Source organism: Sesamum indicum, linkage group LG5 (genome assembly GCF_026168435.1).
Source record: "Sesamum indicum cultivar Baizhima isolate 11 linkage group LG5, ASM2616843v1, whole genome shotgun sequence".
Lineage (NCBI taxonomy): Eukaryota > Viridiplantae > Streptophyta > Magnoliopsida > Lamiales > Pedaliaceae > Sesamum > Sesamum indicum.
The window spans coordinates 16,879,528-16,949,838 of record NC_142661.1 but is presented as its reverse complement, the minus strand read 5'-3'; the positions used below and the strand labels follow the sequence as shown (position 1 = coordinate 16,949,838).

Below are 70,311 nucleotides of genomic sequence, written 5' to 3'. Positions count from 1 at the left end.
GATATGTTGGGGAATCAGATATGTCAGGGAACAATATATAAAAAATAAAATAAAAAATTGAAGAATTCTATGAATGTCTTAGTCCTACCGCCTACTACTCTAGACTTTATAAATATAAATTATATCTGATAATTATTCTATTTGAAATTTGACATAATTATAAATATCTTTGTATTATTCTCGATTTTAACTTTTATCTAGCAATGAATCTAATCTGTTAGCATTCGTTCGGTTTTCATTTGAACTGACCAAAATTCCCTTTTAGATATAAATTATAATTAAATATTTTTTGAATTTTTTAAAATATTTTTACTAATATACTTTATAAATTATTTATTTTACCCACTCCATATTTTTGTAATTTTTTGAAATATACTTTTTTTATAAAAAAAAAAAAGCCAATAAAAGTAAAATAGTAATACCCGTTTCATATCTGAGGCTACATAATTATTTGAAGGATGTATTTATAAATTTTCAAATAATGAGGGGGATTCGTAATTATACCAAATTTCAGAAGAGGTGGTTGTAATAAATCCATTCTGTTACCCTAAATATAAACGTATATAAAGATATTTTTAAATCAATTATTTGATAATTGAAGTAATTATATGAGCAACTGATGATATTTGTTTTTTTAATCTTTTAATGAATGGGATTGTTGATTCAAACAAGAAATATAAGACAGTTCAGCTCTCGAAAATAACTATGATTTAATTATTATATTGTGTTGAGTTCAAAATTATTAAATTAGTCGTGTGATTAGATCTGGTGTCGTAAGATGTTTGGTTGAGTTATAAGTTTTCGAAAGTATAACGGCCTTCCTTTATAAATTTTTGTTTATTATTTAAAAAATTATAAATATACCTCTAAAATTAAGATGTTTAATAAATATTCCATCGTAACAACTCAATATAAAGAGTATTTGTTAGACAGTTGTTAACTTTACAGGGTATTCATAATCTTTTAAACGATGATAAAGTATTTATAATTATGATAAACTATACGAAAGTCTTTTGTAATTTACCCTTATTCTATATTTTGTATTTGACAATTTATAATTTTATAAGGCTTAATTATTTTTTTATTATAAAAAAATATAAAAGACATAACATATTTCATATGCATTAGCGTGTTCAAATGTATAAAAGTAATTGGTCAGAGAAATATTTATTTGACTTACAATAAATGAGTAATAATTATTTCCGATTGCACATCTGTTAATGTTCTCAAAATTAATTATAATTTTTCAAAAATTTCATCTCACTTTTCAGAGAAAATACATTAACTTCTAACTTATTTCTGATTGAATGCTGTAATTTTGACATATAATAAATTATGAACTATTAATTTTATAATTTCTAATAATGTTATTTTGCTCAAAAGCTATAAAAATTAATTCGATATTTTTAATATGAGAGGAATGAAAATAAAACAGAGAAACATTATTTATTATACTATTTATTAAAGGTGAGGCCCGTAAAATAACTACCACGATCGACAGAATGTAAGTCAATTAAAATACACTCAATTATACTTATTTCTTTTATTATTTATTTTTTTATTTATACACATTTAAAACTAATTTATTTTACTAATATTAATCAATTAATAATATGATTATTTAATTAAATAAATATAAAAAAATTTAAATTATGCACACACTAAGTGTGTTTCAATAGCTAGAAAAATTAACGATTACTGTGGGAATTGGTAATAAGATGAATAATAGAAATTTGAGGGGCTCCAGATGTAAATAAAAGAAGAACAGTGGCCTAACCCTAAACTAGAGGTGGCGTGGTGGTGGGGCCCCAGATAGCAACAACGCCTCCATCACCATTCATCATATGTGCTACCTAAAGACACAACACTCCCCATCCCTATGCCCTACTCCATTCAATTGCCGCCAAACCCACAACAAAATTACCCTTTTGCCATTTCTATATATAGTGTAAAATTACACGAAAACGTTACATTCAAATACACAAACACTCGTCTCATTTGCAAATTACAGGTATAGTGTGGGTATTTATGTAAACTTTTGTCACTATCTTTAATCAATAAATTAATTCTTAACTAAATAAATAACTTTTTTTATATATATTCTTTTTAATAACATATGGGATGTTTATAAATTGCTCGTAACGTTTTATTAGCAATTTATGACAATACTACTACTATTATACTATTGAATTCGACATATTTAATAAAATATGAACGATTAATTTTTTTAAATAATGCAACAATATTTTCAAATCAATTAACAACTTCACAGCAAATAAAGAAATAATATACACATATTACTATTAAAAGTAGACTAAACACGTACATTTGTAGGACTCGGAACTCAAGATTTCTCAATTGTAAGATCTCAAGCTCACCACTCACGCAAAAAATTTTATATGAACGATGTTCAAATATAATTTATTTTTTCATTGTTCCATACATAAATTCATTCGTTTCTTTCACTACAAAAAATGCAATATTTAATCATGGTTAATTGTCATGGTGAAAAACATAATAGCTGTTGCAAATAGTTATTGACCACGGCCATACAACGGTTGTTGGCCATGGTATTTGCGAGGTGGCTAAAACATTTATTATGGCTCTTAACTATGGTAAATAATTTTTTCTTGATAGAAAATCTATATTTTATATCGTTTTTATTTAATTGTGGTCAATAAAAAATATTTGCCACGATTAATACATAACTATTAAAATTATAACCAACAATTATTTTTTTCTAATGTTTCTTAATAATTATTCTTTCGTACCAATTGGCCCCTAGGAGATTCATGGGTTGAAGGGTGAGGTGGCTACATTGATCCTGACAATCTGAAACAAGAAGGTTCGGTTATCATTACACATAGTTTCTAAGAATAAATGGCAATGTTTTTTTTTTTAAAATTTGTCTTAATTATAAATACTCTTTTATTATTTAAAAAATTATAAATATCATAATAAATATCCTCTATAATGAGCTGTCACAAGGAGTATTTGTTAAGACATTTGTAATTTTAAAAAATATTTATAATTATAACAAACTTCAGGAGAGTCCGTGGTAATTTATTTTATTTTATAATTCAATGATCTTCAATGAATTGAAATTGTCATGTAAGAGTAAATTAAAGCAAGTTCTTCAGAGATTATTTAAAATATAATCTACACTACCTGATATTTGATAAAATTATATAATCACTGGATGCAGGTTTATAATAGTAAAAAATCGGATGAGGGGGATGCAAAATTTTAAAGATTGTAACAAATTATCCACTTAGTCCATAATTTTTTTAAAAAATAAGCTAAATTATAATTTATGGTTTATAAAAGCATTTCGATCAGTTAACTACAGAAAATATGGATGAAAACTTAACAAAGACTATGAAATGACTAATTGTTGGATGACTGTTAATATCAGAAAATATTTATAATTTATCAAATAACGAAAAATATTTATAAATATGTCAAAATTTGATAAAACTCATTGTGATTTACCTCTTATATTTAAATAATATAAATGTTTATACCAACTCCGGGCATCTTTATTTATTCTTATCACATCTTTTACAATCACAAATTAGAATAAAATAAAAGCACTCTTTTGATATAAAAAGTCGACATTAGTTCAAAAAAGTTATAAATCTCTTTAAAAATTTAAAAAAAGAAAAAACAAACTCTCATAAAAGGAACGGAATAATATCTTTAAAGAGTTAAAAGATTTGGTAAAAAGTAGAACATGCACACACGGGGGGTAAATTCGTAATTGCGGACACAACACTAGAACCCTGTGAGTGACAATTCAGGGGCACCGTAGATCACTTTCACAGGGCCCACCGCAGTCTGAATAGTCCAGAAGAATCGAAGCAATCAAGGGGCCCACACACACCCGACGTGATAATTCTGGCCCTCTGATCAAACGCCACGTACCCCCATCTCCGGCGACGTCACTTCACCGGAATCTCGGGCTGAGTCAGACAACGGCGAAGTGGGGCCCCGATCTTGGATCGGGTCCCAATCATTGGACATGGACGTTACTTAAAATATTGTCCCCCCACTGACAACTGACATTTTTTGGAAGAGAAACAAAAGACTTTGGAATCAATTTTAATAATAGAATAAAGTGGTTCAATTATGCAACTTTGCTCTATTGAATCCCATCAAATACAACTATATAGTTGTCATATGTTCAAACCAAACCATGGGCTAAGTCTAACAACTCCCATCAAACATAAGTAGGGAGGCCTCTTAAATCAAGAATCAAGTTCTGAGGTCTGTCCAAGCCATACGATATCTTTGTATTAGTGAATAAGAAAGAAGGAGGTTTAACTGACCATGTTGGGAAAAAAATCGACGCCGGTGATCGGTATGCTCACGGGATCATTGGTTTCCGGTTGTCGGCCTAGGGGTGTCCACGTCACAACTAGCCCAAGAAGTCACCTTGAGGCCAAGACTCAATCTCCAAGAGGGCTTAAAAGTTTTGATCTTGGTGGGGTGGGATTAGGCATCGTGGCGGCCCTCGAGAAGTCGGGCGATGGTCGGGGTGATGTTCCGGCTAATAAGGCGTTATTCAGTCGAAATTTGAGCCGATCCAACCCGATTCCGGTCATTTCACCAAAGAAGTCATCTGGATATAAAGAAAACTTGGAGGAGGTAGAGAGGCAGAGTTGGGAGGAGTATACTATTGTGACCTGCCATGTCCCAAACAAGTCATACACGAAGGTGTACTTTGATGCCAAAAAAGGTGATGAAAGGAGCCCTTTTAGGATAAGTAGCAGCATGAAGAGTACCCGGGCCAGCGTTTTTCACATAGCTCCGCCAAGATTTGGGGAGGCCACCGGAGTTCTGGCTGCCGATTTTCTCAGCTCATGCGGTATGTGCCAGAAGAAGCTCCAAGGCGAAGACATATACATGTACAGGTATATTGGAATTTGCCCTTTCTTGGAAATATAGTTCTTGAGGATTAAGAAAAAGTGGACATGTGATTGTAAGGGAAAGTGTTGATGCTGATGATAGTTTTGTACATGGAAATTTGCAGGGGAGAGAAAGCATTCTGCAGCACAGAGTGCAGATACAGGCAAATAGTTATGGATGAGCGCAAAGAGAAGTGCAGCTCAGAAGCCTCCAGGCCGGTCGATGTCTCCTCCTCGCCTTACGCTAACGGCCAGAACTTCACCGTCGGAATTCTGGCAATTTAGTCTGAACATACATGGGTAGCGATTAGCTAGCCATGCCATCAACATACTAGTATGAGTAGAGTACATATATATATATGTATACTCCGGATTATTACACCGTTATACATATGGGAAACAGCTCGTCAATGGAGCTACCCTTTTTGTCTCTCTCTCTCTCTCTCTCTCATGACAGCTTCAATGATGAGTGTGAACCTTGATCATCATTGTAGTAGTTCACAAAATTTGCATAGAGGATGATGGGTGATTTCATGTTACATGAGCAGGTAAACATATAACATTAAATGTGGTTTACATGTCATGGGGTGTTTGTTTTTTTTTTTTTTTTTTAACAATACCGAAACGAAATTTGTATAAGCCGAATAGTCTTGTTACAAGTGGAGGAGTTAACCAATCTAACAGAAGAACAAAACATATCTTCCCTGACCAAGGGATAAAAGAAGGTGTGCAGGTATCGTAATAGTCTGTCAAGGCCAAAAGGTCAGCTGGTTTGTTCCCTCTCTGTAACACTGCTGCGAGAGGACTGATCTAAAATCAGTCAAGATCTACTAACAGTCCTACGGTAGGTTCGCCGCAGTCTGATTGGATGGGCAGGGGCCAGGTTCCTATTGAAGAGATGAAAAAGAAGCATTGAATCAGTTTCGATAATAAGATTATCAATTTGGAGTTCTCAAGCCAATTGAAGTCCCTTCCAAAATCCCTGCAATTTCAACACTGTTGTTAGTCAAAGTGCCAATGAAGCTCATGAACTCTGCAATGAACTTACCTTGGCCGAACCATCAATATTAAGTTTAAAAAAACATAATGGGGGATGGGTCTATTTGATGTAATGCCGAGTCTTATCACTGCCAGGTGCTTTAGCAATTGAATGATGGTATTAGTAATCCGTGAGAAAACAGGAATTTATGTAGGATTACAAAAATGCAAGAAACTTCTCATTCACTTTCCTCCATCACTCCCTGAAACCCAACAAGATCTAATGGTAGAGTATGTCCGTAATAAGATTTTGAAATAGAAAATTCAAACTGATACTCAACTACAATGGGGGTAACACACACATTAACAACGACACAATGATAATAGCATTCTACCAAGGGTAGAAAGTTTAGGACCATCGAGAAACGATAAGTTGCAAGAAAATTAAAGAACTTCATAATGATACCAGCGTTCTGGTTGGAAGGCACATAGGAACCTCCACAAACAGAATTTCGCTCATCCATTTACAGAACTGCAGTAGGTAAGTCATTGTCATTTTCATACTCCCCAGTTGAAAAACTATGACACAAGCTATTTCCCATACAAGCGGGAACTACAGAGGGGACATAGTAAAAGGAACAGAAAACAAATGCAGTAACAGATGAAGAAAAGATAAAACTTAATCCCAGCCTGCAAAGCAGCACTGAGTTTCTATATTACTGGTAATACATAGGTGGCTGGCTTGTGGTGATGCTCGAAAATCCACCATCATATATTGCCTGAGTAGCAGTACCAAGACGCTGACCTTGTGGATATATAAGAGGTTGAGCACCAAGTTTACTCAAAGCAAGCTGCCTTCCATATGCAGCAAGATCAGCGGCTGACAAACCTGGCATATGAGCTGCGGCTGGTGGAGGTAAAGGGGCAGAACTGGTTCCTGGGGGAGTAGGCTTACTACCCCATGAGCACTACGGAATAAACATCTATTGGTTAGATCGGCCGTCGTAGTATAAAACAGAATATAAATTAGACATACATAATACGACAAAAGAGGTGCTAAAGAACATTGAAGAAATACAAACAAAATATGGAAAAACTTTGGTCCAAGTCACCTATAAATACAATGAGGATTAAGCCTCTTTAAACCACGGAATAATTAAACTTTGATAACACTCGCTTGGAACGAGAAATTGTCATTTGTATATAATATAGCATCAGCTTATTCGACTTGAGTAGGTCAATGATAAACCATCCTACCAGATACCAAGTTATAAACCACAGCACAAAAATACAACTCAGAAATACAAGGCACAACATGGCTATCATAGTTGCATCTTGAGTGATATATCACAACAAGCAGAAGTGAAAGTGCCTAGACTCAGTTTATCATATGTGATTGACAGGTATGCTGAAGGAGAGAACAATAGGTATCAGCTTTCTTTTGTAGGAGTCTGTCTTAGATATGCCGTGCGGCCCATGCCACAAAGCTGATATTTAGCTTAATCCAATCAGATTTACAGAGAAACAAGATATTGCTACTTAAATTGCACCTGTACCTTAATTGGTTTGCCAAAAAAGATTCGGGCATTTCCGATCTTGATGGCATGAGCTGCTTCAGCATGGCTGCTGTACCTTATGAAGCCAAATCCTTTGTCTCGTTGAATACGGACATCTTCAATTGTTCCAGCTCCAAGTGCATGGAAATGACGATGGAGATCAACTAATGTGACCTGCAATAATATAAGTGTGAACCATACGAACAAAACAGAGTCCTCAATCCTACCTCCCAACCCCTAATCCCGAAAGCATAACCTAATGGAGGGTAAAATATCGGAAGAAAAAGACCAGATAAGGCAAGAAAAATTATTATTGCTATATAGAAGAAAATATAGATTAAGAAATGCAAAGAATGAGTCATGCTGCTTAATGTCTACAACAGAAGCAAACTGCAGTTCTCTTTCTTAATAGAACAAAATATAATCTAATTGTAAGACATAAATGATACTGACAAGCATGCATCCATTAGTAGATGCCTAAATTTGTTTAACAATACAGAGCTGCTGGCAACTTCAAGCTGATTGTTTCCCAAAATAAAAACTTATACACCTCACTCTATTTTAATTGCAATAGTCCAGATTGTTGGTTTAATCGCATTTATGATGCAACAACTTATAAGATTAGGTTCAGTCTATACTAACTTCAGGGGCAAGATTGCCAACATAGACGGTAGTATACTGCGGATTATTTTCTGGACCATCTTCTTTCCTCTTTTCTTGACCATCCTCTGCAATACAATTTATGAGGAAAAGTCCATGACATATAGCAAAGTTACATATCTGCTGCAAATAGTGTATCACTAACTAAATACCATTAATCTTGCAGATGTTCAATCTCTTCATGTAAACAAATCACCTTCGTATTAGAAGACATTGAACAACATACAGAGCCAGATTTACAGCAAGGACAAGTGCAGTAGAAGAACAAACCTGATGATCCGTTTGTTAATTCCACAATGTTTTTTGAATCGGAACTCTGCTGGTCATCGCCTAAACCAGCACCTTTTGTAGCCCAATTGCAACGAATTTGCCTTGTTCCAAGCCACTTCCCTGTAATTTAAGAATCCATTAAAACCCAAAGCATCAACGGTACAGCTTGTAGTTGAATTTGGAAAAAAACATCACCCTCCAAGCTGCGGTCACTAAAAATGTAACCAAGCTGTATGAACCATTTACCAATGCAATAAACGAGCAAAGACTTTATAGATACACTATGAATATGCTAAACGAACTGCAATGAAAAAATTGTCAAAGAAGGCAGGACTATTTGTGATCCATGTTATACAGATTTGATATTTAAGTCTGCAGGCAAAGGTACAAAAATATTTATACTAGGTCACCAAAGTTCATCATAATGTTTTAAGTTCAATCTGCACTCAACAAAACCAACCTTCCATCACGTTCTTGTATTATTTGTCACAGAAAAACCATAACTCTTCCCCACTGTGAAAGTAAAAGTCTCGTATTCTCATGAAAGTGACAAATTGATATCATAACTGGAAAAGGTGGTCAACATTAATTATAAGCTTTTGAACAGGAATTTCAATGTCTAAGAGAAATTTTTTCATAAAAGTCTTTTTGGTTCAGCAATCACATAAAATCGACTTTTTTATTTCCTTTTATGGATAAGTAAACTTGATGAACAGAAACCATGCACATAATATTTTCTCCAGAAGAAGGCTTCTGCTCTCACCCTTACCATTGGAAACCAATAGAAATGAAAATAGAGAAAACAGAAAGAAATTAAGTATAGGGGAATAAGCAAGAGAGTGGATCAAGCACAATGTCCCAGCCTAATAACTGACATGACAAGAATAGAAGAAAGAAACAAAAAGTAGAAGTATTCTCACCATTCATATCATTAATTGCACTTTGAGCATCCTGAACAACACCCAAGGAAAACAATTACTGAATACCTTTACAAATTGAAAGGAAAAAATAAAACCAACATCTGCACACCAGCTTATTGCGGAAAGATACAAAACCGAAACCCCTGGAACGGCCAGTCTTCTGATCCCACATGACCCTTGCATCTCTGTAATAATACAAAGATGGATTTTGTGCAGTTCTCAGTATTACTATTTGGTCTGAAAGTCTTGGAACCTCAGCTCCAATGAAGAAATAATGAAATTGGACTTACGAGCAAGTAGGATACATAGAGAAGCATGCAAATAAGGTAGCATCCGTAACCTCTGGGCTAAGATCACCGACGAAAATGTTGAAATGTGCTGCACAGCCAGGTTTAGTTTGCATAGAATATCAAAACTTAAATCCACTAACTGTTGTGAAAGAGGAACAAGAATAGATTAAAAGAAATTCCAGATATATCTAAGTACTTGATGTGGCCTCCCTCTGAATACCAGCATATGCCCAGTTAACTTTTATAGGCTGTCCAAACCTGCAAACTACATATTAGACAAAATACAAAATACTTGAATACCAAAATTTCACCACAATTTCTACTCACAAATTCCTCCCATTAAGGGTCAAAATAGAAAGGGCAGCTGATTGACGATCAAAGTAGTCCACAAAACCATACGATGACTGCATTTCAAAGGAGGATACCATTCATTACAACCAGAAGCCAAATTTACTCACCAATTTAAGAAAGACTATTTTCCTTCAAAAGAATTAACAATAGAAATTCAAACATAAACTAATGAAATATTAAATCAATTGACTTAATGATTAAGAGGTAAACTTTGATAGAACCTATCATTTGCATTTCTCTGTTCCTTGCCAAATGATAACTTAATTTGGAGAGACTCAAATAGATGTCAGTTACATCCTATTAAAAGCTAAAAGAATGGAGCCAGTTTTTCCCACATCATATGGTAATTCAGTTACCATGAGAACCTCTCTAGGTGTTGTGGTGATTCCTGAGCATCATATATAGATGATACTTTTTAGCTGTGCTTCCTTGGTAACATAATTTACCATTCAACTTCAGTTAAGTTTTCTTTATCTAATTCTAATGTATATCAGAGCAAACATTAGAACTGAGGTGGTGTCAAAAAGAGACTAAGCATAGGAGTTAAAGGATCCAGGTAATATCAATCCATAGGGAAAAAGCAAAGAATTCTCCAAGCATTTAGGATAGGAACAACTAATTTCATAAACCAGCAAACCAAGAGACATTAAGGATCAAAACACACCTTGTCTTTTCGAATAAGCTTGCAACCTTCAAGAGGACCAGCACTAGAGAAAACCTCTTGAAGAAGAAGTTCTGTAACTTGTGGGTGAATATTGCCAACATAGCTGCAATGCATCAGATAAAGTTGTACATATTAAAACTTGACAAAGTATAAACTGACAAAATAACGCATGCAAATGATATCATGCATCCCGGACAATCAACTCAACTAGGAAAGTTCATGGTTTAGAAATGCATAGACAAACAATAATCTAAGTTAGAGATGAAAAGAAACAAAAGCCGAATAGGATAATATGCCTTTTTTTTTTCAGACGAAATGGTTGATCCGCATCCATATTATAAGGAACAGGTACCAATCTAGACTGTACAGGTATTTGATCTCTCATTACGTCTCTCAATAACCACCACAATAAACCATTAACTACTGTGGTTTCTGAATTAGATCATAACTATCTATATTGTCCGGAACTACAGAGGAGGTACAGTTGGATGTGGTGTCTCATTTTACCTCTCCATAACCTAGCATCAGAGTCAGAGACCGACCATCATTATTGCAGTAAATATTTGGAAGATATTTCAATATTTTTTCTACATATATTTTCAAAATTTGCTTTAGGGATCTATATCAAGCATGTCAACATAGTTTTACAGTGAAGATACCACAGACTCACAAAACAATCGAGACAACATTGTCAACAAACACTAAAAGAAGGTATTTATTTGGAAATGGAAAAGCAAAGTGGAATAAGTAAATGCATAAAGAAAGGTGAATGTTCACAAAGAACTCACACACTGCGGCAAGAACTTGAATCAAATCCAGGAGGCAAGTTTCCACTTAAGATAGGCTCTATCTGCATGTTTAATAATATTTTCGTAAGAATATAGATAAAAATACTATAATTGTCTTTCAAGAGACTGAAGTACAATATATAAGTTACTCTTGAAGACAGTCTCATGATAGATTCAATGCAACAGATGTTACTATTTATTATTGTCTAGCTTAAACCACCAAACCCATAGTGAGGTTCATTCAAAACCATAAATCCATAAACCAAAACAGTAATGAACTGGTTGCACAGCAAGTGAGAAGTTCGAACTCGAATAGAGTCTTAAATTGTGTATCTATAAACACCCAGTGACCCTACTGATTCAGTTAGGTAGTTGGACATGTACTCCTACGGCCAGTAAACTACGAGTATCAATAGTCTAATATCCCTTTCAGAAAGTCGACTCCAGCTAATGAAGTACCTTCCTCACGGTATTTTCTAATTTGACATTGTTTTGAGATCAACTCACAACTTGCTTAATCGGAAGTGAGAATAAGATTCAATTCCCCCATTGCATTAACAATAAAAGCACCAGCTACATTTAATGCATTTGACATGAACGGCACCAAATTCTTAAAATTCTATCCATTGAACGAATACTTCTACATGTAAGTAAAGAAGGAGTACCCACTACATCAATAAGTTCTCTAAGGAAGCATCTCCCTGAAGGGAAACGTGAGCCACTTCACCAAAGACAAAAACTACCTCAATAATGAACAACTTTCCACATATTTTAAGGCGAAAAATAGGTGCAACTCACCAAACTACGACAAAGCACTTTAAAACAATTAGGTCCGGCTCTTGTCGGAAACTGAAATTAGAAAAGTTATTGCAGCACGCAACTCATCAAAGCCAAGCCACAGACACATGAATAACCTTCAAAACTATTAAAACCAAAAAAAAAAAAAAAGAAGCAACTGCAGAGGAAAATAATTATACATGCAACTTCTTGGTTGAGAAACAAACCAAGATCAAAATCATTTCTTTTCATTCCCTATAGTCTCCGCCGGAATTGAACAAGTTCAGATGAAATGCAATAGTCAATCATTTCATCCACGCATTTTGATCAAACTCTATCAAGAATGAGCTCCAGTAGTTATGAGTTTAACTGCTCAAATTTACACTCTCCAAATTCATCTGCATTCCTTCAAGTGACTAAACAATGGGGAAAAAAGAAAACGCTAATGCCTGAAACAATTAATAAAACATAAATTTCGCAATGCGTAACAACCAAATTAACTAAAATATCCTTAAAAACAACAACCAAGGAACAAACACACAGAACACGTAACAAATTAAAGAATGAAAATAAAAGGAAAAATGAACCTGAGGAGGTGCTAGAAGACCCGGATGGTAAAGCGATTGCTGCATCAGTGCTTGCTGCTGCTTCAACCTCTGCTGCTGCATCATCTTCTTTTCCCGTACAACACAATGTTAACTATATGGATGCAAATGAAAATCGGAATTTTCAGACACAACAACGCATAATAGTAAAGGAATACAAAAAATAAATCAAAAACTGAAGGCAAAAAAAGGAAATAAACCCTCTAAGGAGGGAGGTTATGAAGAAGAAAGACCGCAAGCGAGCGAGCGAGAGAGAGAGAGAGTGGAGGGAGAGCAATCACTGTTGGGTGAAATTGCGCTCGCTTTCATCTTTTATTTTGAGCGGGTGTGTCCGTTTATGTTGCTGGGTCTATGCTATCGGGTTTCTGGACCGCACCCAGTACGAGGTTGTCCGGCTAAGCTTATTTAAAACATTCCTTAACTTTCTACATTTTATAAAATATTTTAAATTTTTATAAATATTTCATTTTATTTTGAAAATAAATTCTAAAGTATTTGAATAAATAAAATATCAAAAACTATAAAGTTATTTTTCATACTATAATAAAAATAAAAAAATAATCACACTATTAGGATTTAAAATTACATAAATAGATAATTTTGCTTTGAGAAAAACATTAATTAAATTAAGTATAAAAGTGAAATATTATCAAAATTTTGACTGTGCTTTGTTTATTGAATATTAAGATTAAAAAGCTTATAAGATCTAAAAATTTAATTTTATTTTAGAATTTTATAAACTTTTCAAAAAGTATTCCCATAGTTTTTAATGTATAAGTTTGATTTAGTATAAATTACACTAACACTTTTGAGATCAGATTTAATTAGGGTGAATAGCAATTTATCCTCATGTGATATTGAAAATGAGCACATTACCCTCCTATGAAAAAATTATAGCAATTTACCCCCTATACTTTTTAAAATGAAGCAATTTACCTCCTTATACAGGGAGGTAAATTGCTTCATTTTAAATGCATAGGGAGATAAAATGTTGTATTTTATAAAACAGAAGGAGGTAAATCGCTATTTATTTTTTCATAAGGGGGTAATTTGCTCATTTTCTATATCATAAAAGAATTACTTGTATTTTTTATGATTTAATTATATTAACACTTTTTTGTTTTTTACAAAATTATAACCGATGTCTGTATAATATACTTCAGGGATTTTTTGTATAAGTATTTTCTCCAATTAGGTATTTTAGGGGTTGTTGTACAATTTTTTTTTTTTTTTGGGTCATGAGATGTTTATGTAAAATGCAATTATAAATTTAAGAGGCGCACTTGTAATTTTGTAAATGATAGAAGAAATTTGTATAATTAAATATAATTTTAAGGGGTGTTGATATTATTTACTAATTTAATTGTTGAATGAGTTTACTTCCAAGAAGTTTCAATATAGTTATAATAATTTAATATTTATAGACATTTTATCATTTTTTTTAATTTATTGAATTGAACGAATTATTTAAATTTAATTTGTTTTCGTCGAGCATAACAAATAATTTTATTATAAAAAAATATAATTTTAGTCCTGTAATTTAGAAATTGGTATTTTATAATGCACGAATTAATTTTTGTAATTTAATATTTTTGCAATGTTAATCCTTTTTCGGTCAATTTATTTAAAAAATGTATGTGATTTTGCACAAGACTAATTAAATAACATAAATATAATAAAATTTAACATTATATATACATATCGAGGGTAGTTCATTATTAATTTTTCATAAGACGTGGACGGTGGATCTGTCCCGAAACTCCCAACAATGTGAATTTTCAGTGATGGGCTAGCCCAACACTGCAGCCCAACTAATTTTGGGCTGATTTGGATCTTAATATATTTGGTATTTTGTTGTGTTTATTGGGCCTGAAATTTAAATTAATCCTTCTCCATTTCATTTTTGGTGGTTGTCGAGACTTGAATAATACAGAAACGTGTTTCTTATCGTTTCTTTCTAAATGCTAAAAGCGTGATTTCTCTTTAAATGATCATTATTCACAAAGTCCTGCTACTTACATGAAAAGAATCCAAGATTGATTTTCTAAAATGATGTGATATGTGAAACGAGCAAATATCTTTTTATGAAAAAAGATTTAGTAAATTATTTTCCTATGTTACAAAAAGTGAAGCAAATTATCCTATCAATAGTTCAGATAGGGGGTAATTTGCTTCATTTTTCAAAATACAATGGGTTGTTATTTTTTTTTTTACGGGGGATTTTTTGCTCATTTCTCATATCACATGAAGGTAAATTCTTATTTATTTTGTGGGATGGGATTAATACACAATAAAACTAAGGATAAATGGTGATAGGATAAATTTATATTTTATTTACTTAGATCGATATAAGTCACGACTAAGGCAGGTAGAGATTATATTAAAAAAATTACTTTTCAACTTTTTATATTAAAAAATCATAAAATTTATAATTTCACCCTCGAATTTTTTTATTTATTTTTATATTTTATATTAATAAAATTGAGGATCATTGAATTTGAATGTAAAGTTGGGATAGACTGCACGTTGCATCTCAATAGGAAACGTCCATTTTTCACCCATAAATGAAATCATGGATTTTAGCAAAAAGACAAGACAATGGTCTCGTGATCTCCACCAAATAAATTAATGAAACAATTATGATGACCGTAAAAGCGCTAGAACGTGGATCTCACTTTTAACACTATTTAAGAGTGAAAGCGGCATGTGAAAGTAAAATTGTTAAAACAATGTTTTTGTTTTTATTAAAGTTAAGCAATTTCCGACTTATTTTAAAATATTCACAAACTCTTTTAATATTTAGAAATAATTACACTTTTTTTTTTTTACTTAAAGTTTGGTATAATTAGACGTAAACCTCCTATAGTTTAAAAAATTACATTTAGCACCCTTGAGGTTTACTTCCGTCAAACAAATAAGTCCCTCCATTAGTTTAATTCAGCGAATTTGTTGATATTAACAAAAAAAAAATTAAAAAGAAACTTAGATTTACCCCGATTAACTTATTATTGACTTATAATAGATTAAATAAATCTTTTTATTATAAATTATCCTCGTACATCTTCACGTATTAATGCGTGTGATGAGAAATATTTTCACAGTTACAGGGGTAGTTTAGTTCAAAAAAAATTAACCTACAATATGTTAGTTTTAAGTCAATCAATGCTAATATCAATTTTTATTCAGTTTTTTTTTGTTCATATTAGCAAATTCAGTGAATTTTAACTAACGATGAGACTTATTTGTTAGATGGATGCAAACATCAGAGGTGCTAGATGTAATTTTTCAAATTACAGGAAGTCTACATGTAATTACACCAAATCTCAGGAAAGAGGAGTGTAATTATCCCTAATATTTATCATATCAATTACAAAATTAAAATTTCTAATATTTTATAAGTTCTATAATTTTATTTTAATATTTCACTTTCAGAGATTTATAAATTATGAAAATAAAATATAAAACGTATGTGTTTGTAAAATATTCTCAAATACTTAATTATATTTTGATGAATGTAGCCTAAGTATGTAAAAATAATCAATACTGAACAATAAATCTTACAATAATAGTAGTTATGCATAAAGAAACTTTAAGATATTAATAATACGTGCCATTCTACTCTAAAAATATCGATTTAAATCATAATTACTACTAAAAAAACAATCTTTTAATTGCTACTGCAGTCTAATCTGAATATAAGGTGGATCAAATCCATCTTTTATAATTAAATTCTGAATTTACTATCGTAAACAGGTTCATATTTAAATCGACATAAGCACATAAGCCATCTCATAAAGTGCCATCCAATGTATTTATTTCTTTCATAAAATAATCATATCTTTTAACTAATCGATTTTACGATAAAGTTTTATTCATGCACATTTAAAGTTAATATATATTATCGATTTTGATCAATTGTATATTTTATATTTTTTCTTTAAATTATATATCAATTACACTGTAAATATATTATATTTATTATATAATTAATTCAGATTCTATTAAATTCAATATGAATTAAAATTACAGGAGAATTGGGGGGGGGGGGGGGGAATGGGTCAAAGGTGGAGAGCCGGACGTATATAAAGAAAAGATTTGTAGTGGACAATACATGTGATGCCTATAAAATAACATATACAAGAAAGTAATGATATTGGGTATAAAAGAAGGAGACGTGAACAACGTGACATAATTATATGTACACCAACGTACGAGTCTATATTTATGTTTAATTATAATGACATTTTCCTACCTTGGACTTCCCGCTTCTTTATAATGCCTTTTCTTCCTTAATTAATTTTTGGGATAATTAAAATTATGTTTCTAACTTATGATTCATAATGTTTATATAAATTATTTTTATTTTTTTTTTTAAAAATATACATACACTCATTAAAAATATCAACATCATTTATACAAATTATCGTTGCTTCTTAAAAAATTATACATTCATCACCCAACAACGTCAAGATCATTACACAAACTATTATCTATTTTTTGACTATCAGAATGGTTTATGTAATTAAGTAAAAAGTATAAATAATTTATGTAAATATACCATAAATGAGAGTGTAAATTGTAATTGTCCCATAATTCTTTTGGGCCAGACATTGCTTTCTTTCTAATTTCCATGCCACGTGATTAATAATTAATTAATTAATTAAATGCCCTCAAATAGTTTTTAAAGAATCAAAATTGCCCCTTCCTTAATTTATTTCTTGTGTTTGATAATCAATAGTTCAACCTTCCTACAAGATTCTTTATCATACATAGAATATAATATAATAAAGAAAAAAAATTATATACGACAAGTGTTATAATTGTTATAATTTCTTCTCCGAACTTTATTGCATTATTTGACGTAGTATGTGGAAACGAGAGTGTATGCATTTCCAAATTCTCCCGTATAGTATTACAAGTGAGGATATCAAAGTCGTCAAGTGCACTTTACACGATATATGAAGTTGTATGTGGAATTCAAATTATTTGCATATTTTATTTTTTGTGTTCAACACTGTACTTGGAATAAAGCTATCGAAATTCTTTATTTGAAAGGTTTACGATGTTGATAGTACCTTGATTTGAAACAACTGGATTAACCTAAAACTAAAAGTTCGTTAAGCTTCTTGAGAAGACCCTCCTACTAAAACCCTTTGATATTTATGTCGGATGGCGTTCTACAATAAATCGGATGTAATTAAAGACCTACATCTCAAGATCATAAATGCATATCTGTAATACTTTCATAATCGACAATTCATAAATCAGGTCATTTGGTCGGACAAAGGACACCGATCTTTATTCATATCTAAATAGTGAATCTTTTAAAGGACATTTATAGATTAATCCATATTTAAATACAAAGTTCCCTCGTCTGGGACACTGTGTGGGAATAAATCCATGTATCATTCGCAAGTCCTTTTGTTCAAGGGACTTATGATATATATACGATTGATGGAGATATATCTGAAACATTGCACTATAAAGATTAAAGTACTCTCCAAAAAGACAAAATATATAGTCAGGTCTAGGATCCGCGTATTTTTCGCTCAGGTTAGGTCGGGTCGTGTCCAATCCAACCGGGCCTGGGACTCGAAACCAGGGTAGTTCAATGACTTTGTACTTGGGAGCTCGTGATGATGACACATGGGCTTGTACAAGTATGATCATTAATTTACAAACTGACTTAAGTATCGAATATGCTTTTTAATTGAGGACTACCCAACGAACCTAACTATCTTCTTTCTTCTCAAGTCCCCGAAACACCCGACTCGGGGCAAGCTATCTAAATCTCCAACCCGAATCAACTATTGTAAGAAATAGAAACGAATGACTTTAATAATATATTTTTTTGAAGTAAGAGCGATGAACTATTATTAATTGAAATAAATAAATTACAATTACAATCATTCCCGTCGACATCAACATCTAACAAAAACAATTACAATAATTATATCATACTCAGCAACACCTACTATTACAGTAGACAACAACTTCTACTATGCGGTAAACAATAACTACTACTATGCAGTATAAAACATTCCACTCACATGGCAGTATTAGAACTCACGACCTCTAAAATCACACGACTTCAATTTTACTAACTAAATTAGACATCATTTGATAATTCTAATAAAATATAAATCAAAAAAGATTTTACTCTTAACTACAAGAAGAATTTTCAAAAACAAACTCCATCAAAGCTAATATAAACATGGGAAAAAATATTCAATTAAAATGAAGAAACAACGCCACATCTAAATTAGGTATAGAGCATGTGTGATTGAAATTGAATAGTACATGAATCTCGTGACTTCTTACACACTTGCTTTTCCTATTTTAGTTTTCAAAACCGCGTGCTTTGTCGGCATTATTTGGTGGGTGGTGGAAAATATATTTATATTATTATTCAAACCATAAAATAATAAATAAAAAGGGGGAGGAAAAAAGAAAATTCTAGAAGTTGGTCGCGTTAGTGTGGTTATCTTTGAAAAAAAAGTCTCAAAATTTCACCAACTATTTGGAATAATAAATTGGGATTTGGGACCACGATTTTTTAATGTCTAATTTATTTAAATATTAATTTACATGGAATATTACTTGAAATTCGTAAACACTCTAAAGTCCTCAATTTTTTTTTATTAATTATAAAAATACATTAGAATACGTATTTTTATTCGAGTCGAATCTAAATCTATATAAGACTAACCATCTAATTACTTATATATTTATGGTTCACATGAAACCATACAACTATAAATTGGTACATATTAATCCTATATAGTACAGTTTCGCAACATACTTCATAGGCTTAATGTAATTTACTCTCTTGTGATATTACAAATGAACAAATTACTCATTATAATTAAAAAAATAGTAATTTATCATCCTATATTTTTTAAAATAAAATAATTTTATCTCCATATCTAAGAAGTTAAATTATTTTATTTTAAAAAACACAAAGGGGAGGAGAAATTGTTGCATTTTAAAAAAACACAAAAAAGTAAATTGCTATTTTTTTTTTTTATATGCAGGTAATGTGTTCATTTACGATACCGCAAAATGGTTACTTGCATTTTTTCCGTACTTCATTATTACAACCTTACTAATATTTTTTTTATACGACTTTTCTTACTTAAATATAAAAGAATTATAATTTAATCCTTGTGGATATCATGTATATAATAATTCTGATGTAATGGGATCTAACAAAATTTAATATATATATATATATGTGTGTATTTGTATATATACATATTTATATTTCATTTCCAACTCTCCCCGACAATATTCTATCTTGTTAATTACAAAATATTTATAAACATGGATAAATAATAAATGAAAAGAATGAGTGGTTGGATGATATTTTGCAGTATATCCGACATTGGCCATCATATTATCGTAAAAGAGGTACTAAGTCCATTGATGCCTTACCTTAAAATTCTGAAAAAAGGGGCCTATGCTAGAATCCCAGGACGTTTCATGCATATCTTTTTTAGATTAATTTTAATTACATAAATACTTTTCGTTGTTTATAAAATTATAAATATATTTTTCGATGGGATGTCAATATAATTAATTTTAAGAAATGTTCGTGTAGATTTTACTTCTAAAACAGTATTCATTCTTTGATAATTGATTGTTGTCTTTTAAATCCCAACATCAAACCTATACTATTTATTCTAAAATATTTTAAATTATCTCAAAACACAAAAATTCAAACTTTTCCTCTATCTGCAACAAACATTTATTTATCTTTATTTTTTTTGTCTCTAAAATATCAAAACAAAACACTCAAAATATTTGGTTATAAACCAAGGAACAAAGGTAACTTTTTTATTCCATATGGCTAATCCCTTAAAATTGATTTGAGATCTCATTTTGTAAATTCAAACAATATGATAATTTTTCTAAAGAGAACTGTATATTTCTACTGTCTCAATGTTACCAAAATCATTTCATCGGATTGAATTTTTTATTGCAACATGTGACGTGTATAAAAATTTTTCTTAAGTAATTATATGGACAGATATTTATTAAATACAATACAAATTATAATAGAATTTGAAACAAAAAATTGAGCCGACGTTGGACTAACCAAATAGATTATGATAAGATTTAAGTACATAACAAAACTTCCATGGCTAGCAAATTAGTAAAACTCAAATTGTGCCAAAAATTTAATTTATTTATATTTTATTTTAGAAATCAATATTATTCTATCAAAATCGAAAAAAGAATTCCAAGTCCAAGAAGCAATAATACCCTGCACCAGCATGTGAATCAAAGACAAAAAACATATGGACCAACATAATTTCCTATCATCACACATATATTTTCTATTTTATTACATACCCATAAATCAAATTATTAAAAAAGAAGAAGCGAAGAATCAAGAATTGATGACAAGTCTGTTAGATTCGAGCTGACTAAGGTAGTAATAACAAAGCCCAAATGCCTTCTAAGATCAAAGTTAATAATCACGATCATGAACATTGATGATGTACTGATTAATAATTAATGACGGAAAAAATACACCTTTCACTACTAATAAGAACTAAATTGAGATGATTAATGACGCTGGATTTGGACTGGGAACTGAGGGGCCAATCCCAGCCATGTCTCCGCCGTCTTGGGAGGCGCCGTCGCCGGTTTGCTGGTTTGGTAAGGCGCGTTTGCTGTGATTCTATCTTTTCTCTTCTCCAGGAACCGGGCCAGTGATTTCTGCCTCATGATCGGTAAATCTGCGGCACGAAATGTTGACCACATCAGAAAACTATGAAAATTGACGTAGAAATCTTATCTCAGCAGTTTCGATGTTATGCGGACTTACCGGAGCCAAGAGGCGGCTGAGGAGGGCGGCGAGCGCACTCCTGGATTCCACAAGCGGGGGCGATATTAGGGGTGCTGGTGGCGGATTCTGCCGGACTCTGGGCAGCGAGCGGCGGAGCAAAGGCGGCGGGGTGGAGGTTCGTGGCGGCGCTGCACTTGCTGGCTAACGTCATGATTTCCTTCGCCTTATTGGCCGGGAAGTCGTTGAACACTATCACTTGACCGCCGTAGAATATCGTCATCTGCGCAGTCTCCGCCTCGGTCATCGGGGTTTTTTCCCCGGCGACGGCGAGCTGGGGTAGTTTATTCAGCTGCACGTTGAGGTTTCCGGCGCCGGCGCCGGCGCTATGCCCTGATTTCTCAATCATGGGCAACAAATTCATAGTCCCTGTTCCAAAAAATTAACCATCAAAATTGGAAAGCAAATCCAGCAACTGAGAGAGAATCAATCATCAAAAAAACCCCACCGGAAAAGGAAAGAAAAATCAGAGAATCTCATAAACCAACCAAACACACCTTTAGGTTGATCAGCCAAGTTGGGAGTCAAGCCAAGACTGAGATCTCCAAAGCTGCCCTTCACCTTTAAGTACTGACTCAAAAGACTACACGTCTGCGAGAAGCTAGACCTCCCCCTGCCGGAATCCATCTTTTCCAAGGAACCCATCTGAAATCCGGCGACGGCAACGAACAAGAATCAATTATGAACAGATAAGAGGGCGAGAGATAGATGATTGTAAGGCAGGCGTTGTTTGATTGTTTGGATTGGAAAAGAAAGGAATGAAGTGGTGGGCTTAAATATTCGGAGCTTGTCCGGCGCAAGGAGAAAAAGGGCACGAGGAATATGTGGTGATATTAAAAGAGGGGGTGGGGCCGAGGAGAGAGGAGGAGACCGACGAACTGAACTGCTCCTTGCAGCTGTCAAAGGACACTGCGTTAGTGCAGGATTAATGTTATTTAATGTTGTTTATGAGGATTTTAAGGAAAAAATTTAAACACGTGCTCTTTTGGGCCCTCAGAATCGGTGTACGTTTCGTGTTTGCTTTTTTGCAGCCGGTAGGGCGTCCTACTCCTTCCCGTTAACGCCGTTTGCGCCTCTCGATTCCCGTTATTCTCTTTTTATTTGATTTGAATTGAATTTTTCCTTCCCAATCTTGTTCTATCTTTTAGGGATAATTACACAATCCTCACATGAGATTCAATGTAATTATATATTGATTTCATGTTGTTTTTATTTTATAACTAGATTTATTCGTTAGTTAAAATTCAATAAATTTATTGAAAAAAATCGAATAAAAATCTATATTTACCCCTTATTGACTTATTATTAATTTTTATTGCAGGTCAAACAAATTTTATTTCTGATCAAACTGCCCTTATAAGGGTAAAGATGTATAAAAGTAGTTTGGTCAGAAAATAATTTATTTGACCTGCAATAAGTCAATAATGAGTAAATATGAATTTTTATCAGCAAATTCAACGAATAGATCTGTTTGTAATTTTTCAACCTACAATGAGTCCACATCTAATTACTCCGAATCTTAGCGGAAGATGGTGTAATTATGAACATGAAATCTTCTTTTAAATAATATAAATGATGTAATTACGTACAGGATGCCAGAATACAATGAGATTTAAAATGATTATAATTACCCCAAATCTTAGGGGAATACGGTATAATTATCATTATCTTTAATTTCAGTTGCTATATGCACATTATGAATATGAAATCTTCTTTTACATAACATAAATGTCGTAATCTATGTACAGGATGGCAGAATGCAATGAAATTTGAAATGATTATAATTATCCCGAAATTAAAAAAAAAAGACAGTGTAATTATCCCTATCTTTTATTCCAATTTGCTATATGCATAACAGACATGACGTAATTTGTGTACATGATGTTAGAATACAATGAGATTTTAAATGAGAATTTTAATCTGTTCGTTTTGTGAATTTCACTTTTTTCTTAAGAATATGGATATGTAGGAAAGTTGTTGATACGGATGGTCGAAACACACTCGATGAATATGTATATTTTAAATTTTTATTAAAGTTATTTGATTAAATTAAAATACATTTGATGGGTGTATATTTTAAGTTTTATTATATATTTTTTAATTAAATGCAAGAAAAACAAAGATAAAGTAAATGATTGATTAGAATTGATGAAATAAATTAATTTTAAATATGCTAAGATAAAAGATTTTGGACAAAGTCAATGGACTAAGCTAATGGTTTATTTTGTTGTGAAATACACATAATTTGAGGGTACGTTGCAACGGACTCCCTTAAAATTTATCATAATTATAAATACTTTTTATTATTTAAAAAATTACAAATATCTCTCTGAAATTGTAATTACTTTAACAAATACCCTCTCGTGACATCTCATTGTGGGGTACTTGTTAGAAAATTTATAATTTTAAGAGATTATTTGTAATTTTTCAAACAATAATTTTTTTTTATATATAATTAAGACAAATCTCAAAAGAGCCCCTTATAAATTATCACAATTATCACAATCAATCGCATCGAATTTTCTGTTATAAATCCCGCTCCATTCAATATACACATATCACGAGTCTAAAAATTATATCATGTATTTTATTTTTTTTAAAAAATTATATACGTGACATGTGTACGTTGAATAGAACATAGATGTAACAGAGTTTGCAATAAAAAATCACTCTGTAGTCTTTATATCAGTAGAGCAATTTGAACAAACAATTCTGGGACGCAAAATGACCCGTTCACACCAAAAAGAGCTAATAATATTAAACCTGCATCTCGAAAATAGGGGTAATTTCTTGTGTTGTTTGGCTGCCTTTCTACTAATATTTTTGGGATTAAATTCTATCTATGCTTTGTTCAAAGTTACAATATATAGCTTTTAATCCCATATCAATTATTAATAATTTTAATTTAATTATTCATTATGCCCATTAAATAGTTTTTTAATACTTTTATTAATTTTAAGAATGTGGCTAATTTTAGAATTTTAAATTTGTATAATGAAAATATTATAATAACATGTTGGTTGCTTTAGAAATATCGATATATTTTTTTATAAGTATTTTATTCATTTGAAGAATAAAATAGTCATTTTTACAACTATACTCTTAAATAACCCTATTAATACGCAAGAAGCTTTGACTAATCAACAACTACACTTCCCCATCACTTGGTCTGAAACATGGAAACCATGTTTATCTAAATAGTCAAAACATTACACATTGAGCACACGTGGGCCCGCTATACCATATTTGATATTAATAATTATAATATTTTTTAAAAAAATAATAATTTATCGATTTTACTGGAGAAAAAAAAAAAAAAAAAAACATATGTTGATGTGAGGTGGGAGATCTTTATTTTACATCACTGTTTCAAAGGCAAATTTGATTACTCCACTCCTAGTTAACAAAAAACACTTTTTGGTATTCAATTTTAATGCGGGACGTAAACAAATCGAGTCGAGTTATTATTCATGTTCATTTGAATTATTATTGAAATTGAAGAAGTTAAACTTAGAGGGTGTTTGGTAAGTTTGTTTAAAAGATTTTATAAACTCGTATATTTTATAAGATTTCAGATCTTATTTTATAAATTAGAGGGTGTTTGGATGAGCTTATAAACTCTCTAAAACGTCTTATAAGATGCTTGAGATATTTGGATAAAATAAGATTATGAAACTTGTAAGATGTTCGTAATTTGTAAATTTGTAATTAGTATTCGGGACGATGGATTTTGACTTGACTGAAGGATTTGGAGAAACGATACAAATGCCTCAATTCGAAAAGAATTTAAAAAATCTTTCAATATTTAATAAAATATAATTCAAAATTAAACTGGAAAGATTTGAAATCCTTTAAATTTTGAATTATCCAAACCAATTCAAAAAATCTAAAATCCGTAGCTTCAAATCCTTCAATCCAGATGCAATCGGGAGGATTTGTTAATAATCTCTTTATTTTTTTTAAATAGAGTTTATAAGTTCATTACATCTTATATTTCGAGCTTACAAGTCTTTTTTTCTTAAAAAAACTTATAAAATATTTCGTAGCATTTTATAAACTTTCAAACATCTTCTAAGATGTCATGAGGAGCTTATAAGCAGAGTCAAACACCCTCTGAGTTTGATATCAATCTAGTCGAGCTTTAATTGAATTTGAACACAAATTTAGCTCGAGTAAGCACACATTTCAAGCATTTTTCCACTAATTAACTTGAGTACGACCCGAATTAAAAAATTTATCAAACTGAATTTCAATCAAACATCGAACAATTTAATTTATTTTTGAACCCTAATTCCAATAACTTAAGATTATAATAAAGAAAAAAGAAAGAGGTTAGCTGAGTCACGATTCTTCATTGGCTGCTTCAACCTACACTTTGAACTAGTTGAAGTCTACTTCCCTCCCTAAAATTAAATAATCTCAAGTCAAAGACTATGATGTTTATAGATAAATTTATATTTATGATAGATCATCATAAAGACCTTAGTCGGATAATTACAACCACCAAATACCAACTTGATTTTTAATCACTAAATTAACATTTAATAGCATTGCGTATATTTGTCAAAGAAAGACTATGTTCATTGCACACTTGTTTCCCTCTATGAGACATAAATAATATTTTACTTATCTATATGCACAAGTTGAATTAAATTTTACTCCCATGATTATAAATATTAAAAGCTGTTTTTTGCTCTTGAAATGATGTAATTAGTCTTTGTTTTAATTATATTTCCACACCTTGATCTGTGATTTGTTTACAAAAATATCCACCCACTGAAACATTAATATTATCTACACAAATTATCATTATATTTTAAGAAATTATACATACATCCCAAGAATATTAGCATCATTACGCAAACTACTCTTACTTTTTGAGTGTCAGGATGGTTTGTATAAAGAACTTATAGGTTAGAAGATGTAAATGTAATTATTCATTTAAATTAAAGTATTCTTTGTTTATTCAAAAATCACACTTAACGTATTTTTTGTAGGCTATATTAATTGGTGGAGTCGGATTTGAAATTAATTAACGTTCAACAAAATATAGCTCAAATTTAGAGTTGAAAATTTTGAAATAATTTGAATTAGAATTATCCGACAAGTTTGTTTTTATACAAAAGATTCAAAATTCATGATTTTGAATCCATCAGTTCAAGTATAGTCCTAGACCTTGCAGAGTAGAGTTATAGTCTTAGTATATTTTCTTTTATAAAAAAATATCGGCCTGATCTTAAGCCTTGACTCACCCTTCGTGGACGAACCTTGCCAAGGAATCCTTGAGTTTTCAGGGCATTGGATTCTTATCAATATTTGCGTTACTCAAGCCAGCATTCTTGCTTTCGCATCGTCCATCGTTGTTTGCATAGGGACTTCCCTTTAAGGTGGAATGCTTCCCTACAGATGTATTTTTGCATCCGATAGGCTTCGATAAATTGCTTAGCCACTTTCATCTTTGGCACAAGAGCGCTCAATCAGTAAACTATTACACACTATTTGAAGGGTGGTTGCTTCTAGGCAAACCTCTAGGTTGTCTTTGCACTTCTACTTCCTTTAACACTAATCGATCGTTTAGGGGTGGTAGCCGGTGATCCAGATTGTTTCTCTCTCGACGATGGAACTTATTTCCAATTGCCTCACTAGCCAAAACAATGCTCTAATTCTAGATGCCTAGTGGCTTGTAGTGCCTCCATGCATTTCGTGGAGAACCAACTACCTCTCACCACAACCCATCCGCCAATTCTTCAACATTAGTCGATTTAGACCTCCACTTAGTTTCACCGAAGCTGCATCCTAATCATGGACAAATCACTCATGTTCGAGTCCATAAGCAGTCGAATTTTTTGCAATATTTTTTTTTATTAATATACACTCTAATTTAAAGTATTGATTTAAAAAATGCTAACTCACAAGTTTTGAAAGGGCGTAAGCACGAATTGCTGTGAGTTTTCTATTATATTATGGTGTTAGATACTAACGTCACATGAATAAATAACTTATATATTTTTTTTTAAATTATAAAATATAGTAGTAGTTAAATTATAATTTAGAAGTGAGACAACATGTTTACATACATTGGTATTATATATATATAATAATTAAATTGAATAGAAGATCTGAATATGTAAGATATTTTTCCCTGGACTTATGGCGGTAATGACGAAATTGACAAATTAATTTCTCTAAGAAAATAAAGGGTTATCGACGGCGTTAGAAACGGCGGCAGTAGGTGAATTAGAAGTTCTAGTAGGCCAAACAAGGGGGTGAGGTGAGGCCCACGCACGTTGTTAATCTTGTTTAGCCCAACTTAGTAAACGGCAGGTGCACGTTCTGCTACCAACAAGGAATCAACACGTGGCCAGATTTCCGTGTGAGCCTCGCACATGCTGTGCTATTGGATCATTCTCCCTACACGCGGCGTCTATCCACTGGCTCATCCTATGGCATTTCCCTTGTGACGGTGACGTAGAGACAGGGGAACAAATTAATAATATATCTTAACCGGAAAGAAAAATATTTTAATAATTTCCTTTTTTTTTGTTATTATTCTTTTCATGGATTATTGATTTTTAGAATAATTACATTTGCACCTCCTCATTTTTTTTATAATTACAGAAACTACATTGATAATTAAAAAGCAGAAATAATTTGTGTAATGATGTTTACGTATTTAGAAGTGTATGTATACTTTTTCAAAAAATACGAGTGATTTATATTAAATAATATCGATATTTTTTATGAGTGTATACGTAATTATCCAAAAGACATAATTTTTTTGTGTAAATAGACTATAGGTTAGGGAATATCAATGTAATTATCCCATGATTATTATTTCGTTGTTCTAAATTCGGAGCAATTTTTCTAATTTTGAAATATTATTTTTGCATAGAAATACAAAATAAACCACTTGACGGACAGCTTTCTATCAAAAAAATTTAATGTTTGATTCCTTCCGTTGATGTAAAATTTGTGTTAGTATTTAAAAATTGCAAATCTCCTTATAAACAACCCAACAAATAATAGAAACGATCGAAATTGAAGTAATTTAATTTTTTAATATCCTAAAATAATAACGCAAGTGCATAATGATACTTTTATGACGGATGGTTTGTGTAATTTTATTAAACATGAGGGGTGTCAACGTAATTTACTCCTAATTCTTTAGGTTGAACAATTCCAATATTTTTAGGTCGATAACGCGCAATTCATTAATTGACAAGTTGGGAGTTGAATGTCCTAACGCTGATGCGTCCAAGTTGATAGATTCTTGACTTGTTAGTTGCTACTTCGTTTATCAATATTTTTAACGTGCGATTTTTTAATTCGTACATTATAATATATCTTAATCTTTAATATTTATCTATTTTTTTAATAAGGTGTGGCAAAATAAGTTTGCAATTTTGGTTAAACGAACTCAATCGAACCAAATATTCGATTAATCAAAATTTCGATACGGTGAAATGACATATCGAATCAAAATAATTAGTTCAATTGATAAATTCAAAGTTATTTCAATTTAATTTGATTTGTACCAAACTAATCGAATTTTAAAAAATAAATTTAAAACTCAATAAAATTATTAATTAAGTAGAAATTAGTTTTAATTAAATTTAAAACTAAATAAGATTAGTAATTTAAAAAATAATCATTTCAAGTTAAGTTAATTACATTTAAAACTGAGTAATATAAAGTTTATTATAGATATATATTTATAAAATAATTTATATATATATTCATTTATTATATGAAAAGATTACAACGACCCACTCTGAGGTTTAGAACAATTATGAATAATCGATTGTTGTTTGAAAAATTATCAAAACTTCCTGATAGTGACGACCGTCTAACAATTAGTCCAATTCTTTACTCTCATTAGGTTTTTATTTATTTTTTGTGGTAAATTGAGCAAAATGCCCTTGTGGGTAAAAATTATAATTTTATTTATTTTTATTTTTTATATGGACTAATGGATAAACTTTTAATAATATTTTAAATTTTTGCATCCTCCCGTTCAATTTTTTTTATATATTCTTTTTAAAAACACATTAAAAGCAAAGTTGACAATCCATACCTCCATCCAAGAATTACGTAATTTCCCAAATGTAGGGGTATTTTTATAATTTTTCAAACAATGAAGGGGTATTCATAATTACTTTTAAAAAAGCTACATATTCATCATCAGAAATATTAACAACATTACACAAACTACCACTGCCTTTGTTGTCAGGGTAAGTTTTTATATTATGGAATAATTACTCTCGCCTCCCTTAATGTTTAGTATAATTACACATAAACCCTCTATAATTTGACAAATTACATCTAATACCTCGTAGGTTCACTTCAGTCTAACAAATAAGTCCTTCTGTTAGTCAAAATTCATCGAATTTGCTGATATTAACCAAAAAAATGGGATAAAAATCTATATTTACCTTTGATTGACTTAATACTATTCTATTACATGTCAAATAAATGTTTTTAGGATTCAATTACCCTTATATATTATCATATATTAATGTATATGAACATATAAATTTTCACTGTTATAAGGGTAGTTTAATAAAAAAAATTATTTGACTCACAATAAATCAGTAGTAAGTCAATTTAAGAAAAATATCAATCTTCATCCAGTTTTTTCATTAATATTAATGAATTTTGACTAACGGATGAACCTACTTGTTAGATAGAAGCAAATATCAAGAGTACTAAATGTAAAATTTTCAAACTATAGAAAGTTTACGTGTAATTATATTAAATTCGGAGAAGATAATAAGTATTCTTTTTTTATAATTATGCAAAAAAATAAAAATAATTTATATAGATAAACTATAAATAGGAGTGTATGTAATCATAACTATTTTAAATTAATACTTCATTTTCCTGCATACAGTGGGCCGGAACCGGATTCTGCTGCACATTCAATGGGCAAATCAGCAAAAAGGCCAAAAATTATGATTTATTTTGATTCACGGGCCCTTTCTCTCTCATCTTTGTTTTTTTAAATTTTTTGTTTTTGAATGGAAAAAGATGATAGTTTAATTGGTCGAATAGGCCCATGCATATGCATATATATATATATATATATATATTACAATAATTCATGTGGATACACTAAGCACTATCTCAAAATTCAACCAATAAAATCAACATGATAACAATCACAAATAAATAATGATAAAGTGAGACGAATACCAACAAATTCAATGAAATTCAAATTCATGACATCGAACTTGTTTATAAGATATCAACTTTAATTTTAACCTACTAACATATATTTTTCCGACTTCCATCCACTTAATTCGAATTAATTTAAATTTTGGAAACCAATCACATAAATCAATTCTTGATATTTTATTTTTTCATGAGTTAATCAAATAAAATTAAGAAATAAAGGAATAATCCAAACAAACCCTGATTCTGATATGTGGGCAGCTGAAACACAATGATTCACGTTGTGGAAAATAAATGCACTTTATTGCATATTTTTCGGATTAAATTAAAGGGAAGGAAGAAAACATGCATGCATGAAAAGTTATAATATTATTTTATTTTTTAGAGAAGCAATAATTAAATAATAGGGAAGTTAATTAATTGCACCTGGACATTCATTGCATTGATTCTCTCTCTGAATTATTGGAGTAATGACTTTAAAAAACATTATGAAAAGAATCTCATGTCACCCATTTTATATTATATATAATAATCAAATGCCCAGTTAACCTATTTCACATGTCACACTTCTCACATAATATATGATTAGTACGTTGTTTTTGTGTATATAATAAATTAAATAATTAAAAAGAAGAATTATTTACTACTTAATATCGTAACATACTTATATAAAAATGTTGTACGTGAAATATTTCTATTATAAATGAGTAATAATTAGATTCGAGCCAAAAATTTCTGATTGGTGAAACTTTTAGTCCCAAGAAATAGTCTCAAAATTAAGAAAATTCAATATATTTATTTCAATTATTTGTGTGCTTTTTAAAATGATCCCAAAATTGAGAAAACTAAATAAAATTAATCCTGAAAATCCAATAAAGTAGAGGACAAAATATTTCAAGTTTTTCGATTTGGGATTATTTTGAAAATTTCGTAAAGCAAATGACGAAAGTTTCGAACCATCTATCTTATAGGACTAAAAGTATAATTTTGTGTCCTCTTATTTGACCTGGCTTTGATTTAAACTACATAAAAGTTTAAGTAGTTAGAAAAAAGAATAATTTAATATTATGATTTATTTGTTCAATGAGAGAAAAGGGAAGACGGAGGAAAAAGAATAAAATTTTCCTTTTAAGTTGTTGGAGTACGATAAAGAGGAATTAAATTTCAAATACTTTTATAAAAAAATTGTTTTTTATAAATGAAAAAAAAAAAAAAAAAGGGCCCAACATTCCCTGTGAAAATATAGAACCCCGACAGCAGGATTTTGTATCATTTGGGGAATCAGCAAACATGCCAGAAACTACAGTTGATCTTTGATTCATGGGCCCTTCTCTTTTATTTTCTCTTCCCTTCTTTTACCAGAAGATATATTTTCCAAAAGAAAATGACTAAAAAACTAAGATTTTTTTTTTAATAATTTCAACTCCAATTACCATCGTAGATCCACGCATGTTCTCAAACTATAGATTATTTATAAGGATACTTATAAATTGGGGTAAAATTACATTGACATCACCTGAGGTTATGTCTAAATGCACAAACACCTCATACTCTTTGCAAAATTATAAGTACACCCATGAGATTGTAGTTGTGACCCTGTCCGATTGCAAAAGTTTAGACAAATACCTTTGAGATACATTGCATTAGTACGCATTCAAAGGTGTACCGGTAATTTTACTAAAGATAAGGAAATGTTTGTGTATTCATATCTAGGGATAATTACACCTACATACCATACCTATGGTCTATTTACAGAAATCATCCTTATTTTTTTCAAAATATATATACACCCATCAAAACTATGACACCATTTACACAAACCATCCATACTTTTTGAAAAATTACACACGCCCCAAAAATATCAACAGTATTACACAAACTACCTCTACTTTTTGGTTGTCATTAGTAATTCCTATAATTACGCGAAAGATATGAATAATTTGAATAAATAAATCATAAGTCAGTAGATGTAATATAATTATCCCTTGTATCTAATCTCAAGGAATATCAATATAATTTATTCTATAAAATTATCCACCATATATGTAGGGAATTGAATCAAATCCACAATCTTCTTATTCACAGTAAATCGTCCCTATTTTTTGGAGAATTACATATACATCCCTAAAAATATCAACAACACTATATAAACTACTTTTACTTTTCGATTGCCAGAAATAATCTTATTAGAAACTAAAAGTCCCCAACCAACAAGCGTTGGCAAAAGTGAAGAATAGTTTAATTTGTGAAACAGACTGGTGCGTGCATATTCATGGTTTTTTTTAAACATGTTTGATACTTGCATCAGCTGCATACATCAACTCAATTATTGCAACAACGTACATGAAAGAGTTATGATTAAATATGAGGGAAAGTTGCTGTGAAAATGATTGGTTACTTGCACCTGGCCATCCTATTAATTATCTGTCTGAATTATTCGAACTGTCTGAATTTCCTCAACAACATACTGGTCTGCGTCGTGTGCTCATCAAATGTATCAACTCTGTATTAATGCATGTAACTGTTGTATGTACAGACAAGAATAGAGGAACATGAAGGAAAGAAGAGGGTTCTTGAAAAAGAATGATCAAGAAGCATGTGATCCCCTGTTCTTTGCAACTGTTATGGGAATAAACTGTAATGGATTTAGAAGTCATAATCTATGTCCGATATGTTTTGGGAGGTTGATCGTCTGACCAAGCGCCCTTGTTCGTCGTACAGATCAAGGTTGTCGCATGGAGCTGGGAAAATGGAACCGATGACACGACCTTGAACGAAAGCGCACTGGAATATGTGCTTCTTTTTGTATGTTATCCCGATCGACATGTCCCGGAAAGTGATGTTTCTTAGAGGAATCTCTTCGCTCCCGTGAATACGAACTGGCACACGCACACCTTCTCCGTGTACTGTACTGTAGCTTATGTTCTCCAGTATTGGAGCAGCCTTTGGGTCGAACCCCTCGTCTGGATGTTCGTTGTAATCTGTCTTGATCACGATCCCCACACGAACATTGTCAAATGTCAGATTGCGGTATGTTATGTTTTGGACAAATCCTCCTCTGCCGGGTGCAGTTTTGATCCGAACAGCGCGTCTTGAGTTCCATACATGGATGTTCTCCACGATGACGTTTGATACACCACCAGACATCTCGCTGCCTATTGATACGCCCGCACTGTCGTTCAGGAAAATTCGTTCCATTACTATCATTGAGGCACAAGTATAACGTTCATGTAAACATCGACAAAATGCAATTTCTGTACTAGCAAGCAACTGGCAGAGTGCCATCTATTCTTTTCTATCTTACCTGACCATGGAGCGAATGACAAGGTTTCTGACGAGTATATTCATTGAGGGCCGTCCATAAGAGATACCGTATTGATCCCAACCGCTCTTTATTGCAACACCGTCATCTCCAACGCTTATGTAACAGTCCTCAATCACCATATCCTCACACGAATCTGTTTATCCCAAGTCAATTAGCTCACAGACGGTATAATCCAAGAAATACATCATCTTATATGGAGTAAACATAAAGCTATAAAATACCAACATCTAGCATAATATCAACAGCCATTTCATGCCACCTACTTGAGTCTTGGCTAACACGTATTGATGTCAGCGTTTCACTTTTTCACAGTATCATATTGTCATCCAATGGCTCACATGTAAAAATATGATTATCACATCGATGTCCGGATCCACTTGTACTTCAACATGTTACAACATTCTATACGAAATATGTGCAACTGCAATATTGCCGTCCAATTACCTGAACAAAGACAGAGCAGAGAAAGAAACTTACCAGGATCGATGCCATCAGTGTTTGGAGCATCAAAGATCGGTGCCAGGATGGTTAGATTCTTCATTGTCACATTCTTGCAGTCGTACGGATGAACAGTCCAAAAAGGAGAATTACGTAATGTTATGTTAGATATCACAATGTCACTAGACCACATAATCTGCACAAGTGGTCCTCTGGTGTGGTTAAGAAGCTTCTGCCGATACTTTTTCCACCATGTTTGACCCTGCCCATTAATGGTGCCATTATGCCCTGTTACAGGATCCACGAGCAGGTATTCAGATGACAATAGTACAATTACATCTATACAAACGGTTGATACATCATACTCTCACCAGGCATAAAGAATTTCGAAACCAAGTGCAGTACTAAAAGATTCATTCATAACACAAATCGGAAGGTAACACAGGAAAACATGCAAACAGGATAAGGATTAGCTGAGTTATGTTGTTGCATGCATTGCACGTAGCAACAAGGATGATAAGACACAGGCGTAGCTGTATGTACTCATGGTCCATGTATATTAAATTTAAGCCCAAAGCCTTCAAGGACGTGATATCTTAACACTCAACATATATAATAATTAACATCGACGATTCAAGGTAGCACATATTTCACAGTGGAGGTTTTGCAATCCCGAGCAAGAGCTCCAAAAGTTTTCTTTCTCCATTTAAATGTTTATAAAAATTGCAGTCACAAATCGAAAAGATATTTTCTATTTAAAAAAGTCCAGAAAGGTGCAAATGAGTACACTATTTAATAACAGTAACATATGCAATCAGAATGAGGAGTTGAGGAATTAGTATTCTTCTCTTCCAAAAAATTTTCTGTCCTTCAAAGGCCATAGCTATTATAATCATTGCCAGCATCATCTATAACTCCTTGTTGGGCACTTCAATACATACTCTGAAGCAGTGTCTATTATGAAACTTAGGAGTATATATTCTCTCTATACACCTTCTAGCCACAATAAAATCCTCAAACAACCAGCGATATTTGATGGAAACAGCATTCCGTTACTCCAAAAAGAGAAGCATAGAAACTGTGTTTAAAATGCTGACCTGTAATTACAACATCTTTGAGATTTTGTCCATGGATTAAACTACCATATCGTGGTCCTGGACGCTCTCTCCCGTATCCATAAGAAGGCAATGGAGGCATCAGAGGCCAATACTTCTCATCCTACAGAATATTAAAAGGAAAAAATGCATCAATGACTCCAAATTCAAGAATGGTAAAATATCTGAAGCTAACATGACTCATTTAATTCTTTCAAGCAGTTGCAAAGCAAATCAAAATTGACATCAAAACCATGTCAAAACAAGGATGCTACAGTCGTGTTAATTGTGCCAAACTCTGATATAAATACCAAACAGATGTGATGCACATGTTTTGCAAATAACAAAGTGTACTAAATTGATATAGTTAGGCTGCAAATTCCAAAAGACAATTTTAGTAATCATGAGATTCCCAGCTATGTCCTTAACCCCGTAGTCGTATTCCAGTGCTCAGATCATTAGTATCAACCTAATTAGTCGAGATTTTAGTGACTACCCCCCCCCCCCCAAAAAAAAATCACAGAAGAAAATACAAAAGAAAAACTTTGGAAAATTTTATAAAATGAATTCTCAACAAAATTTTTTGCATTAGAAATCCATTCGCCATTGTTCGATTCAATGAAATCCAAATGTTTGTCTTTGAACTGACTGTTAAATTCTAAATCATTCTAGCATAAGTAACCTTCATCCAAGTTGCATGTATTGAAATTGTTACACAATTAATTCCGACTTCCTTCCCCAATTCCACTTTAATGCAGCTTACGCCCATATATAAATAAAAGGGAGGATCGTTGTCTACCTCGATTATCTCCTCCTAAAGTTTCCCTTCCTAATTATCTTATTGCATGTGACTTAGCCGAATGTCTTATATAAGCAAATAACCTATTAATTGTGGTTTCCACTACACTCTATACTTGTATGAATAGCAGGAAAAACAACTTTTCTTTTCCTTTAGATGATTTCGGCAGCTCGAATTCCTACTTAATAACATTTTAAACATTAGCAATGCATTGATTTTCGTACATTATTTATAATATTGTATTCATTTGACAAAACGATGTTATTATAGGTGCTTCATTAACATAGACCTTGTCTTTGACAAGCTTCCAATGAAAATGAGAAAGTTTCCAAGAACTAAGCTCTATTAATATGAACGGATGCATAGTTGGAATACATCACACGATGAAGCTATTCGAAATCTGATTGACTTTAAAAAATCTAACTATCACATATGAAGAATGTGTATGTGACAGAATCCGGTTGATAAGTTTTCCGGCATATAGCAGGCTCTCATTATTTATGAAGTTTCTTATACTTAGAATTTTTTATTTGAGGACAATTATAAATGAAATTGGCTTTGTATAACATGGACTTCCTCTTTCCTCCTTCTACCTATTGCAGATATTAGAACAGCACCTCAACATCAAGTACAATAAGACTTACAAATATGTTACAAATAGATGAAATAAATGAGAAAACTTTGCAGAGTGTTCTGATTCTTTATTACTGCCATCACTTGGGCAAATTTCACATGCATTGCATTTCTACCAAACTATTGACCAAACCAAGCTAGTGAGAACACATATCGAAACATTTCATACAATCCTCAAGGTTTGGAGCCAAATGTTACAGGTTGGTGCGATCATGAATGCCAATATAAACTCGAAAGCATCAATCTAAGCTCCTCTAGTTTAATTATAAGCACATTATCCAAACTGTTATGATAATTTCAGTTCAGTGCCGAAACGATGTAACATATACAATGAGTTAATATTCCTTAAGAATCAAGAAGATCAGTCTACGCCACAAAGGCATAAGCTTTTGAATGTACACGTCCAACACATCATACACCAGCAGTCCTAGTTATTAGAGAAAAATAGTATCACGTTCTAATTATAAAACAAAGTTCAAGCCTTTAAAATGGAAAGAAAATGGATTAATTCGAAAATTAAAGAAAGCACTCACGTCAATGCCAAGAATAACAGCACCTTCAGCAAGAAACAGAGTCATATGACTAGTGAGATTGAAGGGCGCCGTGAGCCAATACCCCGGCGGCACATTAAGCTGCCCGCCACCCTTTTTCCGGAGCTTCGATATCGCCGTCACCGCCCTCTCAAACGCCGCCGTGTTGAGAGTCACCCCATCACCCACCCCTCCAAAGTCGGTTAAGTTAAACGCCACGGGCCGGAGCTTAGGCAGCTGCCTCGGCGGAGGAAATGCCCGCCGGAAAATCAAGAGCCCGCGTGGGGAAGCATCCCGCTGCGAGTAAAAGACGGTGAAGAAGAAGACCATCCAGAAAGCTATCAAGAGGGTCTTGTGGGTGGACAAGAAAGTGATGGTGGAGGGCACCCAACGGCGGTGGTGGTGGCCATTGGTGGGCGTCAGCGTCTCCAACATTAATTCTCTTGATCAGTGCTTGGGTTTTGAGGTATCTAAGTTGGGAATGGAGGTGGGAACGGGATGATGATGCATATGAAAGATGTGAATCAAAGAAGAGTGTTTTGCTGTTGTGGGAAGATTTGGGATGAGTTAAAGAATGGCGATAGTTGGAGGGTGGCGATCAATCACAAAGGTTGGAGAGGGGATTCTTGGAGAGATGTAGATGGTGGAGTACATTGCAAGTGAAGTGAGAGCATTTTGTAATTTGAGTTGAAGGGAGGGTCTTTGTATTTCATTTTCAGTTTCAAGTATTCATGAAAAATACGTATTTTCAATTTGTATAACTTTTGGGATATTTACTCTTAAATCCGCTCCAAAAATATAAAATTATGTTTTTTAAAAAAACTTTTTAGAATTATACTTATAAAAATTTCAAAAATTTTTGTTTACACTTTCTTTTCATTAGTATTTGAGATGAAAAATGCTGACATCAGAGAAAATTAAATAAATTTTCAATTTTATCCTTTATTTAATATTTTTATTTAATAATTTTATACTTATAAAAAAATGATGTCGACTTCACTTCATATATATTATAAATATAAAAAATATAAATAAGGATTAAATTTTAAAATTTATGATTTTTTTTTTTGTCAATACCAACATTTTTCATCCAAATTCTAAAGGAATGGGGTGAAATGTAAATAGAAAATTTTCAGAGAGGGTGTAAATTTAATTTTATATTTTTTTTGAAAAAAAAATATAATTTCGTATGTAAAGAGGATTTACGTGTCGTTAATCCTAAATTTTAATGTAAAATGAGAATATATTTATTAAATAATAAAATTATATTTTATATTAAACTCTATTATTAAATTAATATATTTTTAATAAAAACATATATAAATAAATATATTTTTAAAAAGTTTAATACACTTTGCACACCTAAACTATGCATAAAGTGTATTTACAGCCATAAACTATAAAATATAACAAAATAGCCCCTCATAATAGGACCAATTTTTTTATAACGATAACGACCTTATTATTTACACCTTAAAATATGTCTATTATAATTATTCTCCTAACTATAATTTGAATTATTATAAAATATTTATTTAAAAATAAACACTAGTCAAAATTTATGATTTTTATTATAAGATATAGAATCTGTATAACTCTATAAATTTATAATCCTTATATTTTTTATATAACTGGTAAAAGTTTTACATAATTTTTGTTTGTATTGTTATATATCTTGATTTTTTTTACAAAATAAATTATCCATACAATTCTAAAATATTATATCGAACAATATATATACATTGTACAATGTGCAAATTTATAATATAATTAATATATAATATTTCATAATTTTTTGAGTAATGATATGATATACTTTATCGTGCGGACATGTAATAGACAAAAATAAATGTTAGGGGTGTTACTAAATGTTATTTTACAAATCATAGGAGGTGTACTTATAATTATATCAAATTTTAAATAAAAACAATGTACTTAAACCTAAATTTTATTTAATTCCTAAATCCTAAAGAATAATTCAGAAAAATGGAAAATCAATGTGTTTGCTTTCTTGTATAAACCCAAGTCATAAGGTTTATTTGGAAAATTAAATCTCAAAAAATCAATTTTTTTGAAAAATAAATTATAGAAGCAATAATTTTTATTTTTTCAAAACGACGATAAAAATGTGCATCAAGCGTAGTAAAAAACACTTTCTTATGAATAAGCATCAATTGTTACCCTACCTATGTAATTTATTATTTTAAATAATCTGTATATAATTTATATGATAAATACAATACACTTATTATATGATTAATTTGAGTAAGATGAAATTGGTTGAAATAAAAATGCATCAAAGGATATTGCCAATTAATACTAAAGGTATATCTGCAAAACTTCAAAGGTGAGTGAAATATATAGGTAAGGAGTAGGAATCAGTTGATAGTAGAAATTGCAAAATGTGGTAGAAAATTCAACAAACTTTGGTCATAATTGATGATGATTAGAGGTGTAATTGAGATGATTGATGGATTAGTTCACCCTCTCTAATATTGGATTAGTTCATATACTGTTTTTTTTACGTGGTAATTATATGTATGATTAAATCGACATCTAATTCAACTAATAAATTAATATAATTAAAAATAATAAATAAATTATAAACACCCCATATAAAATAATATAAATAACCACATATTTGATGGAATTCGAACTCATGACCTTAAATTTCAAGTCTAGGGAATAGGTTGCCCTTTTATTTTGTTTAGGGCTTTTTGCCCATTTATTATTTCACATGTTGATAAAATGATGTTGACCCCCCCCCCCCCTCCCCATTTTTTTTAATGAGTGGTGTTGACCGCCAAATTAATTGTTTAATAAGTGAAATACGTTTATTATGTGTTTAGTTTTTTTTTTAATAAATAATACATCGATTTATATCAATATATCAATTGACTAGAAACAATAATAAATTATATCGATTCAATATTAATATGACTAAAAATAATAAAAAATTATAATAATTTAATAATTCACATAACGTGCAAAAAATACCCACAAGTCTAGTGGGACTCAAACTAATGACTTCACATTTGTGCATGAGACTTCAACCTTAGCCCTAACCAATATGCTAAGACATTATTTGTATTATTTGACTAGTTATTGTTGGTGGTGTTTTTTTGTGAGGATAACTAAAATATTTATCTTCAGACATGATAAAAATATTTGGTATAACTCATAACTATGGCCAAAATAGTTTTCATGATGGATAATATCTAAATTTTTCCATCGATTTATATTTAACCAGAATTAATAATAATTATTTTTTATCGTTGTTTTAATCCACAACCAATAGTAAATTTTCTTCTAGTGTCCCTATTTCCCTACAAACACAAAAATAAATATGGTCAATTATAATCTATACAAACTCTAGGAGTCAGTTCGAATGTTGTAAATTAATAATACGTACATATATATCATATACGTCATGTGTACATAATATATTTCTGACATGAATTTTGCATACGTACGTGTCACAAATAAATGTATAAATACGAAATGAAATGGAAAAGATACTGTACAAGTACTACATGTTTGTACAAACTACAATACGAAATACATACCAATTTATATTAGAAGATCGATCCCAACTGGTGCTTGAGCGAGTTGTCAAAGTTACGATTAACACTTGCAGAACAATAATGATCAGTAGAGAGGAATACTGAAAATGAAAGCTTGAAATACCACATGTATGTTTCTCAGGAGCTGCTGATCATATCATGCTGTAATATTATTACATACCCTGTCGACTAATAATATTGGTATTCTTTGTCTGCTAAGATCGAATTTAAACGTTGTTCTTTAAAAGAAAATGTTGGAAAATTCTTATTCAAATCGAGTTTGTCATTTATTATTGATGTCTTTTTGTGAATTATACATCAATAACACGACAACTGCATTACGTTTGTCATATAATTGGTTTCAAATGTGTATATAGGGTAAATTTTTATGCAAATCAGGTCTAACAGAATCAAACCAATTACACAACAAATGTGATATAATTGCTATGTGATTGATCACTTTTTTTAAACTGTGTGTGAATATAAATATATTAAACTTTAGGTGCAATTGATTTAAGTATGCTGAAACTGATTCTTGATTAGAATTTTGGCGTGTAGATAGATAGATAGGGTGGAGGAGAGGAGGGCGGAAATGTCGGATGTCCCTTGACGATGTCAATGAGGAAGGTGGACCTCTCTTTCCACCCAAAAACTGAAGCGTTTTAATTCGTTTTTGATGAGATTTTTGCATGATCACCAATCTTAATTATGTTAGTTCAGCTCATGAAGGCCACCTGTAGTACAACCACAGCAAAACCACAGAATCATGACACATCATTCCCACCCCCAAACAAGGACAACTACCCAAATCCTCTCCCAGAATAAGGTTTCTGAGAACTCCAATCTCTCCGAACAGCGAGCGGCAGCTGTCTCATCAGCCCAGCCCAGCCCACCTCGGAGTTGGTTCTATCCCTATCCCTAAAATGGCCGCTGTTCGCCTTTTTCTCCTTTCACTTTTTGTTTTCTGTCTCCGGACAAACCCTTCTCATGCCATTGGCGAAGATGTCCATCTCATCGATTTCAAAGAATCTTTGAAGGATTCTTCGCCCCTGGATTCTTCCTGGATCAAAGGTTCCAATCCATGTGATGCCAAGAAACCATGGCAGGGTATAGATTGTTCGGACACGGGCTCTCAAGCTGTCTCGGCCATACTACTCATGAACCGCGGCCTGTCAGGTGCGGGTCCTGAATTGGATATTGACGCATTGTCTAAGCTGGGCTCCCTCCGGTTTCTCAGCCTGGAGAACAACAGTTTCTCCGGCCCCTTGCCGGAGTTCAATCAACTTAGTTCTTTGAGGTCTCTCTTTCTGTCAGGGAATCAGTTTTCCGGGGAGATACCGCAGGGTTATTTTGACAAAATGGGGTCCCTCAAGAAACTCCATCTTGCCAGGAACAAATTCACCGGGCCAATTCCAGGGTCGTTGACGAAACTCAGCAATCTCATGGAAATGTGGTTGCAAGAGAATGAGTTCTCCGGGCCTGTTCCTTCGTTTGAGCAAAAATCTCTGCAGTCGATCGACCTGTCTAACAACAAGCTGCAAGGAGAAATTCCGCAAAGCATGTCAAGATTTCCAGCGTCTGTTTTCCAGGGAAACGCTGACGTCTGTGGCGCTGTCATCTCCAAGCAATGCCAAGCTGCGGAGGCACCAGCATCAGGAACGCCGGACGATAAGTCCAAAGAATCCCACAAGTCTGGCGCCCTCACCAAATGGGTGATATTAGCCGTAGTAGTGACCGTTTTGTTGGTGACCATACTCTTTAAGGCCAAGAAGAAGGAAGAAAATTTCAGAGTTCTGGGGAAAGAGAATCTGGATGATGTAGTTCAGGTGCGCGTGGCGAGCATAAACAGGAGGACTGGCAGCTCCATCCGGAGAACAGGAAGTTATAACGAAACCGGCAGCCAATCCTCTAGAAGAGGGGGGGCAGCCGGGGGGAAATCTCCCAACGATCTTGTCGTGATTAATGAAGAAAAAGGGGTATTCGGGCTGCCAGATTTGATGAAGGCCGCGGCTGAGGTTCTTGGGAGCGGCGGTTTAGGGTCGTCCTACAAAGCCATAATGGCGAATGGGATGACAGTTGTTGTGAAGAGGATGAGAGATATGAACAAGCTGAACAGGGATGCTTTCGAGACCGAGATCAGAAAACTTGGACGGATCAGACACCGGAATGTATTGCCGCCATTGGCGTACCATTACCGGAAAGAAGAGAAACTTTTGGTGACTGAGTTTGTTCCAAAGGGCAGCTTATTGTTCCTGCTACATGGTATGATGTTGTAATATTTATTCAGATGTCGATGTTTCTGCAACTCTTGATTTCATTTATGATGTCTCCATTGTTAAACTTAAATGTCAATGATAAAAAATCAGATAGCCTGATGATTATGTTAAACCTGAACTTTGTTGAATCTTGCTAGTTGAGCAAAGAACCTAAGACTAATGCAACTTCTTGGCAGGCGATCGTGGGGTAGCTCATTCTGAGCTGAATTGGCCTACTCGCCTGAAAATCATAAAGGGCATGGCCCGTGGGATGGGATTCCTGCACACGGAATTTGCTAGCTACGACCTTCCACACGGGAACCTCAAGTCCAGCAACATCCTTCTATCGCCAGGCTACGAGCCACTGCTCACAGACTACGCGCTGTACTCTCTGATCAGCAACACTCAGTCGGTGCAAGTCCTGTTCGCCTATAAATCTCCAGAAGCCGTTCTCTACCAGCAGCTGTCTCCAAAGAGTGACGTCTACTGTCTTGGAATCGTCATTCTTGAAATCATGACAGGGAAGTTCCCATCTCAGTACCTAAACAACCAGAAGGGCGGAACCGATGTGGTGCAATGGGCGAGGCAGTCGATCTCCGAGGGCAGAGTAGCAGAACTGATCGATCCAGAGATCGCCAACGGCTCGTCCTCTTCACTCGACCAGATGGAGAATATGCTGCAGATCGGAGCCATGTGCACGGAGAGCGATCACGAGAGTCGGATCGAAATGAGGGAGGCTATAAGGAGTATAGAGGAGATACAAGTTTGAGACACAAAACTTGATTACATTTGTCCAGGTTGGTAGATTGATTGATTTGGAGAAGAAGGGAGGGTGGAGAAAGCTTGTGAGCCCTGCACATACACATACATACATAAACATACATACAGCAGATGATGATTTATAAAATCATCACATGATAGGGAGCAGAAGAGAGTTGTTAAAGATGAGGAAATATTGTCCATTTAAGAAATTGTTTGTGAATTACTGAACTTGGGATGCTAATGAATGACAACTTTTTTTCCTTTTAGTGTGTGGAAGTGGTAATTTGGCCTTTATAGATTAGCAAAGGGGAAACAGAAAACAAGAGGAGTCCTCATTTTTTGTGTAGAGTTTCAAGAAACCATAGATAGAGATGAACATACATTTTTCAGAATATTGTTGCTATATTTTGCAGCTGTGTTGAACAAATGTATAGTTCATGTTTGGTTTCTTTGTCTCTCCCAATTTAGAGCCTTAAATGTATACATCATGTTTTTACACTTTCTAACATAACCAAAAACTTTTTAAATTATCCCTTTCACCACCAAAACAAACAAGTTTTTGCAAATCAATGCCTGTACTATGTGATGGGATGAATGTGTGATAGAGTAATTACTAACTCTGATTGCCAATATGTATTTTCACTAAAGACTTTATTATATTTACTATCCAGTATATTGGGTGGTAAAATAAGGATTCTAAATATAGGGGTGATAAATAATAATTCACAATTACTTAATTTTCGATAATGGCAAGACACCGACCACTGGAATTATAAAAGTGGCTAGCATTTTTTTTTTTTATCTTTCCTCTGTCACATAAAAGTTTACATGAAAAAAGACCAAATTGTATTTGAATTTATATTATATATTAGCCGTCATGACACGACATCTATATGTGCATATAATAAAATAATCTTATATATTTTAAAAATTTTTTTAAATAAGAATAAAATATAGAACTTAATACATTAGTTTCAAAAAACAAAGTAAAGGCCCAAGGATTTGACTCTTGATGGTTGTTGGGGGACATTTCTGTGAAATGCCGCAGGTAGAAGTGGGAAAAATTTATAAAACGAACCAAAAGAGGACCAGCAAAAGGGCATCACTTTGAAGTGAAGAATGGCTTCAAGAACACCAACAAAATCGGAAATTGTGGCGAAGTTGAATCTCAAGCCGCATCCAGAAGGTGGGTTTTACTGCGAAACATTCAGAGACAACACTATTGTTCTCTCCAAATCCCATCTTCCTCCTCAATGTAAGCCTTTCCCCATCTTGTACTCCAAACTTCAATCCTCTGATATCTTGATGTTTTTTGAAAGTTCTGTTCATTTGTTTGACCATGATTTTGTATTCTTTTTTATGGATATTTTGCTTTTAGTGATCCTATCTGGTTGGCTGTTGATTGTATATCGGTTGTGCGTCAGAGTTGGTGATTTTTCACTCGGGATATCGTCTGAAGAGAATCTGGGTCGGGTTAATATGTTGATAGTGTTTTGATTTCTTTGTTCCCGACTAGCTGAATATGGCAAAAGATTGTACTTTAGTGAAAAATTGTTTAGGTCTAAGCTCTGAGTGTGGTGTTTGATTAAATTGATCTTGTGGGCTCCTGACCTTCAAGCGGTGTTATTTTCTGGAATCTGAACTGGTTGCATGCTGCATCACAAAAAATAGCTCTTTCATAGATAGCAGAAAGCAAAAGAGAAGGAGCAGAAATGATAATATACAAGATATCATGGTTTGACTAGATATTTTACATCTCTATTAAACAAGTTAAAATTTTATTGTTTCCATATGGTTGCCGTACAAGTTGATTGTGCATCAATTTGGATGTCGGTGTTATAGGTTTCGAGATTTTATTTCCCCCAACCTTTTTGTGAATGGGAAAATGGTGATTAGTTGCCAATCCATTGTAATATGTGCATGTGATTGCCAAGAGCGGTGGGGACAATCCTGCTTTTCACACTGATCTTACAAGATAGCTGCCCATGTGCTACTTTTAATTTTGTGGTACGACGACTCTTGATGGAAATCATTTTTTCTTTCACATTTGTTGAAATCTAGAAAATTAAGTGAATTTTGAGACATGCACTGGCTAATTGATTCCCGTAAAAGTAGTTGGTATTCATTTTTCTGTCTCACATGCTATATTTTTGTGTAGGGAATTCTTGATTGAAGTATATATATTTGATATTATGTTGAATTTGGAGGTAGTTGCCTTGCTATTGATGCAGCAGTTATTATATAACTCAACATTGAATCAAAATACACCCCAATGATGGGTCTTTGTCATTTTGTTGATGGGTCCTAAAGTCAATATGTATTCCACGACTTATGTTCATATGATGCTTTGCTTGTCCTGATGAAAGGATTCCTTATAATAACACAATGTGTCACAAGACTTAAGTTATTGCACTTGAATTTCACAATTCTGATACTGCAATTGTATCTCTGAAATGTATTTTGTCTTCTATATTCTGCTCATGATTGTGCTTCCTACACAGATAAGGTTGATCGCCCTGTGAGTACATCCATATACTTCTTGTTGCCTTCTGGGAGTGTTTCTCACCTCCACCGCATTCCATGTGCAGAAACTTGGCATTTTTACTTGGGAGAGCCTATAACGGTATCTCCTCATTGACTATTAAAAGATGTATATGTTTGCAAATTAGACAATTTACTTTCCTATAGTCGGAGATGAATTTATAATTCTTCTGATTCTTCATCCAATTATGATTGCAATAAACTCCAAAGACATTGAGAGGAGCACAGTTTCATGTTGCCTCGCTTTGATCACATAATCCATATTATTAAGAAAAATGTTCCCCCATCAATCTCTGATTAAAATATGTATTTCTAGAGGTGAAACAGCTTTATGTACCGCTTAGATTTCTTGCTCTTCTTGAATACTAACTTGAAGTTATTTATCCTTCTGTGATGCCAACTTTTATCCTAAGGTGATAGAGCTAAATGAAAATGATGGGAGCATTAAGTTGACATGCCTTGGATCCGATCTACTTGCTGAGAATCAAGTAGTGCAGCATATAGTGCCTCCAAATGTTTGGTTTGGTGCATTTCCAACTAAGGATATTGAAGTTTCATCTGACCTCATAGCAGTCAGAAAAGCCTCAAGGGATCCTGAAGAGCACTTTTCTCTCGTAGGATGCACCTGTGCTCCTGCATTCCAGTTTGATGATTTTGAGCTGGCGAAACGTTCTGAGCTCATTTCATCTTTTCCCAAGTATGAGTCTCTTATCTCTGAGCTCACCTTCCCCGAATGAATGCTGCGTTATTTGTACTGTCTGTATCACTGGAACAACTGATATTTTCACCTATTTTCTTTGGGTGTTCTTGAGTATTGCCTTTCAACACAAGTATATTTTTCTTCATTCAGTCTTGGGTAATTTGGTAGCTTGACCTCAACTTGATGTCCTATCTTGCAAGTTGTACTAAGATCAGTGGTCTCCATGTGTAGGCTCTTCATTCAGCTTGTTGGTTAAGTAAGAATGATGCCACATTCAGTGTATGTGAGTTTCTGATTATGCTCTCTCATCTCAAAATATAATTCGAAAAATTCAGATTCTCAAAAATAAATACATAGATATTCGCGATTTAGGAGAAACTTGTATATATGAACCAAATAAATTTCACATCAACCTGAAGCTTGAAGAAGTAAAGATTATACGAACCATGGCAAAATGAGATTATATTATGCTGTTAGCACAACAAGCCATGGCAAAAATATGCACACTCCCAGTGACAAGCATTGCTAGAATACAAATTCAATTCTGTCTGATCTAAATTCTTTGTATAGCTCCGTTGGCCTCTGTCGTAATACATTTTATGCTTGATCGACAACAGAAGATAAACATTGACCTACTCAAGGTCATTTGAGTCATGTTTCCTGTATTTACATAATAGGCACTTTGTTAGATAATAATTGACAATTTAATGCCTTGTGGAGCCCAAATATCTTTGGAATATTTTTTTCTTTTGCATTTAGAGAAACTGACAGCACAAATCAAAGATCCAAAATAGAATGTAATGGAAAAAATTTAAATGACAATGAAAGACAAATTTAGAAAAGGGGTTCATAGCATGTTTATTACCTTGAAATACAGCTGCGCTCCACGAATCAAAGCTCCAGGACGATATCTATAACAAAATAAATTTATGTAAGAAGTATCATCAAGATTTGTTAGTGCTGCATCAAGTTTCTATTGCAAGCTTTGCTTGCAACTATATGATGAAAATAAGCAGCACAGATTTTTGTAATTGAATGAGCATATTGCACACTGCAAACGTACATTCTGAGTCTGTTCTGTCCCATTTATTTTCATTTCTGGCCTTCTCTTGCTCTTTGGTCCGGTGAGTCTCAGCCATGTTCAAACATTGCTGTGTTTTGGGATATTTCTTCTTGTTAAGCACAGCCCTCAACATCTGTGTTATAAACAGAAAAAACAGGAAACTTTTAAACCTGAATGTTGAAATGGAAATAAAGAAAAGATGATATCACTAATAACAATAAATAAACAACGGTAACAACTTCCAGTCATTTTTATGCTTGTAGCTGCATACTGAACGAGTTGGATATATATTTTGACCGTAAAAGATGGTCCTTCTGAAAGAGGGCTAATCCTGTTATTTCTTGTGAGTCGTTGCACCGGAAGATCTACAACTTTCAAACTATAAATGTCAAAGTTGCTAATGTGAAGCAAGAGATCTACTCAGATACAAGAATGATATTATTGTGAGGAATAATGTAAAATTAGATCTAGCAAAAGTACAACTGCTGCCAAACAATTTCTGCTATTCTCTAGCTACTGGGTTATGATTCACTATTAGAATGTAAGAACACAAACCTTCTCCTTTGTTGAGTTATCGAATTTAGGATCTGGGAATGGATCTTTCAAGATGGAACTTATGGTGGGGCTAGGCACGAAACCACCTCTGCAGAAAACTGCCTTTTTAAGAAGAAAAGACAGGGACTTTCTGTACATGTTTTTCTTGTTATTCTTGGGGATTTCTTTCTCTTTCCAGTGGATTCCACTGGTTGTCCTCTGGAGAAGAGCATCTTTGTCTTCTGATGCATCATTGTTCATCGACTCGACAATGATTTCTTCGTCTTGCCAACTGTCCAGTAATCTCTCTGTTGGGAGATTATAGTTTTCTGATTCCCTAGAAATCAGTAATCTCAACTCTTTTTCAACTTCTCCAAATTCTTGTACCATAGTGTTTTCCTGATGATCTTCACTAGAGGGTAAGCTTTCTTCGACGTTGGTCTTCTCTGAACCTTTCAGATTGTTTCCAAACGTACCAATGGCTAGTAACGAACTCGGGCAACCAGAGATTTCTTCTTTGCAGGGAAATTGCTGCATCATATGATCTGTATATACGCAGTTAAAAACATGCAAAGGAGAGATTAATGTCGTCCTAATCAACTGAAGCCTGTTTTCTGATTTTTCTTTCATGCATCATTCATACTGATATAACCTTATTCACAGCCAAACAACATAGGATTACCGATTTAATTACAGAAAGCTTACAAGACATCTGTTCTGGCTCAGGCTTGATGGTGTTATCCTTCCCGTGAAGTTTGCTTTTGATCCAACCAAACATCTGAACAAAACAGTTCATAACCACAATCCATTACAATCCGAAACTAGTGCTAACAACAGCTTGGCTCATCTGCAAGTAGATGATTTAGACATACTTACCTTAATAATTTGCAGAGACCAACTCAACTGAAAGCCCTCCTAGAATCAGAAATTCTGGGATTGTAGACAGACTGACAGGTGTGTGATTCAAGTGGGTTGTGAAGAAAGAATTGTGTCAAACTCAAATCCCACGACCACTGAGGAATTGAGGTGGTCTGAGTTATAAATAGATGAAGCTGATTGGTGGGGCTGTTAGAAATTTTGAGTAGCTAGACAAGCTGGTCTGCATAGGTTCAAGTTCCAAAACCATGTTTCCTCTTTTCAATCTCTCTCGTCTCTCAGTCCCTTGTTATCTGTTTTGTCTTTTATCTTCTTATAACTTCTGGCATCAGTTACAACTTCATGACTTGGTATAGTTCTTCTCCAGTACAGACATCGAAAAGAATCGCAGGAACCAATACTGGAAGACTGTATAATTAGCTGGCCATTTTATAGTACAGGGAAATGCACTTAACCACCAATACAGTGATTGGCGGTGAAATGTTCAATTTTTCACTTGAATATCACAAGTTTGAATCTCATTGAATACGTAAAACTCGTCATGATGATGGCGGGCCCATGATGATTGATTTAGTAAAGGTTGTGCTTGACGTACTGGAGTGTTTATGGGGCTATGCTGACTAAGTTAGACAATGTCTCAACAAGTTTTGAGGAAAAGAACATTTTATTACGGTTATGTTCCCTTAGTTGGGATAACCATAACGGGTTCATCTCGACCTATCCTTCAATTATCAAAGAAAGGAGAGTTATAAGACATTGAGGGAAGTATTGATTTAGAACTAATTCGGGCTTACATAATGAAAATGATAAAACAAATCAAGCAAAGAGCACGAAGGTATGTAGTTAAATTGACATGAATTCAAGATCAAGGAATTTGAGTTTTTCGTTAAGTGTGAAAATGTGAAATAGTGAGGATTAAGCTATGTAGAGGGATCTACGTTATGGTGATATGACATGATTTTTGTTCCGGTTAATGATGCATATATATAAGAAAAACTTAGGAGGCCTGATGTGTCTAAACTTATCTTTTATCCTAACACAGCTCCATGTTAGTGATAGAGATTGCTGTTTTAGGGCATAACATCATCTTCAAACATTCTTGGCATAAGATCATGTTTACACATTCTTGAAAATGTTGGCAGATAGGCCATAATCTCCACCTGTCAGTGTGGGTGTAATGACATCGAAAAGGAAAGACAGGAAGAAAGAGATGCATATATTAGGCATGTATTTCTGCAACATACTTGCAAAAAGCCAGAGGCTATCAGCCATCCCCAACAACTATAAAAGAATTCAAATAAATTTATGGCCACAAATTATTTGCGATTGGTTTATTTGTTTATTTATGAGTTTAATGCAATTTACCCCATATGATATTGCGAATGAGTAAATTACATTTCATAGGAAAAAAAAATATTAATTTATCTTTCTGTGTTTTTAAAATAGATCATATAAGGAGGTATTTTGTTGTTTTTTTTTTTTTTTCATAGGAGGTAATTTACTTATTTGCAATCTCATATGAGAATTAATTACTTGCATTTTTTTCATTTATTTATATTATGGTGGGGGAATGTCTGTCGATTACTTCTCCGATGTCAACAACTTTTAATCATAGGTTATTACTAGTTGAATTAAGGACAACAATTAAGTTCCTAAAAGATACACAATAATTGTATGAACTGCATTTATATATATTTGGCACCGTTTTATATCAATTATGGATGAGAAACGGCTTACATATAGCCCAAGGCTTAATTTATTTTCTAACGAAACATCTTTTATAAAATAAATTCATACGGCTCTGATAAAAATAGATTATACCTCACACAATGATACATAGATTGCATCGTATGTTGTATCAACATATATATATATATATATGTGCGTGTGTGTGTGTGTGCGTGCATGCATGTGTATGTCTTTTTTGGAAACCCTAAAATCCATTAGCTATATATATATATATATATATATATTCTTACTTGGGCTACCGGCTCCCGATCAACTCCTTCCATATCCATGCACCATGCACGTGAACTTGCCTCAGTCCCCACACATATGGTCCCTTTATACATATATATGTATGTATACATATACACACAAACACACAAAAAAAAAAAAAAGAAAGAAAGAAAGAAAGAAAACGATAAAATCAAACTGCATGATCTAGCTACATACGTATATATATATACTACTTGATCACATTCTCCAACAATGACTTGCCACGTGTAAGACTGTGGTGTGTCGATCGGCCTTCATCCGACCACATCGATCCAACACGTGCATGTGTGGGAGTGGACGACGAATAGCATCCCATGCATGCTCGATCCTCCTAGGTTGGAAAATACGACGTAAATTGGGAGTTATATATATTTAATTCTCTGCTGTCCTAAGAAGGGGAGCCCCTGCAGCTGTGTTTTCTACCCATGCACTGCACATGATATCATTCTTCTCCTCACTAATGCTAAGAAAAGCAACCCCAGCTCCTCATTTCTATGTGGAATTTGACTAATTGGGTAATTAATTAACATTAATTACTGTAATATAATTAATATAATCCTCTGGATTTGGGACTAATATATATATATAGTCTTGCAGGAAAGCTCCAATCATGGTTGAGCATACGTGTTGGTGGGTTGGCGCCCCATTTTCACCAGAAATAGAAGTAACTATGTAGTAAGCAAGATTTGACATTCTCGTATCTTGAACATAATCTCATGCTATAATTCATGCATGATGCATATGGAAGGGTGAACATATTACTTCCTTGATTGTGTTTTTATTACTACATCGGAGTTTTGATTTACAAATCACATCTTTTCGTTTGGAAATTAATGATAGTTCGGTCGATAAGTTGACAAGTCGATCCGTTGGTTATGTGGTTGTGTACTCGTTTTAACTTATTGAGACAGACGTCCAATTAAAATATTCCAATGCTTAAATTCGTTGGAATAATAGAAAAGTCGATTGTTGAAAGAGTTAGATCTTAATATATATATATACATATCTAAACTTGCATAAGAGATGAGTGTTAGTGGAAAATACCTCTTTATAAGTGATTCTATGTGTAGAATATGTCTAGTTGAAAAATAGATTTAGGTGGGGTGCTCAATAGCTTTACAATCAACAGATATTAATCGGATCGAATATGAGTTGAGCCGAGTGAAAATTACTCGATTTTTTCCTATTTGGTCATAATATCACGAATAAATCCATTTAAGTTATGGGCCTTTGAGATTTTTTTTTGCAAATTTAAGCTCGAATGTATTTTTAAAATAAAATTTAAATTCGGGTTCATTTAATATTTATAAATATTAGTAATTATTTAGTATTTTTAATACTCATAATAATATATTATTGGCCATTTATAAGTAATAGACTTAATTTTCTTAAATAGTTAAATGAAGAAAAAGAAAGAAATAATCAAGTCTTGCGAGCCGGACACATCTGGTCTAAAGGCAGGATGAATTTTGAGACGAGACAGAGCGAGTTTTGAGTACATGTGGTAGTGGTGGGTGGGAGGAAGGAGACAATTCTTTTAAAATTAATTTTTAATATATTTAACTATTTTAATTAAATATGATAAAAAATTTATATATTAAATTTGGACAGTATAAAATTAGGTGAAATTCAGATCATTGAATTGTGTGTTAAATCTAAACCTTCAATTCAAATTTAATAAGATTTAACAGTTGATTCATTTTTCTACAAATTTCAGCCATTAGATATATCAAATAAGATCAAACGGTTCATAAATTACGATGTGAAATTAATTTATTGTTAAAAATTAAGCCCAACTTGCATTAAGGACGCATGTGATACACCGCTAGATTCGAGGGGGTATTTTGCAACATTTTCAAAATCACAATGGGGGTTTTATTATTTTATTTTTCATAGTGGAGTATTTTAAATATTTTTTAAAACACACGGGCTAAATTGCATTTTACCCATAGTTTTTTGGTGTTTTTGATTCTTAATTTTCAATTTTTGACATTATCTTATTAACTTTTATTTTTCTCTTCTTATTCAACTTTCAAACTAATTTTCATATTTCTGTTTGGTTTTTTTTAATAATTTCTCATAACTACGTTTTTGTTTTATATACTAGCCGTTGTGGCACGTTGTTCTTGCATATATAATAAATAATATTTTAAAAAATATATTATAAAAAAGTGTAAAATATATAAATGAATACATTATATTAATAAAGAAAGAAAAAATAATAATTTATTAATTACTATAAATTTTGAAAAGTCGAATAAGTTAGTTATTTTATCATGAAGGGCATTTTTGACTTCATAAAAAATTAGTGCGAGGTGTCATTAACCACCGATTGTGAGTGTGAAAGGACTTTTCTTTTTATATTAGTATAAATATAAATATTAGTGTATACTAATTTACACTAATATAAAAAAAGATATTTTTCGATCACAGGTGATGATTTGTGATATCGCTACACTAATTTTTTTATTGTATGAATGATATATTTAAGTTTAATTTTTTATTAAAAATTTTATGTGTTGGTTTATATATTTTATTTTTGTTTATAATATATTTTAAAATATAAAAAAAATAATTGATACACACATGTAAGACCACGTGACATGACGACTAAATTATAAATAATTTAAGGGGGCTAAAAGTACAAAGTTATAATGTTGGTGGGGCAAAAGATTACTTCAATAGGAGGGGTATAAGGGACAAATCACCTCAAATTCAGTGTTAAAAAGCAACTTGCTGGAACCGGGGGTGGAGCAATTAGGGTTCATACAATCGGCGCCTCTTTCACTGTTTTCCGAAATTAGGGTTTCTTAGACGCAGAGAGAGGAAAATGGGTCACTCCAACATCTGGAACTCGCATCCCAAAAACTACGGCCCTGGCTCACGCACTTGGTAACTTCAGTTCTAATTTTTATTTTTGTTTTGTTCTTCTCGTCTGAATTAGACTAATACTTATGCTTGTTTTACGATTGTTTACAGCCGTGTGTGCGGAAATCCTCATGGGTTGATTCGGAAGTATGGGCTGATGTGCTGCAGGCAGTGCTTCCGCAGCAACGCCAAGGAAATTGGCTTCATCAAGGTTGTCCCTTTCTTATTCCTTTTCTTTTCTTTTTTGCTTTTGATGGGATCGCCCATTTTCTTGGTTCCGTCTTTGACTTCTGAGTTATTAGTATGTATATTGAAGTTATATGAACTGATCCCTTTGTTCCCTTTCTTTCTTTTTTTTTTTTTGTTTTTTGATCTTATTGTTTGTGAATATTGCACATTTTTGTTGTTTTCAGATTCTTCTAGGGGTTTCTGTCTGATTTAATATAAGTACTTAGGTTCACATAGAATTTTCGTTTCTTAGTATATGGATTGCTAGTTTGAGGACCAAGTTGGCTAACTAGCTGAAGTGAGTGATGCCGACTCCCAATATGGTTTCCTTAATTGTTTCCTCCGCCCTGAGAATGAGTTTTATGGTCATAGCATCATATGTGAACTTCTTTAACTGTGAGAAGGTCATCAATTAGAGAGACTGGGGGAATATAATTGCTATTGGCAATTTGATGTTTGTGCTAGGATCTTGTTCCTGTTTGTGTGTATTATTCATTTGGAGGGTTAAATGCAACAGTCCACTAATAGACAAAATACCCCAAGGAGAAAAAGTGCAAGGTAACCTCCTTGAATTTAAAAGAAGCAATGTGACCCCTTGAATTTTTAAAGAGAGTGTCATGCCAACCCTAATCTGTGAGGAGTTGAGCTTTTTTCTGAAGAAGTTTTGAAGTTGTTGCTTTTTTTTTTCTCTTTTTCTTTTTTTGGGGGGAGGGGAGGTGGTTGTGGTGTTGCTTTAGCCCTTTATTTATGCATAATTTACTTATTTTTTCTCCATTTATCTTGTGGAAGATACACCCTATTTCATGTAAATATGATCCCATAAGATGGCTGATTAGTTGCATCTTGAAATTTTTGTGTTGAATTTATTGTTCTGGATTTGGTATGGTGGCACACTCTGAATGCAGTCGACGAATTTGAACGATCCAACTTTGATGTTAATCTATATGAAGAGCATAGCCATCTCAATTTGTGTTCCACTGTGCCGAGATCTTGATATTTGACTGTTTGTAGTATGCAAAAACTGACATTAGTTTTGTGGTTTGACCATCCAGTACCGTTAATGATGTGACTCTGTCCAAGTCTTGAAGTGAAGAGCTCTACAGATGGAATTAGCTGAAATGACTGGAGGGCTTGTGCATTTTGAGATAAACAGCTGGTCTAATTTTGATCTTTCTTGATTTTCTCTCCGTAGACATATTATTTATGTTGATTTTCTATGACTAGTGTCTCAAGCTTTAACTAGTTGTATGTCAATTTTTGGTGCTGATGTTGTGGGACGCAAACTTCTTCGGCATCTCTGGCAATGTTAACTCAAAGAATGCAGGAGTTTCAGATGTTTTTGCCAATCCTAATGTCAAACTTGGCCTGTTGGCATGAAACTCTATGGTTAGTATCAGCACTATGTGACAATCAAAACGATCGCCATTTACCGTACAGGGTAAAAGAAATTACTCAAAAATCATCACGTCTGGTAAATGTTACGGAATTATATAAATTTTGTTTGCCATTTGAATCAGCAAAAAGTTCATTTGTTGCCGTACTAAAGTTGCGAAAACTTCCTAATGATCGCCTCATTGTTGGATTTTTTCCTTTAATCAAGCACCTTTCGGTAGCTACAAGACCATGTTACAAATTTCCAGCGAACCTCTAGAAATGCTATTTGTGTCCCTGTAACGCAACTGGGCGCTCCAGTGATTGTTTAGCAAAGTCCCTCATGTTCAAAGATTTTATAGGACATACCTATGAGGTTAATAAAACCAATCAAAAGTGTGCGAGAATGTGAATAGTAAAATCAAAAGGCAATGCAATACAGGGATTACCCCGCTGCTTCTAATTAAGTTGTGCTGATTAATTGTGATATAAGTTATGTGATTTATTGTTTTAAACAAATGAAAGACACTGCAAGCTGCAACATCTTTGCTCAAAATAGGACACTTGAAATAAGAATTCCCTGATGCCTATTTGATACAACTCTCACAATATATAGTGATTCTGTTTCTATTTAGGAATGCGTCAGCAATCTATGTAAATTGCACGCTTTTTTGTCATGGATAGGTTGCAACTTCTTGTGCAAAACTTTTGATGTCGAATGAGCCAGTTTCGTCTTTTGTGATGACACCCTGCAAGGTCCAAGTATTATCAGAAAGTGAAGTGCAAACGTTGTGGGGAGGGAGATATATAGATACACACACACACACCGAGAGAGAGAGAGACCTTTTCTGTAATAATACCACTGATGACAGTAGCTGGCGTAACGTCAAAGGCAGGATTCCAAACAGAAATTCCAGAAGCAGCAACTTGCTCTCCCAGTCCTCCACGGGAATTCAGTAGTTCTTTAGCAGATCTTTCTTCTATAACAATCTCTTGACCAGAAGAAAGGGACAAATCAATGGATGTGAGAGGAGCAGCCACATAAAATGGAATACCGTGATGCATCGCTGACAGGGCGAGGCTGTAAGTTCCTATCTTATTGGCAGTGTCACCTACAGTATGATCAAAAAGTACAATATGCTTATCTAATTTAGCATTGAAGGTGTTTCCAGTTATTGGCAGTACCACCAGCAATCTGGTTGAAAAATCAAAGTATTCAATAGGTACCGTTAGCTGCCACACGATCAGCTCCAACAATCACGGCATTCACTCGCCCATCTTTCATAAGGGCTGCTGCAGCAGAATCAGCAATTAGAGTTGCAGGAATATTGTCATGTACCAACTCAAATGCTGTGAGTCTTGAACCCTGAGGTGATTCAAAGAACAATGAGTCAGAGTTAATATTATCAAGAAGTTTCAGGTCCATTACTTAAATAACTCGAGAAATAGAGGCTGATGACATGAGGTATGTAACTATTTGTTGCTACATGATAATGCTACCATGCTGCTCAGATTAGTTAAACAATGGGAGAATCGGGAAACTTTGTGGAAGAAGTCCATACATATGCTTACTACAAGTGAACTGTTTGACAGAGTCAGACTTCGTATTCTACTTGGAGTGAAGAATGCATATATTAACTCACATGCACTCGTGACATTCATGATGTATTAGGTGAGAAATGGTACAACCCAATAATCACAATCAATAAGGCTATTGCAGGTTTAGACTTTAATTTAGACTTGGGCAAATCTAACCAGCCCAGCTGTATGTTTCTAAGAAGTTGAAATGCCAGATTACAGACGAGCATTTAGGATAACACAAGTTGTTACCAAACACTTTAAGGCTCTTGAAAATTAATTCCATAAACAATTTTAACTTCCAGAAATGTCGCGCTTCAGATGTAGAATTGCTTTATAAATGATAGCCCTGTCTGTTGAGCTGTTATAGAGTAAGTTCAGTTCCATCTTTTTTCAAAATGATAGTATGTAAGTAGATTTTCTTGCTGGTGCTAACAGAATTTATGTAAATATTGCAATGCTTACTTGATTGAATGGTCGTGTTTCTGTACAGTAAGCCCTTTCTAGGACTCCTTTCTCATGAAGAGCACGAATCACGCCTAGAGCAGTTCCATATCCAGCCGTAGCTAGACTATAAGTAATAAACCAAGAATTAAAACAACTCTACATGGGTTGATTGGTTTCACATGATCAGAATATATTTCATACTACAGCATGAAGCATGACCAGAACGACATATCAAGAGTCCCAAGGAATTCAGATGTTTGTTGCCTTCAGGAGTCACGATATAATAGTTGCCAAAAAAAAGTTGGTTAAAAGTCAGCAAGGTGCTTAGGAAAGTACCTGCCGGTGTTGCAATGAGTCAACACAGAAATGCTCTTGGGATCTTTCTGCTGCTTCTGAATTAAAGTAGCTCCATAATTTCCAATGGCCTTATTGGAAGCAACGTCATCTTCAAGCATGACTTCAGCAGCTTCAATGTAAGCCTATATTATATAAAATTATCCATGCGTTTTCTCTTTGCCAGCTAGTCACATGAAAAGATGAACTAAAATGCGGCTCACAGGAATACTTACATCTGCCCCACGGAGATAGGACCAGCAAAACAAGCCTGTCTCTATCTATATGAACGAAAGTAGGTTCATACCTGCAAGACTGTCTCTGCTTCAGAAGCAGTGGCTGCAGCCTTTTGTACGACTTCCTTAAGTTTGGTTGCAGCATCTGAAAGATTGACAGCTGTTGGCCGGCTGCGTACAGGGTACAAAAGTTTGTCAGTTTAAAGGACAACAGAAATACATAGGAGACGAACAGAAATATGTTGAAAATCATATAGCATAATCACCTTGAAACAAGATAGTCAAATTTATTGCTAATAAATGATGCTGCATCATTAGGTGTCCCACTAAATACCCCTAAATTAGAAACTTCTACAGCCAAGGAGAGAGCAGCGGCGATGGCAATTGCTGGAGCACCACGAACAACCATTTCCTTTATCGCAACCCTGATGAAACACATTAACATGGAATACAAATGATTTTATGCCTATAATTCAGCTGGCATATTTTACAATTAAATGGAATGCAGTACACAGTTAATCATCAGGCACAGAAAAGAATATCATGGGATTCTTGGAACTCATAAATGCCCCTGCAATTAAGTTCCAAAAAGATGGATAAAAGATGAAAAACAATGGTCTTGTATACATTATAAATTTATGGAACCTTCCAGTAGAGTTTTGCACTGCATGTTCTAGCATACAAGGAAAATGAGATACTTCAAGCATACACAGATATGCAATTTCAAATGATGGATAATCTAAACAGACTGGCATACATTAATTTGAATACCACTCTGACAAAATTACTGAACGACTTCTATTCTACAGAGGTAATCCAGAAATTCGACAAGATTAAGAGATACAATAGCACCGAAATAAAAATGATTAGAAGAAAGATCGTCACCATCCGTCTTTGGAATCTTTGATATCCAAATAAACCGTCTCAAGCGGAAGCTTTCTCTGCTCACACAAACAGAAACGAACTAAATGAAAAACGCACTTCTACATAATCATAAACAACGAGAACAAACAAATCAAAAACATAGAAAGTAACAACAAAAGAGATCACAATCATACCACACTTCACGAACGGCAAAATTCGTCACACTTCTCATTATTGTTAACCACTTACCCAAAAAAAAAAAAAAGAAAAGAAAAGAAACTAAACGAAACCGGTAGCCGAAGAAGAATTACACAGTCAAAGAGGAAGAGAAGTACCTGATCCAGCAACCAAAGCGAACCGCGGTTGTAGCGTATGGACTGCAAGGATTTATCTAGTTCCACTCCATTTGCCATGGCTCCGTCTTCTCCTTCCGCTTCAACTATACAACCCTGTGAGTTGAAGAGAATATAATTCGATCAACTGATTATAACCAAATTCCGAGGATTAGAAAAAGCAAACAAGATTCCGAAAATGGTCTCTTCACCTCACTCAGCAGAGAGAGCAGACGGAGATAGCTGGTGCAAAATGAGCTAGGTTTTTATAGATCATCGACACGACATCGTCATACGCGACTCATGCCTTCAGGATTAAAATACGGTTTGATATTCTCTTTTGTGAAAGGCGTGTCTAATCACGCAGAAAGCGGGCTTTCTTTTTCTTTTTTTTTTTAAGGGATAAATTCAACATATTATAAGGACAAAATTATATTTTTAGTCATATAATTATAAATTATTAGTATTTTTGATTTTATAATTATAGGTTATTAGTATTTTTGATCCTGTAATTTTATTCACACATTAATCCTTTTTTAACTAATTTAATAACAAAAATCTCATATTTGATCTTTTTTTGGCAAAATAAATTTGATCTTTTTTGGCAAATTCAGTGTTGACAATTTTGGTCTCAATATTGTATTAAATTTGCAAAAAAATGATTAAATATAATATGTTCAAAACTAAATTTGCTAAAAAAAATTGATTAAATATGTAAATAAATTAAGTTATAAGACGAAAAGTGCTAATAATCTATAATTACAGAAAAAAATATAATTTTGCCACATATATTAGGGATAATTACACTCCCCTATCATAGGGTTTGATCTAATTACACGTAAACGCCTGTGCTTTGAAATCATTTTGTACCTCTTAGGTTTGTTTTCGTGTAACAAATAGGTTCGTCTATTAGTCAAAATTCATTAAATTTATTAATATTAACAAAAAACAAATTGAATGAAATTGACATTTACCATCGATTGACTTATTACACGTCAAATAAATTTTTTCTAACTAAACTATCTTTATAACGGTGAAAATATACCTTATACGGATAATTTGATCATAAAAAAATTTATTGATCCTATAATAAATCAATAATAAGTGAATTATAGATAAATATAAAATCGTATCCATTTTGTTAAATAATATTAATAAATTCGATGAATTTTAATTAACGATAAATTTATTTATTAAAAAAATATAAAATTTAAATTATAAAATATTTATATTTAATTATCTCAAATCTCATGCAAAGAGAATATAATAGTCCACATATATATATATATATTAAGAAGAAAACAAGTTAGACGTGAGCGTGGGCAGTGGCGCAACAGATGTTCATCAAAATATAGTAAATGAAGTCTATATACATTGAACCTTATGTTGATGCATTGAACGTTGTTTTTATTTTTATTTTCATATCTTAATAATCCAAATATAAAAATTAAAAAAAAATCCAGCCCAAAGAACATCGACTCATTTCATTTTTTCTTACTGGAATGAGATAAGATCATATGGATAATTTTTTGTTTAAAGAACTTATAAGATCTAAAACATCTTATTTCGAAATGTTATAAACCCTTTAAGACAAAAATTTATCGAATATCTTTTTTAATTTCAAACATCTTATAAAATATTTTGAGGACGAACTTATAAGTTTCGTGAAACACCCTTTTGAGTCTCCAATTATTGCTTTAAATTATATATGATAGAATAATTGGAATTATTTTTTAAATCTTTATCTCAAAAATTAAAATCTTTGTTGGATTGTTGTTAATAATTAGTTTCCAACTCTTTCCAATTTATTGCCCTAAAAATATTGGGGCCGACGCTTTCTCTGTGGCACCGAAGGTAGGTGTGGCGGTGACCAATATTTTGGGTTGAAAATGAGAGCAGAGGTTGCAGAAGAAGAGATTGAAAAAGGTGCACAGTACACCGAGTCAGTCTAATTACGATACGAATCAGTTCAAAAAAACTCAGATTGCGACCAGCCCACTATTATTGATGATCAGTTTTAAGGTGGTCTTGAGTCTGGTTGAGCCCGAACCAGGCCCAAATGTGCATTTTTCTTTTAGTAATATTGAGATCTTCTTATAAATAATTACTTAAATTTATAATTGTGTTATGAAAATAAATAAATAATAAATTAAATTACATAAAAATTTATATATAAAAAAATAACAGTTAAAAACATATAATGTATTAAAAAAAAAAGGGTGGACCAAGTGGTCTTGTGTCGCTGGGCTGAACTAGTTCACAAGTATTGATTTATATATTTTCAAACGTTAATATATGTGAAGAGTTATATCTTCACTCTTATAAAAATAGTTCAATCAGAAAAGATTTTCTGATCTACAATGATTCAATTTTTTTTATTAATATTAATAAATTTAATAAATTTTGATAAATATAAAAATTAAATGCAATTAATCTTGACTTTTGGTGTAATAAGAAACTATTTCCAAACAAATAATAAATTATTCCTGAGTTGGGTGCACGCACTACTTCTACACATCAATCATTAATTGCCAGAAAAAAATAAAAAAAAAAAACACTATCCCCAAGATTGAATAAATTATACAAAAAATCTCATATTTATAGGTTAATTATATTTAGACCCTTTTAAAATTATAAAATTATGTTTTCTCTTAAAAGTTTTTTGATATTACACTTACATCCTCTAAAAATTTACGATTTATACATGTCCCTCTTCGTTAAGATTTAGACAAATAACTGATATTAGTGAAAAAAAGTTATATAAATTTTCAATTTTGCTCCTCATTCAGTATAGTCATGAAATAATTTTGTACTTATAATAATGACGTTAACATCACTCCATATATTTTTATATATACTAAATTTATCCCTTTATAATTGCAAAAATATACTTGAAAATGCTAAAACGAGTCACAAAAATAAAAAATTAATGTAATATTTTTTGCTAACTTCAACATTTTTCATCAAATTTCTAATAGAAGGAGGTCAGGTGTATATGGAGATTTTGTGAAGGGAGTGTAAGTATAATTTCATAATTTCTTTTAAAAGAAAAGTGTAATTTCACATTTTAAAGGGGATCGAAGTGCTATTAATTCTATTTATATTTATTGATTCAATTGCTAAGTATAGATCACTTTCTATTACTAAGACGATTATATATTTGATTTTCTTTGCTGATTTCATAACTAGTATTGTGGGTAATTTATAAGTATTAACTTATTTTTTTCAGAACTGGTGGTGTTCACAGTTCGATTAGTCGATCGAACCCAATCAAAAATCAAATTTTGGCACGTACATTTGGTGCAGTATTCATTACAAGATTTTTTAGAATCCGATTCCTTTCAATACTATTTTTTTTGTATCGATATGCCGCACCGACTACCATCGTTTTAAATACAGTATTGTATATACAGCTTAATTTCAGTAATTTCTTGAATCAAAATTAAATTTTTTTGGTGTCTGTCGAACGAAACTGTAGACCACCTCAAATTAAAATTATATGATATTTTAAGTTAATAGTTAAGATCGACATTCCATAAATAAGTTCAAGATAATGGATTCAATTTTCATTGAATATAATATTGATATAAATTATATAATGAGTATGTTGAAAAGAAAGGGTTATAATTTTGGGTGTTGAATGATAGTTTGTATTGGGAAAGGAAAAGGAGAATAAAGGGTGACTACTCCAAGATTTATTCCAGTGAGGGATTAATTACCTCTAATTACAAAAAAAAGCGGAGGCTCTAGATCCGCTCCGCTGCCCCCCCATCGCATCTCTTTCGCTCTGTTTTTATTTAAAAATCTTCACTTTTTTTCTTTTTTAATTTTTTTTTTCTCATTTCCTGGGATTTTCTCCTCCGTCTGTCACCGCCCGCTCCGCCGTACAGCCACCCTATTTCCAGCTGTACTGCCGCTGTTGCATTTATAACCGCCTCAGTTTCCATGTACCTCCATCTCTCGTACGCGTAAACACACCGCAATTGTTGTGTGGCATTCTGAATGAGTGGAGGAACACACACAATTGTGAGACATTCGTCTTTTGAATGAGTGGAGTTTACGCGATCAGTTTATGCGGACGGAATTCGAGTGAAATTTCGTGTATGCAAGAGAGATCCAGGACGTTCTGGAGGCTTTGGATCCCCGGTGAAACGCGTAACTCGATGCCGGTTGGGTTCGCGGTGGTTCGGGTGTGTGAGGGTGCTTGATTTCGTGTTGTATTTGATTGATCCAAGTCGAGGAATGTATCTGTTATCGTAAAGTGTAGACTTTTTGTTTGCTCGGTGTGTTATTGTCCGCCTCCGTGAATTAAGGTGGTTTGTTTTTGTTTGTTTTCTTCGGAATTGTGTGGATTCTAGTGTATGATGAAGTGCGGTAACTAATTTTCTTTATCTGCCTGTGTCTTGAAATTGGGGTGAGCTGACAGCCGTGATTATGAGAAATTTGCTGATCCTGATTTTGAATTTTTTTTTGCACGAATAGGTGGAGTGAATTAGAGTTTGTAATGGGAGCATTATTGTGAGTTTTGGGACGGATATTCCAATGAAAGTGTGTGGTTAAATAGAACTAGATAATATCAGAAGTATTTGCTTTTAGGATTAGGGGAATAAACCAAAATGTTGTCTTAAATTTTGATTTATAGTTACCGTACATTGCTAAAGCTGATTTTTTTCCCTATCATTGGTATATCATGACTTCTCTTCCTATCATTTACAAGTCATGAATTTTCTGACATATGATTCTTACTGAAAATTTGTTATGGACTACTGCATCTGTGTTGTATTTTATAGATAGACGGGCTCCTTGAGACCTTGAAATACAGAGTCAGTATTGTGAATTACTGATAATGATTCCTGTGGTTTACAGATATTGTTCCAGTAAATATGCAATCGTGATACTTGGATGATTCTGGATCTGTTTACTTAGAGAGTTATAGGATGAAGGGAGGCGCTCAAGGAATGAAGATTTCACAGGTTTCCCTTGTCCTCATTGGGTTAGTGTGTCTGACCGTGCTTGCATTGGCATGGACAAAGACCACATTTCTCACCTCTTTCAGCCCAACTCAGAGTCGTGTCCTGCAACTGGATCTAGGTTGGCTCCTGTGCATGTCTCTATCTGATTTTCGTTGCCATTTTAAAATGTTTTTGCTAGCCAATGAGCAAGTATAGACTCTGGATTTTGCCTGTTTGTAGAAGTTAGAATTCTTTGTTACAGCTTTTCAACATTCCCAGTTGTGTTTTACTGATGATAAGCAAAGACTTATCATCTCACATCTCCCACCTGCTGAAGTGCAATGAGTTTATGGTTCACTGCCAGATTGTATAAAAATCACAAAAGTCTTCACGCATTTATATGGCTGTTTCTCCTTTTCTTAAGCATATAGTGATGTTGTCTTTGTGATGCTATCATCATAAATGAAATCTTCCAGTGACTTCTGATATTAGTGGTGCTCCATCCTTTGCTGTTACAGAAGAAGGTCCGAAAGAAATTTTGGAGGGAAAGAATAATTCAGTACAAACAGGGATAAAACAAGTTGAATCACTCAGTTCTTCAGGGACAGAGGTAGCAGTTGAGATGGGAAATACTGAAAATGTGGCAATTACCGACAAGGGAGGTGGGTATAATCTTTCATTTGCGCTTTACTTATTTTAGTAGTTGCCATCATTGAACTCGGAAATATAGATGGGAGATGGTAGATTATAGTAGTCTCAAGTCTTTCCTCTCCTTTTTATGCACTACATGAGGTCAGCACAGATTACTCGTGGTAAAACACTTTTTCTTTAATATCACTAAATTTGTAGTTTCTTTTCCACAAGTTTTATTTATAATCTTCATTTTGTTGTGCTTGTTGAAGCGTTAAATTATGTTGAAGCTCTTAAGGATTCTAGTATGTCCTGAAACTCTGTCATTCTTTTATAATTCTTAACTTATCTGCTTAAGAGAATCTGCTTCTTTGGACTTCAGTTTTCAATATTGCTTCCTTGGTGCAGAAAATCCTGCTAGTGTTCCAGACAAACTTCTGGGAGGAAAAAGTAAATCAAAACAAGCAGAGATTGCACTAGAGAACTCATTAACTGTAGATTCTTCCGCTGTAAAAGAACAAACAAGAAACTTGTCAGCTAATACTGGAAAGAAAGGTCACCGTCAAGGAGAAATATGTTTATTCCGGCTTTTCTGTTCTGCATTTCCCGCTCAAAAAAGAATCTAATTCTTGGTACTATAATTTTTAATATATCTCCTGTTGGTGCAGAAAGTCTACCTACTGTTCTAGAAAGAACGGGATCAGAAGATTCTGGAGTAAAGGATAAATCAAAACAAGGAGAGACCACACGACAGAAACCTTTAGCTGTGGAGCCATCTGTCAAGAGAGAGCAAACACGAAACTCGTCAGCTACCAGCGGAGAGAAAGGTCAAGTTCAGAAAGAAGTATCTTTCCTCAGGCTTGTCTGTTGTACCCTTCTTATGAAGGGCTAGAACAAGTGGTTTGTAGTATATAAACCATCTTGATTGAATGGGATATATCCACACATATGAAACTTATACCTTAAATATTTCTCACCCCCACAAAAGTGACATTTGATTAAATAGAAAAATTCTGAATCAGCCTCTGGCGATCCATTAGAAAAAACATAAATGAGGAAAATAAGATGAATGTGAAGCATCCAGAACATTTCTTACTTGGTGTATATTTCTTGGGTTGCTGATAATTTTGGTTTATTCGTTATCCTCCCCTCTTTTTTACCACTTTGTCTGATCTCTATATTTTCTTATGCTGCATGAGTATTTCATATGATGACTTAAAGGCATTTACTATAGAGCCTAATACCTTCTTACATTTTTCAGATTGTAATTATGCCCAAGGTAAATGGGTCTTTGATGATAACTGGCCGTTATATTCTGGCTATGGTTGTAAGCAATGGTTGTCACCGATGTGGGCTTGTCGCCTGACGCAGCGGACAGATTTTGAATATGAAAGATTACGTTGGCAACCCAGAGATTGTAAAATGGAACACTTCACTGGTCGCAAGTTCCTACAGAGGTACACCTGAATTTCTAACAAAATTCTTTATTTCCTTCCTGAAACTTAAATTGCTCAAGTTTGCTTTAGTTGTTATTGTTTCTTGGCTCTTTTGTCGCTACCTAGGCTACTTTAACCATCAGAATATTGGTGATAACTTCTGAAAAAGTTGCATTGGCATATATCAATGCTATATATGTACATTGTCTACTTAGGCATAAAGTGTTGGTTGTTTTGGCTTTAGTTGTTATTGTTTCTTGGCTCTTTTGTCGCTACCTAGGCTACTTTAACCATCAGAATATTGGTGATAACTTCTGAAAAAGTTGCATTGGCATATATCAATGCTATATATGTACATTGTCTACTTAGGCATAAAGTGTTGGTTGTTTTGGCATTGGACTAGTCAAGTGGAAGCATGTTCTTCTTTCACCCTCAACTATAGATAAATTTTCAACGGGTGTTAAGAATTTTCTTTGTGCAGCTAAAACTTTGCCTTCTTTTCTTTTTTGTTGGATTTTTATTTTCGCAGTTGTCACATAAAATAGTTGCGTATCTGTCTCTTGCATGCAGAATGAGGCACAAAACTCTGGCTTTTGTTGGGGATTCACTGGGTAGACAGCAGTTCCAATCTCTCATGTGCATGGTGACAGGTGGGGAAGAAAGACCTGAAGTTCAAGATGTAGGGTATCAATATGGTCTTGTTAAAGCCCGTGGTGCTGTAAGGCCCGATGGATGGGCTTACCGGTTCCCTCGTTTTAATGCCACCATCCTCTACTATTGGTCAGCAAGTCTTTGTGATTTGGAGCCTATTAATGCATCTAACCCGCACACTGATATTGCCATGCACCTGGATCGTCCCCCAGCATTTCTACGCCGGTTTCTTCATGGATTTGATGTTCTCGTTCTGAACACAGGACACCATTGGAATAGAGGAAAACTTAATGCCAATCGGTGGGTCATGTATGTCGGGGGTGTCCCCAATAAAAATAGGAAGATTGCAGAAATTGGAGGAGCAAAAAATCTTACGGTTCATAGCATCGTAAAATGGGTGGATTCACAACTCCCATTATATCCACATCTACAAGCATTTTTGCGCACTATGTCACCCAGGCATTTCTTCAATGGGGACTGGAACACTGGAGGCACTTGTGACAACACTACTCCACTCTCTGGTGGGAAGGAAGTAGTACAAGAAAAATCTAGTGATCCTGTTACTGCATCAGCAGTGACAGGAACTGGTGTAAAACTTCTCGATATAACTGCTCTCTCTCAGTTGAGAGACGAGGCCCATATATCCCGTTACAGCATTAGAGCCACACCTGGAATGCAGGATTGCTTGCATTGGTGCTTACCTGGTCTTCCTGATACATGGAATGAAATTTTATTCGCACAAATCTCCAGCCCAACAAAATCATGAGACGAGCAATATTACTTGGTTCTACATCCATCAACAGGAGCTACAAACGCTTCCCAAAATGAGAACATTATGTGGTACAGCAGATGTAAGCATTGAGATTGCGACCGACATTAATCAACCTGAGGAGCAAGTTTTGATTGATACATATAGAATAATTTGTTCTGCCTTTCTCCATAACCTTTCCTTTTTGAGGTAGTTCATATTTGTGTGTTGTCCTGTTAGGTTATTTATAATTATTTCCTTTGACACAGCTTCAGGTCTCACTTAATACACCATGTTATCCCACAGTCAGATGGGAGAATACGGCATGTACGGATCGATGATGCAAAATTATTAGGTTATTTAGCAAGTTGGTTGTCTTTTCCGCTAATCTTGTTTGTCGATGTGTAGCATATATTTATATAGCAAAGAAAATACAGAATAAGCGTTGCTGAAACCTGGGCTTGTAGTTTCAAGGATTGATTACAAACATCTTTTTGGGGACTCTAATGTTTTGTTGTGATTAGATCACTCTCACGATAAGGGAGTGCAATTGAGTCGAGCTCATCCAAAATTTCAAGTTAGAGCTTGACGAGCTCACTAGAAAATGCCATACTCGAGCTCACAGGACGAGCTCATGTTTTTTTTATTTTATTTTTTATTAATAAAAAATATACTATTACTATATTATTTTAATTTAATATTGTGATATATGACTTCATAATATTTTTATTATTATTTAATATTAATTTAGTACTACCATAATTACTAGTAGAATTACTGACTTCAAATCATTTAAACTAAGAGTTTAATGTTATTTACCCCATATGATATTGAAAATGAGTAAATTAACCATATGAAAAAAAATAGCAATCTATCCTTTTTCATTTTTTAATGTGAATTAATTTATTCTCTGTTTAGGGAGACAAATTGCTTAATTTTAAAAAAATATAGGGAATAAATTGCTGTATTTTAAAAAAAATAAAAAATAAATCGATATTTTTTTTATAGAAGAATAATTTGCACATTTACAATATCATATAGGGTTAAATTGCATTTTCAAGTTTTAACTAACAAAGATGCGGTTAAAACATGGAAGGGGGTACTTGTGTCTTTTACCATCACTGCTCTCCCGCTCACCTCTATATATATGACCATTTCTCCTCACTTCCACTTCTGTAATTCCAGTTCTCTCTCTCACTGTCACACACACACACACACACACACGGAGAGCTTTCTTGTCAAGAACAAGAAATGAGAAACCATTAGAAAGGCTCCGAGGAGATGATGCGCTACAATGAGTCTTGTCCATCACCAGAGCCAGATAATCCGATCAAGTGTTAAAGAATCTATACGAGTTGGGTTGTTTTCTGCATTTTGGAGGTTGCTTTTCTACTTCTTTGTTTTCTTGTTTATATAGTGTGATCAGTTGTTGAACGTTTTTCTTTTTCATATTTGGCGTCATTTTGTGTTGTGATTTTCTTCAAGATTTCCAATTTGGTTTGTTCTTCAACAGTTTCTTTCTTGAATCTATTCTTCACAATGGAATACTTGTCGAATGTTCTAATAATGGGAATGTGTTGTTTTTCATCAAGGCTTTGTTTTCTCCGATTATTTCTTGTTTATTTAGTGTCGCTGTGTGATGAATGATTTTGGCAGTATTAGGATCTTTTGGGGTTGTAATTTTCTTCAAGATCCTAAACATGGGTTTTCTTTTATTTGTTTTTTCTTGAAGATGGAA

The 70,311-nt window shown here is 33.2% G+C and overlaps 9 protein-coding genes and 1 long non-coding RNA gene across 16 annotated transcripts; 5 read left to right on the top strand and 5 right to left on the bottom strand.

Annotated features, from left to right (window-relative positions):
• Positions 1–4,179: 4,179 nt before the first annotated feature.
• Positions 4,180–5,337, top strand: LOC105161946 (FCS-Like Zinc finger 13). Its single transcript, XM_011079824.3, has 2 exons — positions 4,180–4,913; positions 5,033–5,337. Exons 1-2 carry the CDS (start codon positions 4,330–4,332, stop codon positions 5,190–5,192), a joined length of 744 nt encoding a protein of 247 aa, XP_011078126.1. The 5' UTR covers positions 4,180–4,329; the 3' UTR covers positions 5,193–5,337.
• A 981-nt stretch (positions 5,338–6,318) lies between these two features.
• Positions 6,319–13,154, bottom strand: LOC105161947 (oligouridylate-binding protein 1). Of its 3 annotated transcripts, none has more exons than XM_011079826.3 (13): positions 13,000–13,154; positions 12,749–12,860; positions 11,385–11,446; positions 10,597–10,699; positions 9,909–9,985; positions 9,778–9,839; positions 9,582–9,669; positions 9,401–9,476; positions 9,292–9,322; positions 8,372–8,491; positions 8,084–8,169; positions 7,442–7,615; positions 6,319–6,853 (listed from the first exon to the last, which is right to left on the bottom strand). In XM_011079826.3, the coding sequence occupies exons 2-13, from the start codon at positions 12,830–12,832 to the stop codon at positions 6,602–6,604; spliced, it is 1,215 nt and encodes a 404-aa protein (XP_011078128.1). In that variant the 5' UTR covers positions 12,833–12,860; positions 13,000–13,154; the 3' UTR covers positions 6,319–6,601. The 3 variants fall into 3 exon arrangements, with proteins under 3 accessions (XP_011078128.1, XP_011078129.1, XP_088736734.1); XM_011079827.3 differs by having other exon boundaries at positions 12,967–13,144; XM_088880608.1 differs by having other exon boundaries at positions 13,048–13,122.
• Positions 13,155–21,165: 8,011 nt separating this feature from the next.
• LOC105161945 (protein TIFY 10a) lies at positions 21,166–22,454 on the bottom strand. The gene is made up of 3 exons (XM_011079823.3): positions 22,115–22,454; positions 21,600–21,986; positions 21,166–21,510 (listed from the first exon to the last, which is right to left on the bottom strand). Exons 1-3 carry the CDS (start codon positions 22,260–22,262, stop codon positions 21,338–21,340), a joined length of 708 nt encoding a protein of 235 aa, XP_011078125.1. The 5' UTR covers positions 22,263–22,454; the 3' UTR covers positions 21,166–21,337.
• Positions 22,455–33,270: 10,816 nt separating this feature from the next.
• LOC105161944 (putative polygalacturonase) lies at positions 33,271–38,278 on the bottom strand. The gene is made up of 5 exons (XM_088880903.1): positions 37,611–38,278; positions 35,649–35,769; positions 34,591–34,839; positions 34,093–34,246; positions 33,271–33,960 (listed from the first exon to the last, which is right to left on the bottom strand). Exons 1-5 carry the CDS (start codon positions 38,040–38,042, stop codon positions 33,435–33,437), a joined length of 1,482 nt encoding a protein of 493 aa, XP_088737029.1. The 5' UTR covers positions 38,043–38,278; the 3' UTR covers positions 33,271–33,434.
• Positions 38,279–41,727: 3,449 nt separating this feature from the next.
• Positions 41,728–45,370, top strand: LOC105161943 (pollen receptor-like kinase 3). Of its 2 annotated transcripts, XM_088880726.1 has the most exons (3): positions 41,728–43,432; positions 43,623–44,222; positions 45,236–45,370. In XM_088880726.1, the coding sequence occupies exons 1-2, from the start codon at positions 42,094–42,096 to the stop codon at positions 44,192–44,194; spliced, it is 1,911 nt and encodes a 636-aa protein (XP_088736852.1). In that variant the 5' UTR covers positions 41,728–42,093; the 3' UTR covers positions 44,195–44,222; positions 45,236–45,370. The 2 variants fall into 2 exon arrangements, with proteins under 2 accessions (XP_088736852.1, XP_011078123.1); XM_011079821.3 differs by lacking the exon at positions 45,236–45,370 and having other exon boundaries at positions 43,623–44,453.
• Positions 45,307–47,710, top strand: LOC105161942 (RmlC-like jelly roll fold protein). The gene is made up of 3 exons (XM_011079820.3): positions 45,307–45,442; positions 46,689–46,810; positions 47,142–47,710. Exons 1-3 carry the CDS (start codon positions 45,307–45,309, stop codon positions 47,463–47,465), a joined length of 582 nt encoding a protein of 193 aa, XP_011078122.1. The 3' UTR covers positions 47,466–47,710.
• A 54-nt stretch (positions 47,711–47,764) lies between these two features.
• LOC105161941 (protein DEEPER ROOTING 1) lies at positions 47,765–50,834 on the bottom strand. The gene is made up of 6 exons (XR_847811.3): positions 49,902–50,834; positions 49,731–49,803; positions 49,047–49,570; positions 48,492–48,624; positions 48,294–48,339; positions 47,765–48,088 (listed from the first exon to the last, which is right to left on the bottom strand). It is a non-coding gene; the product is annotated as a protein DEEPER ROOTING 1 (long non-coding RNA).
• Positions 50,835–54,629: 3,795 nt separating this feature from the next.
• Positions 54,630–56,341, top strand: LOC105161940 (small ribosomal subunit protein uS14z/uS14y/uS14x). Its single transcript, XM_011079819.3, has 3 exons — positions 54,630–54,791; positions 54,879–54,978; positions 56,048–56,341. The coding sequence occupies exons 1-3, from the start codon at positions 54,730–54,732 to the stop codon at positions 56,054–56,056; spliced, it is 171 nt and encodes a 56-aa protein (XP_011078121.1). The 5' UTR covers positions 54,630–54,729; the 3' UTR covers positions 56,057–56,341.
• Positions 56,342–56,823: 482 nt separating this feature from the next.
• LOC105161939 (NagB/RpiA/CoA transferase-like superfamily protein) lies at positions 56,824–60,519 on the bottom strand. Its single transcript, XM_011079817.3, has 10 exons — positions 60,369–60,519; positions 60,160–60,273; positions 59,846–59,901; positions 59,227–59,385; positions 59,032–59,131; positions 58,728–58,870; positions 58,410–58,515; positions 57,594–57,732; positions 57,210–57,478; positions 56,824–57,115 (listed from the first exon to the last, which is right to left on the bottom strand). The coding sequence occupies exons 2-10, from the start codon at positions 60,235–60,237 to the stop codon at positions 57,041–57,043; spliced, it is 1,125 nt and encodes a 374-aa protein (XP_011078119.1). The 5' UTR covers positions 60,238–60,273; positions 60,369–60,519; the 3' UTR covers positions 56,824–57,040.
• A 3,276-nt stretch (positions 60,520–63,795) lies between these two features.
• On the top strand, positions 63,796–68,961 carry LOC105161937 (protein trichome birefringence-like 14). Of its 4 annotated transcripts, none has more exons than XM_011079815.3 (7): positions 63,797–64,469; positions 65,023–65,247; positions 65,630–65,770; positions 66,147–66,293; positions 66,407–66,565; positions 67,000–67,195; positions 67,745–68,961. In XM_011079815.3, exons 2-7 carry the CDS (start codon positions 65,094–65,096, stop codon positions 68,589–68,591), a joined length of 1,644 nt encoding a protein of 547 aa, XP_011078117.1. In that variant the 5' UTR covers positions 63,797–64,469; positions 65,023–65,093; the 3' UTR covers positions 68,592–68,961. The 4 variants fall into 4 exon arrangements, with proteins under 4 accessions (XP_011078118.1, XP_011078117.1, XP_011078116.1 ...); XM_011079814.3 differs by having other exon boundaries at positions 63,798–64,346; positions 65,627–65,770; XM_011079813.3 differs by having other exon boundaries at positions 63,799–64,469; positions 65,627–65,770.
• Positions 68,962–70,311: the final 1,350 nt, after the last annotated feature.

Coding starts and splice junctions, on each gene's coding strand:
- LOC105161946 (XM_011079824.3), top strand. CDS start 4,330: ATGTTGGGAAAAAAATCGACGCCGGTGATCGGTATGCTCACGGGATCA. Junction 4,914..5,032: donor GAAGACATATACATGTACAG/GTATATTGGAAT, acceptor GGAAATTTGCAG/GGGAGAGAAAGCATTCTGCA.
- LOC105161947 (XM_011079826.3), bottom strand. CDS start 12,832: ATGATGCAGCAGCAGAGGTTGAAGCAGCAGCAAGCACTGATGCAGCAA. Junction 8,170..8,371: donor ATTAACAAACGGATCATCAG/GTTTGTTCTTCT, acceptor ATTGTATTGCAG/AGGATGGTCAAGAAAAGAGG. Junction 6,854..7,441: donor TTTTTGGCAAACCAATTAAG/GTACAGGTGCAA, acceptor TTTATTCCGTAG/TGCTCATGGGGTAGTAAGCC.
- LOC105161945 (XM_011079823.3), bottom strand. CDS start 22,262: ATGGGTTCCTTGGAAAAGATGGATTCCGGCAGGGGGAGGTCTAGCTTC. Junction 21,987..22,114: donor CTTGGCTGATCAACCTAAAG/GTGTGTTTGGTT, acceptor TTTTTGGAACAG/GGACTATGAATTTGTTGCCC. Junction 21,511..21,599: donor TCAGCCGCCTCTTGGCTCCG/GTAAGTCCGCAT, acceptor TTCGTGCCGCAG/ATTTACCGATCATGAGGCAG.
- LOC105161944 (XM_088880903.1), bottom strand. CDS start 38,042: ATGTTGGAGACGCTGACGCCCACCAATGGCCACCACCACCGCCGTTGG. Junction 34,840..35,648: donor CAAAGATGTTGTAATTACAG/GTCAGCATTTTA, acceptor ATCCTGTAACAG/GGCATAATGGCACCATTAAT. Junction 34,247..34,590: donor CACTGATGGCATCGATCCTG/GTAAGTTTCTTT, acceptor TGGGATAAACAG/ATTCGTGTGAGGATATGGTG.
- LOC105161943 (XM_088880726.1), top strand. CDS start 42,094: ATGGCCGCTGTTCGCCTTTTTCTCCTTTCACTTTTTGTTTTCTGTCTC. Junction 43,433..43,622: donor CTTATTGTTCCTGCTACATG/GTATGATGTTGT, acceptor ACTTCTTGGCAG/GCGATCGTGGGGTAGCTCAT.
- LOC105161942 (XM_011079820.3), top strand. CDS start 45,307: ATGGCTTCAAGAACACCAACAAAATCGGAAATTGTGGCGAAGTTGAAT. Junction 45,443..46,688: donor ATCCCATCTTCCTCCTCAAT/GTAAGCCTTTCC, acceptor CTTCCTACACAG/ATAAGGTTGATCGCCCTGTG. Junction 46,811..47,141: donor ACTTGGGAGAGCCTATAACG/GTATCTCCTCAT, acceptor TTTTATCCTAAG/GTGATAGAGCTAAATGAAAA.
- LOC105161940 (XM_011079819.3), top strand. CDS start 54,730: ATGGGTCACTCCAACATCTGGAACTCGCATCCCAAAAACTACGGCCCT. Junction 54,792..54,878: donor GGCCCTGGCTCACGCACTTG/GTAACTTCAGTT, acceptor GATTGTTTACAG/CCGTGTGTGCGGAAATCCTC.
- LOC105161939 (XM_011079817.3), bottom strand. CDS start 60,237: ATGGCAAATGGAGTGGAACTAGATAAATCCTTGCAGTCCATACGCTAC. Junction 59,902..60,159: donor CGCTTTGGTTGCTGGATCAG/GTACTTCTCTTC, acceptor TTGTGTGAGCAG/AGAAAGCTTCCGCTTGAGAC. Junction 58,516..58,727: donor ACTCATTGCAACACCGGCAG/GTACTTTCCTAA, acceptor TATTACTTATAG/TCTAGCTACGGCTGGATATG.
- LOC105161937 (XM_011079814.3), top strand. CDS start 65,094: ATGAAGGGAGGCGCTCAAGGAATGAAGATTTCACAGGTTTCCCTTGTC. Junction 66,294..66,406: donor AGCTAATACTGGAAAGAAAG/GTCACCGTCAAG, acceptor CTGTTGGTGCAG/AAAGTCTACCTACTGTTCTA. Junction 67,196..67,744: donor GGTCGCAAGTTCCTACAGAG/GTACACCTGAAT, acceptor TCTTGCATGCAG/AATGAGGCACAAAACTCTGG.